This window comes from Bubalus bubalis, chromosome 2, assembly GCF_019923935.1.
Source record: "Bubalus bubalis isolate 160015118507 breed Murrah chromosome 2, NDDB_SH_1, whole genome shotgun sequence".
NCBI classification, from domain to species: domain Eukaryota; kingdom Metazoa; phylum Chordata; class Mammalia; order Artiodactyla; family Bovidae; genus Bubalus; species Bubalus bubalis.
The window spans coordinates 164,135,959-164,202,714 of NC_059158.1; the positions used below are offsets into that span (position 1 = coordinate 164,135,959).

Here is a 66,756-nt window from a genome sequence, read left to right on the forward strand (position 1 = left end):
AATGGCAACCCACTCCAGTATTCTTGCCTGGAGAATCCCAGGGATGGGGGAGCCTGGTGGGCTGCCATCTATGGGGTCGCACAGAGTCGGACACGACTGAAGCAACTTAGCAGCAGCAGCAGCAGCCTTATCTAAAGCTTACTACAGGACTACCAAGGCTTCCCAGATGGCGAGAGTGGTAAAGAATCCACCTGCCATTGCAGGAGAAGTAATGAGATGTGAGTTTGATCCCTTGGTAGGGAAGATTCCCCTGGAGAAGGAAATGGTAACCCACTCCAGTACTCTTGCCTGGGAAATCCCATGGACAGAGGAGCCTGGGGGGATACAGTCCATGGGGTCACAAAGAGTGGGACACGACTGAGAGACTGCACACACACTACTATAGGACCACAGGGATTTCCCTGGTGGTCTAGTGGTTAAGACTCTGTGCTTTCACTGCAGGGGGTATGGGTTCAATCCCTGATTGGGGAACTAAGATCCCACAAGATGTATGGCCAAAATAAAACAAAAATTTTAAAAAGTTTACTGCAATTCTGCAGGGTAGCCACTTTAGTTATTTTCATCCTCCAGGTGAGGAATCAAAGGCTTCCAAGGGTTAAAAAACATCAGAGCTAAAAATTGGCCGAGATGTGGCCCATATCTCAGTCTAGGAACTCACTCACTAAGCTCAATATAGAAAGGGAAGGATAATATTAACAAGTCGTCACCACAATAGTGGCAGCTATTGCATATAAATTTACTATCTGTCTGTCTCTCTCTCTGCATGAGCTGGGATTTTCATATTTTCCTGCCCAAAGATTTTGGAACTCCTAGCTCTGTAGTCCTTCCAACTTTGTGACTTAGGCTTTTGCTCCTATACCTTCAAACTCAGATGGAATTACACCAACTTTCCTGGTTTTCCCATTTGCAGTTATTGTGGGACCTCAAATCCTCAATAATATGTGAACCAATTCCTATCATAAATCAAACTCTCTCTTTCTCTTCCTACTTTGTTAAATATTTTAAACATTTTATTTTATATCAACATTTCATGTTTTGTTATTTATCATGTTACTCACATATGTAGAATGTCTACATTATTAATATAAAAAACAAGGATACTAGCAATCATTTAATTATTCTTGGTGTTGTAGACTTAAATAAATCACGTAAATCAAGCCATGCCTGAGGAAGTGACTGACTATGCTTCTGAAATATTAAACCAGTGGTTGACGAGTCTCCTCTTCAATTAGGGAGAGAATTAGCGAAGTTGTGGGTGTGACTTGCTTTTGATTTCCCAAATGACAGATTATGTTTGTCTCATCTCCCTAATATGAGAAAATATCAAAAAGGCAGAAAGCAGTGATTTTGCTAACAAGTCTTAGATAAAAGGGCAAAGCTAAATTGCTGGGCAAGTTATTTCCACTTGTCTGAAGTCTCTCCATTCATTATAGTCACCAAGTAAAGGAGTGAATTTTGGATGAAAGTATCATTTCCCAAAGATTTCTTTTATTAATCTGTTTGGTCTGCTGTATACAGAAATATATTATCTTTTTTTTTAAATTCAGAGGAACAGCTTGGGTTGTACAAGTTAGGTCACAATGGGTCAGCACTGCTGGAAAAGCAAAATTAGAGTTTTGGGGATATCAAATAAAAAAGAAAAGAAAAACCTGCAACATTTACTCTGATGAAGGAGAATTAGTGTAAAAGTAGATCAGTTCAGTCAATTCAGTAGTTCAGTCGTGTCCAACTCTTTGCAACCCCATGGACTACAGCATGCCAGGTTTCCCTGTCCATCACCAAATCTATCGCCTCTAAAAGTAGATAGAAACTGGCTAACCCAACTCATACAGGTAAACATTCCAAGACCTTAAAAGGTGATACTGTGACCTCTTTGGGAGTGTGGTGAACTACATATGAGCTCACAGGGAGGTGGTTAGCTACATATGAGGACTAAATTGCTTCCATAAAAATGACCCAAATAATAGATTAAATACAGATTCCTGGAGTTTATCAGGGAATTTACATGTTTTAGGGCTTCCCTGTTGGCTCAGATGGTAAAGAATTTGCCTGCAATGGAGACCTGGGTTCGATCCCTGGGTTAGGAAGATCCCCTGGAGAAGGAAATGGCAACCAACTCCAGTATTCTTGCCTGGAGAATTCCATGGACTGAGGAGTGTGCTGGGTTACAGTCCATTGGGTCGCAAAGGGTCAGACATGACTATGTGACTAACATACACACACACACGCACACACACACACAACATATTTTAAAGGTGCCCAGCTTTTAAAAATTAATGGAAAGTCAATTTGCAAACATTGTCTTTGCAAGTAAAAATGTCATAATTAAATCAACTTTTAATAAACTAATCTATAACCATCAAAAGACATTTCAGCCATAAAACCAAAGCACGTAATTGTTACCTTTAAGCAAACTCACCACAGAGATGCAATAACCACATTTGAAATAGGTAAGATTTAAACAGTCCATGAGATATTTTTGTCTTTAAATCAACCAGTTCAACATATTTTTCAGTCACCTAGCCTACCTAATTGAGCAGCTGTTTTGAGTTATACACACACCGCTTCCATCTCAGTTGCAAATGATATAAAATTGAGGAACAGAAGTCAACTGGTATGTGGACTCCATAATGACATATAAAGGTTAACACTATTCATTACTGAACTAATTAGGCTAATTGCCTTCTCAGAAATCTAGATCTGAATATACTGTAAATGGTGACAGTCTATTCCCACATGACTAATGCTACGATTGGAGTTTAATCAGCAGTTCCATGATGCTCTCAAATTCAAACTTCAAGTTCGGGCAATATTTCTGGGCCAAAGCATTAACAAAGTTACAGGTTTTAACCATGTCCTCCCTGAGAGTTTTTCAACTTTCAGTGGCAACATGGCCCCGTGCCAATTGTACTAGAAGAGTTGAGACCTAGATGAGTGATGTCCATCGTGTCCTTCTTTTCCGCCAGAATGGGAACCACCTGCAGGACCACCAGAGGCAACTTTGAAGTCTGCATTCTCAAAAACTGCACAGGTAATTCTGATGTGAGAGAGAGCACTGCTCAAGATCCTGTTTTAAACTTTGTCACTAAATGTATTGGCCAGCGTAGAAAAAGTACATAATATCTCACATCTTGGTTTGCCAGTCTATATATGGAAATGACATTTGAATCTTCCTTTCTCCTGGAAATACTGGAAAGGTAACATTAGTGAATTACACTTAAAAATTAAAACTGAGGATTATGTTTAAAGAATGGCATAACCAGTTTGCAATTAGAAAAGTCTGGATCCAAAACCCAGCCTACTGCTTAGTCATTGAATTTATATCTCAATTTCATTCCTGCAAAAAGGAGCTAATAATGCCAACCTCATAAAATTATATGGAATTAAAGGAGATATTATAGGCAAATTGTTAGTCTTGTGATTGCCACATTGTGGATACTCAAAAAAAAAAAGTAGATATTACTAAGGATGAGGAAAGCTACAAATTTGGTGGGGTTTTGCCAACTAAGAGGGAGAAATAAAATTACGTTGTCATAGCCACAAATATTTTTGGAATGTTTGTTAGCAACTGCATATAACTAGCTCCTCCTGACTGATACAGAAGTCACTTGATGGTAGAATGTTTTACTTTTAAATAAAGGAATTGTTTTATTTATGAACTTTGGTCATTATGAATATAAAACTCTTTAAACAATGAAAAATCTACAAGGAAGATACACACCAGTTCTCTACTTATAAATAACATTTGCAGAGGCAAACATGGAGAGCCCTTGGCAGGAATACACCTCTTGCCAGGTGTTCAGTTTCACATTTAACCAGATGCCCTGTTGTTTACATTTTCCAGTCACAATTCGTTTCCAATGCTTATGAAGATGAGATCTTCTTGGGACACCATGAGAGCAGGCTTCTTTCAGTGGACAGTTTGCCGCTATCCTGGCATCACAAACTCTCTAGACAGCATTCTATCTGCCCAGATCCACCCATGTTTCTGCTGAGTGAGACACCAGCAGCTCACTCCCCGCTTGTCTACCAGCCCAGCAGCTCTCAGGAGAAGGCAATGGCAACCCACTCCAGTGTTCTTTCCTGGAGAATCCCAGGGACGGGGGAGCCTGGTGGGCTGCCGTCTATGGGGTCACACAGTCGGACACGACTGAAGCGACTTAGCAGCAGCAGCAGCAGCTCTTGACAGTTCCTCTCTGAGCCTGGGAGGACCCCTTGAGTCTTGTCAACATCTGTCGCTGATAAGGAGTTTGCATAGAAAGACGCTGCGTAACATGTGTCAGGACAGAAAAGTAATGATAGAAAACCACCAAGAGTAAATCATAAAGGCTATTACTGTTGCAGATCAACACCACTCAGGAAAACAGTAGAGGGTTGAAAGAACACAGAATTTAGAGTCAAATAACAGGAATTTGAAAGCCCGTTCCTCCAGTCTCACCAGTAATATACCTAACATTTATTGAGCACTCTCTACATACATTACTTGCATTATTTCATTTAACCTTCACACACACTTGAGATGAATTTCACTGTGCGGTGCTCAGCGCTTCAGTCATGTCTGACTCTTTGCAACCCCATGGACCATAGCCTACCAGGCTCCTCTGTCCATGGGATTTTCCAGGTAAGAATACTGGAGTGGGTTGCCATGCCCTCCTCCAGGGGATCTTCCTGACCCAGGGATCAAACCCACATCTCCTGTGTCTCCTGCATTTCAGACAGATTCCTTACTGCTGACGCACCGGGGAATTGAAAGAAAAGCAAAAAGTGAAGTCCCTCAGTCGTGTCTGACTCTTTACGACCCCATGGACCATAGCCTACCAGGCTCCTCTGTCCATGGGATTTTTCCAGGCAAGAATACTAGAGTGGGTTGTCATTTCCTTCTCCAGGAGATCTTCCTGACCCAGGGATTGAACCCAGGTCTCCTGCATTGTGGGCAGACACTTTACTATCTGAGCCACCAGGGAAGCCACCAGGGAATTGGGATACACCCAATTCTACTATATCATTACCCTTTTCTAGATTGGGGAGCTGAGGGAAAATGAGGCATACTACAAACAAAAATGTTGCTTTCAGTCCACCAGACAGTTCCTCTTTTTTAAACTCCTATGATAGTCAAGGCTTCTGTGTATCTGCAAACTATAGTCAGGGAGCCAGGAGTCTGAAATGTCTGTGCAATTAATTTTTGGTACAATCAAGGGACAGTGGGTCAGTTAGGAAATGCCTACTGTCAAGCAGTGACATTTACTAAAGGTGAAACTTATGACATCAGCAAGTATTAGATAGAATTGGGCAGAACTGGACAGAAAATAAGGCTGCTTCATTTTCAGGCTAAAGTGGGTTCATCAGTATCTTCACACTGGATTAAATGAGCATTCCTTCAGAAATTTTCCTCTGAAAGTATTTCATGAAGATAAAAACAATTTAAATAGCCCTAGATATATCACCTTACCCATCTGAAACCTTCAACAGCGCAATATCTAAAGGAAAAGGTCCATAAGCCCCAAACACACCCTCTGGCCACTCTTAACCTTCCCCCCAAGCGCATACACTAATCCTGGGTCACATGACCTTTTCCCCTCCATTACCAGAGCACGCCTTTGCTTCTTCGTTCATGCTGTTCCACCAAGTATATATCTTTCCTAACCATTGTCTGTCAACACAATATCCATGTGTGCTGGTGTGCTATGACTGCTGTAACAAAGTGTCACAAATTGAGTGGCTAAAACGCCCCAGAAATGTATTGCCTCATGATTCTGGAAGCTAGACGTCTCAGATCAAAAGGTTAGCAGGGTTGGTTCCTCCTGCAGGCTGTGAGGGAGAATCTGGTCCATGCCCTTCCCCAGCCTCTGGGGGTTTTCTGGCACACCTTTCCTTATAGGTGAATCATCTGGATGCCTACTTTCACATTCCCATGGCATTCTCTCTGTGTGTCTGTGTCCAATTTTCCCCTTTTTTATCAGGACACCAATCAAAGTAGTGTCAGAACCCACCCTACTCTAGTTTGACTTCATCTTAACTAATTACATTTGTAACCACCCTGCTGCTGCTGCTGCTGATGCTGCTAAGTCGCGTCAGTCGTGTCCAACTCCGTGCGACCCCATAGACGGCAGCCCACCAGGCTCCCCCATCCCTGGGATTCTCCAGGCAACCACCCTATTTCCAAATAAATTCACATTTTGGGGTACCAAACCTGATGATTTTAAAATAGGAATTTGGGGAAATAAAATTCAATTATTCAATCCATAATACAATTGTTCAATTCTTACATCAAAAATGACCACTTCATTTAAAGATACCCTCTTCTCAAAAAGTCCCCAAATTCTAAGGCAAGATGTAAGTATCTCTCTTCTGGATTTACAGGGGTATATCACCATTGATGCAGCTGAAGCTCCAATACCTTGGCCACCTGATGCAAAGAGCTGACACATTAAAAAAGACCCTGATACTGGGAAAGATTGAAGGCAGGAGGAGAAGGGGATGACAGAGTATGAGATGGTTGGATGGCATCACTGACTCAATGGACATGAGTTTGAGCAAGCTACAGGAGTCAGTGATGGACAGAGAAGCCTGGCGTGCTGCAGTCCATGGGGTCGCAAAGAGTTGGACATGACTGAGTGACTGAACTGAACTGATCACATTGAATGACTTTCACGTGTCTTATGGTACATCATACCATATGTCCATATGTATGGTTTTTTTCCTGAAGGTAGGATTTATGTCTTGCTCATCTTCAAATTCTCTGCGTGAATAATATCTTGACATAGTCAGTGCCTAATCCATGCTTGCAGAATAGAACTTTAAACTCTTCTTTATTTTCATGTAGTCACTTTTTCATTCCTTACTTTTCTACCACTTCATTCACACCCCGGAGGGTGTGAATTCCCTTGCAATGTACATCACTGTGATGCTGAGCTGGTGACATACATGAACTAACTAACCACATGATGTTTAGAACTTTCACCATATCAGCACAGACATTTCTCACAAGTAAAACCAGGTCCAGAATACCAGGCTAGTGTCTTACATAGGTAATTACTGTTGTTCCGTCACTAAGTTGTGTCCAATTCTTTGTGGCCCCATGAACTGCAGTATGCCAGGTTTCCCTGTCTTTTACTATCTCCCAGAGTTTGCCCAAACTCATGTCTGTGATGCCATCCAACCACCTCATCCTCTGCCCTCAATCTTCATAATGATGAGTACCAACATGACATAATAGCAATCTATTGAATCTATTGAATGAAATGTATTTTTAAAAGCTTTGATAAGATTCACTGGAATTGAATGATATTGATAAATTCAAAGTCCTAACATTATATCATTTACATCCCAGCAATGTCATTACTTGATAAAGCTTTTCAATATTTCTTGTTCTTTGGCTCCCAATCCCTAAAATAAAGGTGAGCATCCATCATGGCTGCCCATCTCAACAGCAATTTGAGACGCTGAATACTTTTGAGAGTGTAGCATGCTTTTAAAAATCACTAAATGCAGAATATAATTTCCATAGCTAAAAGATGTTTGTCATTAGTACCAGTTATTAGTTCATCTATTTTAGTGAAAGTCTTTTCCTTGGAAACTGGCTTGGCCTTCATTAAGCACACTGAACCCAAATGAAATTGGGGCCTTGTAATTATCAGAGAAAGGAAAGATCAGTTGAATTGATACTGTTCCATAAGGTGATCCTTTTCATTTCTTTCTTGCGAATCATATGAACTTCAGGGACCGCTTACACCCGTGCTTTTCATTAAGGAACAGGTAATGCATTTAGCTTTCTCTTTATGACTCAGTCCAGGAAACGCTCTGATCTGGCCCCTGGGGTTTTGAAATAAACAAACTACTTTCTCATCAATATTGAGATAACCTCAGAGTAGCTGGGAGATAGGTTTTATCCAGCAAAGGAAAAAAACCGAGCATTTTGCAAAGACAAAAATATATATGTAGCTACAGTACACTGATAGCAGTCATCTGCCAAGGTGTATAACTCCCCCGGGCTTATAGGCAAGAAGGGCAATTCTCTCTGACACAGCAGCTTCTGGGGTCAACTCTGAGAGGGAGGCTAAGGGCTGTTTGACCACCTGTGTTGGGAATACTGATTCCCACTGTTCTCCTGATACAGGCAGTAAATCACCTATATGTAATGTACACACACTGTCATTTAAGGCATAATTAGATTCTAACTACAAGGAGAGCAATACCTGGGACTGGACGGGAGTGAGGGGCAGAGTGGGACAACATATATATATATATATATATATATATATATATATACAGCCTCCCATCCCCATAACTAACCACACACTTCTTTATGCTTCACAGTCTTGCTCTATCTAAAGTATTCTCAGCATAGCCTTCCTTGTTAACATACTACTCTTTTCTTATAGCTTGATTGAGGTATAATTGGTATAGAAAGAAACTGCATATATTTAATGTATACAATTTGATGAGTTTGGACATATGCATATACCTGTGAGATCATCACTACCATCAAGGTAATAAATATATCCATCACCTTAAAAGGGCTTCTCTAATGGCTCAGACAGTATGGAATCCACCTGCAATGCAGGAGCCCCAGGTTTGATCCCTAGGTCAGGGAGATCCTGTGGTCAGGGAATGGTGCCCACCCACTTTGGTATTTTTGCCTGGAGAAATCCATGGACAGAGGAGCCTGGCAGGCTATAGTCCATCGGGTCACAAAGAGTCGGACATGACTGAGTGACTAACACAACAACATTACCTTTAAAATTTTCCTCCTGCCCCTTTGTGGGTTTCTCCTTTGTTGTTTGTGTGTGTGTGAGCATGAGGTGAGTACACTTAACATGAGGTCTACCCTCTTAACAGAGTTTTTAAGTGCGGAATATAGTACTGTTACCATTAGGCAACACATTACTATTAAAATGTTGTGAAAAGGAGCTAGGTTTGCAGAATGTGCTCAAGGAGAAAGACTGTTTATCCTGATCTTCCCCTAGCCATGCTTCTGATTGTCATTAACAGATTTTAAACTGTCACTAAGTCAAGTCATCACTGTCCTAAAGAAGGAGAAACTATAGAAAGCATTCCTTAAAATAAATTTGTGTGGGACTTCCCTGGTGGTCCAGAGGTTAAGAATCTGCTTTGCAATGCAGGGGACATGGGTTCATTCCCTGGTTGGGGAGCTAAGTTTCCACATGCTGCAGAGCAACTAAGTCCATGCACCACAAAACAGTGAAAGATCCCTCATAATGCAGCAAAGACCCAATGCAGCCAAATAAATAAATAAATATTGTTTAAAAGTCACTTTGTATGGACTCTTGGAACAAACTGAGATCCAAGCTCTATGGACCCAAAGACTTATCCTTTCCCAGAGATTACTTATTACCTCCAAATGGCATTTATTCAGATTAAGACAGCTGGGGGTTTGTTCATTACAAATGAGTACAAATACTGTGCTACAATTGATGCTTTTGAACTATGGTGTTGGAGAAGACTCTTGAGAGTCCCTTGGACAGCAAAGAGATCCAACCAGTCCATCCTAAAGGAAATCAGTCCTGAATATTCATTGGAAGGACTGATGCTGAAGCTGAAACTCCAATACTTTGGCCACCTGATGGAAAGAACTGACTCATTGGAAAAGACCCTAATGCTGGGAAAGATTCAAGGCAGGAGGAAAAGGGGATGACAGAGGATGAGATAGTTGGATGGCATCACCAACTCGATGGACATGAGTTTGAGCAAGCTCCAGGAGTTGGTGATGGACAGGGAAGCCTGGTGTGCTTCAGTCCATGGGGTCACAAAGACTCGGACACGACTGAGCGACTGAACTGAATTGAATCTCTACAATCTATTCTTTGCACATGTTGAAGTTTCTCAATTCCATAAAATCTTGCACACATTGTTCCTACTCTTTCCTGGTCATTCAACCAAAATTTCTCCAAGGTTTCCTTTTCTCTAACATAGGAAATGGAGATTGACTCAGTCTGCACACAGACATCAAGCTATTGCCTTTATTATTCTGATTACAATACAAGAATGAATTCAAGACATCTACCTCTCAGACTCTTGACTCTGTGTTTTAATCCAGCCCTCATGTCCTCTTAGGAATGGCTTTGTCATCCCATCTCATTAACTGGCCCTTGGGACTTCCCTGGTGTTCCAGTGGTTAAGACTCTGTGCTCTCAATGCAGGGGTTACAAGTTCACTTTCTTAACTGGGGAAGATCCCACATGCTGCATGGCATAGCTGGAAAAAAAAAAAAAAAGCAGTAGCCATTCTTGCTGGTAGAGGACATTGAGACATGACAGAAAAGGAAATTTTTTAGTGCAGGAACTAAATCCAGGAAAGGTTGGACAATTGTCTGGTGACTTGAAGAAAGTAACAACTGAAATAAATTTTGACTCAGTTTTCAAACTTGATCTTAAATATGGGAAAATTTCAAGTCATCCTACCTACGAAGTTAGTTACCTTGGATTGTGTTAGAGGCAGAAAAAGAAATATGAAAGAGGAAGTTTAAAGGAGGACAAGTGTACAGGAAAAGAAAATGAGGAGAAGGAGCCTGAACCATCCAGTCATTGTTTAATGATAACTCATGGTGTTGCCCATGAGTCACTTATTATATATTTGAAAGAAAATGGAGATGTACTTAGATACCTTCCTACCCAGTTAAAAAGAACATAAGGTACATGGAGTTGGTCTTAAAACCTTTTGTGTGGATATGATGAACAAAGAAGAACTATGACTCAGTGATTAACTAGAGGAAATGAGTCATAAGATGGAATATGTAGCTGTTTGAGCTTCCTCACCAAAATCAGCCAATATGACACTCAGTTTGTAAACTTCCTGAACACTATTACTACTGTTAATATATTGATTTTTCAACACAACATACATTTCTTGATCCTGTAACTTTCAAGCCAACTTTGTAATGAAATAGACTCTCAAAAACCAAGGGAGATCTTGGTTTTATTTTCTTCTGTCTTTCTTTCCAAGTAAACATCTGCATTGATCATGGAATTTATTCAAATTATAGCAAACTCATAAACACAATTAAATAATCTATGCTCTGATCCTGTGGGGCACAAAAATTCAAATGTATTTAAAAGAAGTTAAATTAACTATTTCAAAAAGCCAGTCATGGCAACTTCTCACAGCTGCATCATAAAATGCACAACCTCAGGGTCTACAAAATGTTTCACAGTTTATCCAATGACATACAAAATGCCAAATTTTTCATTTTTAAAGGGAAAGATGATCTTAAATTTCCATTCTGTTTGATTCTTTTATATCCATCCAAACACATGGGTTTATATTCATAAAGAATAAACATCTCTTTTGAAAGCAAAGTAAGATCCTAAAGATAATGAGAACATATTTTCCTTTTTTTCAGTTTTATAGAAGTATAACTGACAAATAGAATTACACATAGAGTGTACAAGTTGAGGAACTGATAAACTGTATTATATAATCAAGTTAATTAACATATCCATCACCACACAAAGCTATAACTCTGTGGATGTGTGTGTGTGTGTGGTGAGAATGTTAAAGATCTACAAAAATTCTTCAAATTTCAAGTATACAGTATGGTATTATTAACTATAGTCACCATGCTTACATTAGATCTCCAAAACTTATTCATAACTAGAAGTCTGTACCCTTTGACCAACATCTGCCCACTTCCTTCCCCTACCTCTGACCATCATCCTTCTATTCTACTTTATAAGCTTGATCTCTTTTCTCTTAAGATCCCACATATGAATATGATCATACAGTATTTTTCTTTCTGTTTCTGCTTTATTTCAGTTATAATATTCTCTAGGTCTATACATGCTATCACAAATGGCAGATTTGCTTTTTTTTTCTGGCTAAATAGTATTTCCCTGTATATATTTAACCACATTTCTTTATCCATTCATCTGTCAAGACATGGAGGTTTTTCCATATCTTGGTTATGTGAATAATGCTGCAACAAACATAGAAGTGCTTGCTTTCTTCAGATATAAACTCATTAGTGGCTTTGCTGGATCTTACAGTTATTATATTTTTTTATCTTTTGAGGAAACTGTACTGTTTTTTGTTATCGTCCCAATTTACATTCTCACCAACAGTGCACAAGGGTTTTCCCTTTTCTTCTCATCAACACTTGTTATTTCTTGTTTTTCAACAGCAGCCATCAAGAGGTAGGCTTCCAAGATGGTACAGTTGTAAAGAATTCACCCACCAATGCAGGAGGCACAAGAGACTCAGGTTTGATCCCTGGTTTGGGAAGATCCACCGGATTAGGAAACAGCAACCTGCTCCAGTATCCTTGCCTGGTAGACTCCATGGACAGAACCTGGCAGGCTACAGTCCATGGAGTCACAAAGGGCTGGAGATGCCTATGCAACTGAGCACACAGCACACACATCCTAACCTAAGGTGTGAGGTGATATCTCACTGTGGCTTTGATTTGTATTTCTCTGGTGATTATAAGGTTGAACACTTTTAATGTACCTGTTGGCCATTTGTATGTCTTCTTTTGAGAAATGTCTACCCAGTTTATTTGCCAATTTGAATTATTTGGGGTTTTGTTTGTTTGTTTTGCTATTGAGTTGTTTGACTGCCTTATACATTTTGTATATTAACCCCTTAAGAGATGTATATTTGCAAATATTTTCTCCTATTTTATAGGCTGTCTTTAAACTTTTTGATTGTTTCTTTTGCTGTGCAGACTCTTTTATATTTGATGATGTCTTGCTTATTTAACTTTTGTTTTTGTTGCCTGTGACAAGAAGATTTATCTCTATGTTTTCTGGAATTTTTATGGTTTCAGTCTTACATTTAAGTCTTTAATTTATTATGAGTTAATTTTTGTGAGTAGTATAGGGTAGGTGTCTAGTTTCATTCTTTAGCATGTGGCTGTCCAGTTTACCAACACCATTTATTGTAGAGATTATCCTTTTCCCATCATGTGTTCTTAGCGCTCTTGTCAAAGATTAGTTGACTACATGTGTGGGTTTATTTCTTGGCTCTCTATTCTGTTCCACTGACTTAGGTGTCTGTTTTAATCCTGGTACCATACTGTTTAATTACCAGAGCTTTTTAATATATTTTGAAATGAGGAAATGTGATGCCTCCAGCTTTGTTCCTCTTTCTCAAGATTGCTATGGCTAATCCAAGGTGTCAAAACAATAATAATGACCCAAAGACTCAATAATTTAAATCAGGAATTGGCAAATTGGCATTTTATATAAGAGATCAGATAGTAAAGACCTTAACTTTAATGGGTTTTACAGCCTCTGTCACAACTACTCTGCTGTTATAACACAAAAGCAGCCATAGGCTGTATTTAAAAGAATGGAGCATGCTGTGTTCCAATCAGTTCAGTTCAGCCGCTCAGTCATGTCCAACTCTTTGCAACCCCATGGACTGAAGCACACCAGGCTTCCATGTCCATCACCAACTCCTAGAGCTTACTCAAACTCATTTCCATCAAGTGGGTGATGACATCCAACCATCTCATCCTCTGTCATCCAGTTCTCCTCCTGCTTTCAATCTTTACCAGCATCAGGGTCTTTTCATGTGAGTCAGTTCTTCACATCAAGTGGTCAGACTATTGGAGCTTCAGTCTCAGCATCAGTTCCTCCAATAAATAATTTCCTTTAGGACGGACTGGTTGTATCTCCTTGCAGTCCAAGGGACTCTCAAGAGTCTTCTCCAACACCACAGTACAAAAGAATCAATTCTTCAGCACTCAGCTTTCTTTATGGTCTACTCTCACATCCATACATGACTACTGGAAAAACCATAGCTTTGACTAGATGGACCTTTCTCAGCAAAGTAATGTCTGCTTTTTAATATGCTGCCTAGGTTTATCATAGCTTTTCTTCCAAGGAGCAAACGTCTTTTAATTTCATGGCTGCAGTCACCATCTGCAGTGATTTTGGAGCCGCCATAAATAAAGTCTGACACTGTTTCCACTGTTTCCCATCTATTTGCCATGAAGTAATGGGACCAGATGCCATGATCTTAGTTTTCAGAATGTTGAGTTTTAAGCCAACTTTTTCAATCTCCTCTTTCACTTTCATCAAGAGGCTCTTTAGTTCTTCACTTTCTGCCATTAAGGTGGTGTCATCTGCATATCTTAGGTTATTGATATTTCTCCCAGAAATCTTGATTCCAGCTTGTGCTTCATCCAGCCCAGCATTTCACATGATATACTCTGCACATAAGTTAAATAAGCAGGGTGACAATACACAGCCATGATGTACTCCTTTCCCGATTTGTTCCATGTCCAGTTCTAAGTGTTACTTTCTGACCTTCATACAAATTTCTCAGGAGGAGGTAAGATGGTCTGGTATTGCAATCTCTTGAAGAATTTTCCACAGTTTGTTGTGATCCACACAGTCAAAGGCTTTGGTGTAGTCAATAAACCAGAAATAGATCTTTTTCTGGAACTCTCTTGTTTTTTTGATGATCCGGAAGATATTGGCAATTTGATCTCTGGTTCCTCTGCCTTTTATAAATCCAACTTGAACATCTGGAAGTTCTCAGTTCACGTACTGTTGAAGCCTAGCTTGGAGAATTTTGAGCATTTCTATGCTAGCATGTGAGATGAGTGCAATTATGCAGTAGTTTGAGCATTCTTTGGCATTGCCTTTCGTTGGGATTGGAATGAAAACTGACATTTTCCAGTCCTGTGGCCACTGCTGAGTTTTCCAAATTTGCTGGCATATTGAGTGCAGCATTTTCACAGCATTATCTTTCAGGATTTGAAATAGTTCAACTGTAATTCCATCACCTCCACTACCTTTGTTCATAGTGATTCTTCCTAAGGCCCACTTGACTTCACATTCCAGGATGTCTTGCTCTAGGTGAGTGTGAGTGATCACACCATCATGATTATCTGGGTCATGAAGATCTTCTTTGTACAGTTCCTCCATGTATTCTTGCCACCTCTTCTTAATATCTTCTGCTTCTGTTAGATCCATACCATTTCTGTCCTTTATTGAGCCCATCTTTGCATGAAATGTTCCCATGGTATCTCTCAAGGGAGAGATTTTCTTGAGGAAATCTCTAATCTTTCCCATTCTATTGTTTTCCTCTATTTCTTTGCATTGATTGCTGAGGAAGACTTTCTTATCTCTCCTTGCTATTCTTTGGAAATCTTGAGGAAATCTCTAATCTTTCCCATTCTATTGTTTTCCTCTATTTCTTTGCATTGATTGAGGAGGAAGGCTTTCTTATCTCTCCTTGCTATTCTTTAGAACTCTGCATTCAAATGGGTGTATCTTTCCTTTTCTCCTTTGCCTTTATCTTCTGTTCCAATAAAACTTTACAAATCTCTAATCTTTCCCATTCTATTGTTTTCCTCTATTTCTTTGCATTGATTGCTGAGGAAGGCTTTCTTATCTCTCCTTGCTATTCTTTGAAACTCTGCATTCAAATGGGTATATCTTTCCTTTTCTCCTTTGCCTTTATCTTCTGTTCCAATAAAACTTTACAAAAAACATGTGGTAGGCCAAATATGGTCCATAGAGATAATTTCTGATCCCTTTTCTAAATTATCATAGGTGACTTTGATCACTGAAGCCATGAAATTAAAAACACTTGCTCCTTGGAAGAAAAATGCTGACAAAACTAGACAGCATATTAAAAAGGAGACAATACTTTGCCTAAAAGGTCCATAGAGTCAAAGCTATGGTTTTTCCAGTAGTCATGTATGGATGTGAGAGTTGGACAATAAAAAAAGTAGAGCACCAAAGAATTGATGCCTTCAAACTGTGGTGCTGGAGAAGAATCTTAACAGTCCCTTGAACAGCAAGGAGATCAAACCAGTCAATCCTAAAGGAAATCAGGCCTGAATATTCATTGAAAGTGCTGATGCTGAAGCTAAAGCTTCAATACCTTGGCCACCTGCTGGGAAGAGCTGACTGATTGGAAAAGATCCTGATCTTGGGAAAGGTTGAAGGCAAGAGGAGAAGGGGATGACAGAGGATGAGATGGTTGGATAGCATCACAAATTCAATGGACATATATTTGAGCAAACTCTGGGAGATGGTGAAGGACTAGGAAGCCTGGCATGTTGCAGTCCATGGGGTCACAAAGAGTCAGGCACAACTGAGCCACTGAAAAACAACAACAATGAGAAAATGAAAAATATAAAACAGCAAACTTTAAGCATTAGAATAATCCATAAGACTTTAATTCTCAGAGAATAACATGATAAACATTTTCCCATCATATTTAACTGATAGCAAAATCTTAAACTAGTAGATGGATTCAAGGTGTATTTTGGCAAGAGAACTAACAGCAAATAGGACTCACTAATATAACAGATGAGTCAAAGATGACTCCAAACTTCTTAGCATAAGTAAATGGTGATGCCATTTAATGAAATAATAAGTAGGAATATACTTTTGGATGGGGGTAGAATTAAAATTCTAGATTGGACTACTGATTTTGAAATATCCATAAAACATCAAAGTAGAACTTTCAGGTAGAATATTGAATGTACTCAAGAGGTTTCAACATAAATTGGGGAGTCATCAGCTCATAGACAGCATTTAAGCCATAGAAATGAATGAAATTATCTAGGCAGAGGACGTAGAAAGAGAAAGGAAGATAAGGAAATATCCTGATGTACTTTCTGAACCATCTAAGAAAGAGTTAATCATGTTCAGTATAGTTAACTAGTGCCAGGAGAGTTTTATTTCTGCCATTCTTGGTGAATTCAGAATTTGTGAGTGGCAATAAATACACATTTCTATTGTACAAATCATTTTTTTTGAATTTATTGAAACACATACCCCTTTTCCAAGAGCTATATTGGGGTACATGTTCATCTGAACAAGTGCTGATAATTGTGATTAGTATAATACAGTTAATGTAACATTTCTAATAAATTCATTTTATTTTATTCATCACAGTTAAAGAGAAAATATTAGCCTTCCCAGCACAAAGAAAAGCAGCTGATTTCAAATAATCTCTGCAATGCAACTTGCACTGCATTTTTATATATTACATTCTCAATGCACCACCACTTGAGGTGTTACCTGCCCAGAGATATAGGTAAATTCCTTGTAGTTTAATAATGTGAAGGAAACAAAAACTAAAAGTCGTCTTTTAGTTTGTCATCTACTGAAACATCTTATCCTTCATATATGTGAGACAGATCACTCTCTATTTTCAGGAAAGCAATATGAAAAGGAAATAATAGATGAGAGAAGAACAAGAGTGCTCAAATCAATGGATTTATTGAAGTCATTCAATTTTCTGGAGAATAGGAAAAGAGGTGGTGTATTCTATTTTTAGTATGGTTGAGGACCTCCTCTCAGGCCAACCCTCCAGTAAATAATAGCCCCAAACTCTGGGCAAAGTATAAAACACAATTAACTGAAGATACTGAAGGGTGAACAAAGGCAGGCAGAAATGGTATGGAGTCAATATCTATTAAAAAAAAAAAAAAGGAGAGAGAGAAAGAGAATGACAGTGGGTAAAATTCCAGTTTTTGTAACTTTCTAAAGGATGGAAGTCTCAAGGATTAAAGAACTGAGTTGAAATTTGAGCTGACACCTACTGCAGGAGAGACAAAAATTTCCAATTCAGTTTAGCCAAGTTACCAGCCTGATTTTTTTAAAACATCAATATTCTTCAAAGGAACGTAATAGAACCAAGAATTTCTATAACACATTCTTCACAATGTTCAGGATACAATACAAAATTACTCAACATACAAAGAAATAGAAAAACATGGCTTGTTCTCAAGAGAAAAGATAATAGAGACCAGTCTTGAGACGATCCAGATGTTGACATTAGCAGATTAGGATTTTTAAAGCAGATATTATGATTATGCCCAAGGATGTAAGGGAAAATATTCTCATAGTGTGTAAATATTAGGGCATCTCAACAGAAAAGTAAAAACTATAAAAAGAAATCAAATAATCCCCTCACCTGGAACATGCTATATCTGAAATTAAAGTGTTATTAAATGGGTTTAGCATCAGAGTAGAGATGATAGAGGAAAGGTCAGCCAGCTTAAAACCAGATCGATGCAAGTGATACCATCTAAAGCAGAGGTATTTCCATGAAGGTCTAGTGGTTAAGAATCTGCCTTCTAATGCAGGGGGGACAGGTTCAATCCCTGGTTGGGAGCTAAGATCCCACATAGCTCATGGCCAAAAAAACACATCGTAAAACAGAAGCAATATTGTAAAAAATTCAGCAAAGACTTAAAAATGGTCCACATCAAAAAAAAAAAAATTCTTAAAAAAAAATTGAAGAAAAGAGGACTAGAAAAGAGGATGTGAGAGAATAGCATTGAAACATGTATATTGCCATATACAAAATAGATGACCAGTGCAAGTACGCTGCGGGGAAGGCAATGGCACTCCACTCCAGTACTCTTACCTAGAAAATCCCATGGACGGAGGAGCCTGGTGGGCTGCAGTCCATGGGGTCGCTAAGAGTCAGGACACGACTGAGTGACTTCACTTTCACTTTTCACTTTCATGCATTGGAGAAGGAAATGGCAACCCACTCCAGTGTTCTTGCCTGGACAATCCCAGGGACGGGGGAGACTTCTGGGGTCGCACAGAGTCCGACACGACTGAAGCGACTTAGCAGCAGCAGCAGCAAGTTCGCTGATGAAACAGGGAACTCAAAACTGGTGCTCTGGGACAACCCAGAGGGATGAGGTGGGGAGGGAGGCGGGAGGGGGGTTCAGGATGGTGGAACACATGTACACCCATGGCTGGCTGATTCATGTCGATGTATGGCAAAAAAAAATCACAATATTGTAAAGTAATTAGCCTCCAATTAAAATAAATAAATTAATTTAAAAAGAAAATAACAAGAGAAGCAGAGCATCAGGGACTTGTGGAACAATATCAAAAGATCTACTATACATGTAATTGGGAGTCTCAGAATGAGTGGAGGGTAAATATGATGTAGAAAAAATTTCTGAAAAAATAATGCTTGTTCTTTTCAAATTTGGTAAAAGTAATAAATTTACAGTAAACACTAAGAAGAATTAATTCAAAAAGAATGATTCCTAGACCCATCATAGTCAGGCTGGTGAAAACCAAAGAGAAAAATCTTAACACTAGACAAAGAAAAATAACACGTGGCACACAAAGGAACAAGAACCACTGATTTCTCACCAGAAACAATGATCTTTACAGTGCTGAGATATTTTTTTAAATAGTGAATGCAAAATTTTATCTCCAGCAAAATCATTACTCAAAAATCAAGATCAAAGACATTTTCAGACAGGAAAAAACTAAGATTTCTTGACCTGCCAACATGCACTGCCAAAAATGCTAAAGAAAGTTCTTCAGGCTGAACGGAACAAAAACCTAAATCTTCCGGGAGTGATAAAGTGCGTTAACATTGAGAAATATGTGTAAATATATAAATGATTATTATTCTCTTAAATTTAAAGATACATGTGGCTCTTTAATGGAGGAGGGCATGGCAACCCACTCTCCAGGTATTCATGCCTGGAGAATCCCACGGACAGAGGTCACAAAGAGTCGGACACAACTGAAGCAACTTAGCAAGCACACACAAATGGCTCTTTAAAGAATCACATTCATCCAAATATTTGAAGACAGACTGAATTTTTCATTCTAAATCTAAATGTTATCAAGCTTAGATTTTGAAAGATCATCAAATTTTTCCTGGCATGAAACTGACATTTGGATATAACATAGTTATTATTTGCTGAAATTAAATACATGTTTCCTATCAACATTTACTTGTCACATTCATTTTATTTGCCTTTTTTTCTCCCCTTTGTAGAGAAATGTGTCTAGAGTTAATAAGCTTAGCAAGCTTCTAGCCTAATAGGATTATGCTCAGAACATCTCTTTTGAAAGGGAGACATTTTCCTAATGGACTATCATTTAGAGAGAATTTTGAGCTGTGAATCAATGAAGCAATAAATAATGAACACACTCCTGTGTAGTTAGAACTCCTAGGTTTCAGGGCATGTTTTTCTTCATTAAGTAAGATCAAAACATGTTCATATATGGGTAAAATTCTTAGAAAAAAACAAAGTTTATGTAGTTGTTGTTTAGTCTCTAAATCTATCTGACTCTTTTGTGACCCCATGGACTGTAGCCCGCCAGGCTCCTCTGTCCAAGGGATTTCCCAGGCAAGAATATTGGAATCGGTTGCCATTTCCTCCTCCAGGGGATCTTCCCCACCCACAGACTGAACCCATGTCTCCTTTGTTGGCAGATAGATTCTTTACCAATGAGCCATCTGGGAAACCCCAATAAAGTTTCCTGAAAAAAATTATAATGTTAAACACTTCCAAAAAAGAAAAGCATAATTTAAAATTTAAGCTTAAAGTGTGTGTATCACAACAAACTGGAAAATTCTTAAAGAGATGGGAATACCTGCATCCTGAGAAATCCATATTCAAGTCAAGAAGCAACAGTTAGAACCAGACATGGAACAATGGACTGGTTCCAAATTGGGAAAGGAGTATGTCAAGGCTGTATATTGTCACCTTGCTTATTTAACTTATATGCAGAGTACATCATGAGAAACCCTGGGCTGGATGAAGCAAAAGCTGGAATCAAGATTGCAGGGAGAAATATCAATAACATTAGATATGCAAATGACATCACCTTTATGGCAGAAAGCAAAGAGGAGCTAAAGAGCCTCTTGATGAAACTGAAAGAGGAGTGTGAAAAAGCTGGCTTGAAACTCAACATTCAAAAAATTAAGATCATGGCCTCTGATCCCATCACTTCATGGCAAATAGATGGGGAAACAATGGAAACAGTGACAGACTTTATTTTCTTGGGCTCCAAAATCACTGCAGATGGTGACTGCAGCCATGAAATTAAAAGAGGCGTGCTCCTTGGAAGAAAAGCTATGACCAACCTAGACAGCTTATTAAAAAGCAGAGACATTACTTTACCAGCAAATGTCCATCTAGTCAAAGCTATGGCTTTTCCAGCAGTCATGTATGAAAGGAGAGAATTGAACTATAATGAAAGCTGAGCACTGAAGAACTGATGCTTTTGAACTGGTGGTGTTGGAGAAGACTCTTGAGAGTCCCTTGGACTGCAATATCAGACCAGTCAATCCTAAAGGAGATCGGTCCTAGGTGTTCATTGGAAGGATTGATGCTGAAGCCAAAACTCCAATACTTTGGCCACTTGATGAGAAAAACTGACTCATTGAAAAAGACCCTGATGCTGGGAAAGATTGAAGGCAGGAGGAAAAGGAGATGACAGTGGATGAGATGGTTGGATGGCATCACAGACTCAGTGGACATGAGTTTGGGCAAGCTCTGGGAGTTGGTGATGGACAGAGAAGCCTGGAATTCTGCAGTCCATGGGGTCGCAAAAGTTGGACTCAACTGTGTGACTGAACTGAAGCTTAAAGTGCGTTCAAATACTGTTGGATAAAAGAATGAGACTATATGTCAATGCTATTTAAAATCTTGAGTAAAAATATCTAAAATAAAGTCATCAAAATCATATTCAGAATCTTTTCATAGTTTCTAGAGGCAAGCAAACAACAACAAAAAAATATTTTCCATGTTTTTGCACTTGCCAGCTAGATATTTGTTCTGGATGCTCTACCAACACCTCAGCATCTGTATTTCAGCATTAAAGTTATCTTCTGAGGACTTCCCTGATGGTCCAGTAGCTAAGACTCTGTGCTCCCAATACAGGGGGCCTGGCTTGCATCCCAGGTTTGGAAACAAGATCCCACATACTACAACTGAGAGTTCACATGCCATGCAAAGATCCCACATGCCTAAGACCTGGCGCAAATAAATAAGACCTGGCTGCTATTGAAAACACCAGTACCACCAGTAGAAACTGCTGCTCTAGGTCTTCGTTGCTGAGTGTGGGCCTTCTCTAGTTTCAGCTCTCGGGCTCTAGAGCATGTGGGCTTCAGCCGTTGTGGCACACAATCTTAGTTACTCTGCAGCATGTGGGATTTTGCAAGACCAGGGATCAAACCCATGTCCCTTGCATTGGCAGGCAGATTCCTAACCACTGGACTACTGGGGAAGCCCCAGAAAACTATTCCTGTGTGAGCCTGAAGATACAGAAAGAGTTAAAGAGGGAAAGGGGAATTTATGGGGCTGTCAAGACTGCCTTCACAATAGAAAACTTTACATTGCTTTTTGAGATGAACTTTCTTTTATCTGAAATTCCTTTTCAAGTGTGCACGAGGTCTGTGGTGGAGGAACTCGGTTCCCCTCTAAATCTGATTATCTTATTCACAGATTGGGAAGAGGGGCCCAGAGACTGGGCTGGAATAGCCGGGAGAACAAGGAAGATTGCTCCCTACGAGAGTCCTGGGATAGAATGTTTCACCCAACCATCTATTCAGCATCTCAGCCACCAGCACCAGCAGGCAGCTTTCAGCCAGAGTCACAGCTTAAGGGGCCACACTCCTGACTGAAGCTGGCAGGATCTGAGCTTTTAGCCTGTCAAGATCCATATTGGCTGGCACAAGAACAGAGATCCCTTCTAAAATTGAACATGTCAGCCAAATTAATCCTATTAAACTCTAAATGACCCTCCACTGAGGGATGCACATTAAGAAGATTGTTGCTATATTACAATCCCTTCTCTATCATAGAAATCTTCTTAGGAAAACAGAATTTTCAAAAATGTCATAGAATGTCAGAGGTAGAGGTCATCTTAAAAGACTATAGACTGCCTTAGTAATCATCCCATCCTACCATTTTATTTCACAAATGCTTGGCACAGGGAGAAAGAAAATTCATCAAAATATGTGAATCACCTTTTTTCCCTTCAGTTCAGTTCAGTCAGTCAGTCAGTCATGTCCAACTCTTTGCGACCCCATGAATCACAGCATGCCAGGCCTCCCTGTCCATCACCAACTCCCAGACTTCACTCAAACTCACGTCCATTGAGTCAGTGATGCCATCCAGGCATCTCATCCTCTGTTGTCCCCTTCTCCTCCTGCCCCCAATCCCTCCCAGCATCAGAGTCTTTTCCAATGAGTCAACTGTTCACATGAGGTGGCCAAAGTATTGGAGTTTCAGCTTTAGCATCAGTCCCTCCAAAGAACACCCAAGGCTAATCTCCTTTAGAATGGACTGGTTGGATCTCCTTGCAGTCCAAGGGACTTTCAAGAGTCTTCTCCAACACCACAGTTCCAAAGCATCAATTCTTTGGCGCTCAGCTTTCTTCACAGTCCAACTCTCACATCCATACATGACCACTGGAAAAACCATAGCCTTGACTAGATGGACGTTTGTTGGCAAAGTAGTGTCTCTGCTGTTGAATATGCTATCTAGGTTGGTCATAACTTTCCTTCCAAGGAGTAAGCATCTTTTAATTTCATGGCTGCAGTCACCATCTGCAGTGATTTTGGAGCCCCAAAAAAACAAAGTCTGACACTGTTTCCACTGTTTCCCCATCTATTTCCCATGAAGTGATGGGACCAGATGCCATAATCTTAGTTTTCTGAATGTTGAGCTTTAAGCCAACTTTTTCACTCTCCACTTTCACTTTCATCAAGTGGCTTTTTGGTTCCTCTTCACTTTCTGCCATAAGGGTGGTGTCATCTGCATACCTGAGGTTATTGATATTTCTCCCAGCAATCTTGATTCCAGCTTGTGCTTCTTCCAGCCCAGCATTTCTCATGATGTACTCTGCATATAAGTTAAATAAGCAGGGTGACAATATATAGCCTTGATGAACTCCTTTTCCTGTTTGGAAGCAGTCTGTTGTTCCATGTCCAGTTCTAACTGTTGCTTCCTGACCTGCATACAAACTTCTCAAGAGGCAGGTCAGGTGGTCTGGTACTCCCATCTCTTGAAGAATTTTCCACAGTTTATTGTGATCCACACAAAGGCTTTGGCATAGTCAATAAAGCAGAAATAGATGATTTTCTGGAACTCTCTAGCTTTTTCCATGATCCAGCGGATGTTGACAATTGATCTCTGATTCCTATGCCTTTTCTAAAACCAGCTTGAACATCTGGAAGTTCATGGTTCACGTATTGCTGAAGCCTGGCTTGGAGAATTTTGAGCATTACTTTACTAGCATGTGAGATGAGTGCAATTGTGTGGTAGTTTGAGCATTCTTTGGCATTGCCTTTCTTTGGGATTGGAATGAAAGCTGACCTTTTCCAGTCCTGTGGCCACTTCTGAATTTTCCAAATTTGCTGGCATATTGAGTGCAGCACTTTCACAGCATCATCTTTCAGGATTTGAAATAGCTCAACTGGAATTCCATCACCTCCACTAGCTTTGTTCGTAGTGATGCTTTCTAAGGCCCACTTGACTTCACATTCCAGGATGTCTGGCTCTAGGTGAGTGATCACACCATCGTGATTATGTTGGTCATGAAGATCTTTTTTGTACAGTTCTTCTGTGTATTCTTGCCAGAAACATAAAATGCATATAATATATAATATCTATAATTGGGTTTATGAAATAAAATAAATTCTGAGCATTTTTAGTTCCTTAAAATAAATCTCAATATAGTCTAATCTAAAGCCTCTTTAAGGATAAACTTGAAATAGATCTTTAGGCAACGTGCTCATCTATACCACTCCTATGTTGATGCAAATGTCTTCTCTGACTGGATTGATCTTTTCCCTGCCATTAGAATAAGCCTTATTTCTCTGAGTGCTAACCCATTCTAGGTAATTTTTCACAGCTTGAGTCTATTACCTTCATTTCTATGCCACTATACGTATCTTGACTTCTTTCTTCCTATTGACTTTATTCTAGGTTGAACTTTTAACATGGTAGAAAGCCCTTCTACGGCAGCTTTCAGGCTTCAATCAAACTTTAGGAAAATCAAGCAAAGTCCAGCATGAGATATGTGCATGCACAGTCATTCAGTCATGTCCGACTCTTGCAATCCATGGGTTGTAGCCTGCCAGGATCCTCTGTCCATGGGATGTTCCAGGCAAGAATACCAGAGTGAGTTGCCATTTCCTCCTCCAGGGGATCTTCCCAACCCATGATCGAACCGGAGTCTCTTGCCTATCTTGGATTGGCAGGTGCATTCTTTCCCACTGAGCCACCAGGGAAGCCTCCAACATGGTAATAACATTACACCTAATACGTACAGCATGTCTAATTGATGTGAGACAACTTACTAAGCAAATTACTTCATTATCATGATACCTGATTTTATCTAGAGTTGAGTGATATTAAAATCTCCATGTTGCTTACAAAGGATGAGACTCAGAGTTAGGAAATTGCCCAAGGTCGCATAATTAGAAATAGTAGAACCAGAATTTTAATGCTAACAATTTACATCAGAGACCTCTCTCTTATTCACTGTGCAAATCTACCTATAAATGTATGACGGACCATGGTGAGAGACAAAGCTGGAAAGTAATTTGTGACTTAGATTTATTATGCATGTGCTCTGTTGCTTAGTCATGTTTGGCTCTTGTGTCCCCATGGACTGTAGCCTGCCAGGCTCCTCTATCCATGGGATTCTCCAGGCAACAATACTGAAGTGGGTTGTCATACCCTCCTCCAGGGGATCTTCCCAACCCAGGGATTGAACTCGAGTTTCCTGTGTCTCCTGCATTGGCAGGCGGATTCTTTACCCACTGAGCCACCTGGAAGGCTTCAAATGTGCTATAGGACTGAGTATAAGAGGGGCACCCAACCCAGTCTGGGGAACTGCAGGAAAAATTCATAAATGAGTTGCCTTCAGAGCTGAATTTTGAGTCACATACTATGGCCGACGTATTCTCCAACCAGTAGGAAGATCATAGAGGAAAGAACAGAGGTATGAAAGGGTGTGGGACACTTTTTAAATTTAACAATTATGATTTGTAAGTGTCGTCTTAAAAAAATCAGTCCACTGAATTATGTAGAAATAAATATGCAACAAGTTGGCAAAACAAAGTATACTTTAAATATGTTTCAGTAGATAGCTCATCTGAAATTCTGGATTTTTCAGTCACTTTATTCTGATGCTATGGCAGCCAACTAATTCTTAACTTTAGCTGGTGTAAGACTCAGAAGCCTGGCTTCACTGCAGATTCCTGCTGCTACGTAATCTTCTCTCCTCTGCTCTTCCAAGCTTTCCTTTAGGATTAATTTGGCTGTACGGGTGGCATCTTCAAGTTACAGATCTTGGTTACATATTTTCTTAAGGAGAAGTTTTCCCAGTCACATAGTTCTTTCCCATTGATGTGACTTTCCAGGCAAAGTAAGGCCTAGATGGATGTGACTGAAATAAATATGATCGTCCCTCATCATTCCAACCAAAAAAAAAGAAAACCCTCCAAGTGAAGGAACACCACCTGGCTGAGTGTATCCTTGAATCACAGAAGTTGTGCTCTGTACCAGCAGAGTTGTGACAGTGGGTTCTTGGGAAACAAGATAGTGTTGCTGATCTGGTTTCCCAACTCTGTGCACCAGCACTCTGCGATGTGAGCTCATGCCACCGCACATCAAACCTCAGTGCTCGGTCATTGCTTCCACACTGTGTTCTTGACACTCATCCTACAGGATGGATTTCTGTTTCTTCTCGGTTGCTGATACTATACCATTTACAGCTATAGTTTTCACTGAAGGGATTCCTCCAGCTACAGCAGCCAAAGGGTATTCGGTCTGGACAAGTTTAGCAGAAAGGCTGGATGTGGTCAGTGAAAAGTGATAACTGTGCTCTGCCATCTTTACCTGGACAGCACTTTTTTGTTGTTTATAGTAGCTTTATTCATAACTGCCAAAAAATTGAAATAACTCACATGACCACTAATTGGTGAGGAAGGCAGAGTGAGTTCACTGGTGAAAATGGGCTTCAAATCAATGTATGTCAAAGTGAAAACAAAAGTGTTAGACATGTCCAACTCTTTGCAACCATGGACTGTAGCCCACAAGCCTCCTCCATCCATGGAATTCTCCATGCAAGGATACTGGAGTAGGTTGCCATTATCTTTCCAGGGATCTTCCTGACCCAGAGATCAAACCTGAGTCTCCTGCACTGCAGGCAGATTCTTTATCATCTAAACCACCAGGGAAGCTCCTGGATGTCACAGTGAAAGTGAAAGTCATTCAGTCATGCCCAACTTTTTGCGACCCCATGAACTATACAGTACTGGGAATTCTCCAGGCTGGAATACTGGAGTGGGTAGCCTTTCCCTTCTCCAGGGGATCTTGTCAACCCAGAGGTCAAACCCAGGTCTCCAGCATTGCAGGGAGATCCTTTACCAGCTGAGCCACAAGGGAAGCCTGGATGTCAAAGGATACCATTAAAAACTCCCAAACCAGGGGACTTCCATAATGGTTGAGTAGTTCAGACCTCTCCTTCCAATGCAGGGGTTGTGGGTTCAATCCCTGGTTGGAGAACTAAGATCCCACAGGCCTCAAATGTCCCTCCCCCCAAAATAACATAAAACAGAAACAATATTGTAACAAACTCAATAAAGGTTTTTTTAAAAATGGTACATATAAAAATAAAATCTTAAAAAAATAAAACCTCCCAAACCAGAGAGTGAAGATTAAATTAAAAAACATAGAAATCTAGGTCTTTCCAAAAGATAACTATAAAATATCAGAAATATCAAATGATAAATTTAAAAAAACATGTCACATAAATAAACACAGAAAACAATACAAAATAATTTGGAAATGTTAAAACAAAACACAACAACTCTATCAATAAATGTGAATGATCTTAACTCTTCTATTAAAAGAAATAAATCTCTATTATACTCACAGAGCAAGACCTAACTTCATGATGCATTCAAGAGACACACCTAAAATAAAGTGACCTAGAGGTTTAAAATGAAATGGGCAAAAACATCCTAGGAATATGGAAATAGTAAGAAAGCAAGTCTTCAGATTTTGATGTCTCAAACAGAATTCAAGCCAAAATTCATTAAAGACAAAAGGTTCATATGAATACCAAGTTTTAAAATCCACAAAAGATATCAGACTGCTGTACAAACTACATTTATTCATCTTTATTAAGCAGAACCATAGGGGATGCAAAGAGAAATAGAAACATACTAATAGGAGACTTCCCCTCTCAGTAGAAGATAAATCATGATGACAATAAATATATAGAAGACCTAAATAACATATTTAATAAGATAGCTCTTATGGACCCATACTGAACATTAACCCTGACAATAGAAAACACACTTTCTTCCCAGGGACACATAGTGTATTTACAAAAGTGATCAAATATTAGGTCACAAGGAAAATAATAGTAAATTGCTTAAGACAAAAAAAAAAAACACGCAGATGACAATGCAATAAAATCAATAAATATTAATAATGTATTTTTTAAAAAGCTAAAAGGCCCTTCCTCCTAGGAATTTGAAAGCTACAATTTAACTGTTGCAGATCTGAGGAGACTAAGGAGATATGACTTCTAAATGCAGTGTGATACCCTGGATTGGATCTTGGAATAGAAAGAGAACATTAATGGGAAAACTGAAAAATCCAGATTAAGTCTGGAGTCTAATTCACAGCATAGTGTACCAATGTTGTTTCTCAGTTTTCAGTCGAGTCCAAATTTTCATGACCCCAAAGACTGTAGCCCAACAGGCTCCTCTGTCCATGGAATTCTGTAGGCAAGAATACTGGAGTGGGTAGCCGTTCACTTCTCCAAGGATCTTCCCAACCCAGGGACTGAACCCAGGTCTCCTGAGTTGCAGGCAGATTCTTTACTGTCTGAGTCATAAGGAAGCCCCTCAGAGTTCACAGCATAGCGTACCAATGTTGGTTCTTAGTTTTGACAGATGTACCACAATAATATAAGATATTAACAACAGGCAAACTGGTTGAAGACTATATGGGAACTCTGTATTATATTTGCAATGGTTCTATAAATGTAAAATCATTTCAAAATAAAAAACTAGTTTTAAAAGCTTTAAACTGAAAAACACTTCTATCAAGGAGCTACACAATCAAAATAACAGAACTTCTAAAAGTTATTGCATTATTTTTGACTCAGGTATCTCAGGTATTTATTACTCTCTAAGATATAACCAAATAGACCTACTTATCATTCATAAAATCTCTAAAAAATCTATTAAGCTCTTTAGTATCTGTATAATGAAATCAATACTATAACCCATATAATTAAAGAATTACAATAGTAAAATTGAGTGCTTAAGAAATTTTGATATAGAGCCAAAAATATAGGTAAGCAAAGCCAAAAGAAGACTCATTGTCTATATTAATCTTTATAATTTGTTGAAACACTACAATTCAGAATCTGTGGTATATATTTAAAGCTGTTAATTGAGGAAAATTTGAAGCCATAAATACTTTATCAATACAAAAAACATTTTAAGCTAAATTCCCAACTCATAAAAGAAAAAAAAAAATCCACCACCATCACAGCAACAAAGTAAACCAAAATATAGCACAAAGAAAGAAATAATAAATATAAAAACAGAAATTAATGAAAGAGGTAACAGAAAAACAGCATATGTAATTAGTAAAACAAGATATCAGTTTCTTTAAACATTAACAAATTAAGTACAGCACTAACTAACTTAACTGGGAAGGAAATACAAAAATACAAAACTAATGCATTGGGGGAAATAATCATTGAAATATAAGAATGTTTTAAATAAGATTAACTTGCAGACCTCTATACAAATACATTTGGAAAACTAGATGAAATGGATAATTATGCAGGAAAATAGCTTTCCAAAACTGACTCATTAATATAGAGTTCAGAAGGATAAATTTCTAAATTGCTTGCATAAATTAAAATAAATAAAAAGAACAAAATAACTTTTGAATAACTAAAAGGTGAATTCTAATTGTTATTGCTGTTCAGTTGCTGTGTCTGACTGTTGGCAACCCCATAGACTGCAGCACTCCAGGCTCCTCTGTCCTCCACTAGCTCCTGGAGTTTGCTCAAATTCATGATGTTCATTGAGTTGGTGATGCTATCTAACCAACTCATCCTCTGCCGCCCTCTTCTCCTTTTGCCTTCAATCTTTCCCAGCATCGGGGTCTTTTCCAACAGTTTAGCTCTTTGTATCAGGTAGCCAAAGTATTGGAGCTTCAGCTTCATTATCAGTCCTTCCAGTAAATATTCAGGGTTGATTTCCTTTGGTTTGATCTCCTTGCAGTACAAGGGGTTCGCAAGATTCTTCTCCAGCAGCATAATTCAAAAACATCAATTCTTTGGCACTCAACCTTCTTCATGGCCCAACCCTCACATCAATAATGTAATTTCAGTTTATTGTTCTTACATCTAATCCCAATGACAAATATAACTTTCATATGCCCTTCTGAAAATCTTACTGCTGCTTAAAATATTAATTTGTTAAAGGTTAGCAAAAATTCAAATTCCAAACAAGAGATTTGGCTTTATATTTGAAATATATGTTCATAATCAGACTTGATCCATGTCTTGCTTCGAACTGCCTTTGAATTCAAACCTGTCATGTTTTCTTTTGAACTTCTGCTAGAGGTTCCACCTAATCTCTTCAATCAGAAGCATTTCTCCTCATAAACCATCACTTGAGTAAGTAAACAAGCTTCTTTTGCCCATTTCCCTATTTTTGCCATATTTGACCATACTAAGGCAATGGCACCCCACTCCAGTACTCTTGCCTGGAAAATCCCATGGATGGAGGAGCCTAGTAGGCCGCAGTCCATGGGGTCACTAAGAGTTGGACACGACTGAGTGACTTCACTTTCACTTTTCACTTTCATGCATTGGAGAAGGAAATGGCAACCAGTCCAGTGTTCTTGCCTGGAGAATCCCAGGGACGGGGGAGCCTGGTGGGCTGCCGTCTATGGGGTCGCACAGAGTCGGACACGACTGAAGTGACTTAGAGCAGCATCATCCAGTGATACTCTTTTTTTCTCCCTGAATTTCATCAGCCCTAGTGAAAATCACTGGCATGAATGATCAAAATCATTTGTATGATTCTTAATGAATTAGAGTTATCCTTATTTTAATGGAAATAAAAGAGTACTAAGTGACCTTTGTTATCAAGTGATAAGAAAAAAACATTGCTATTTGATGATTCTTTTCTTCTGAATTTCCTTTTGTTGTTGTTGTTGTTGTTGTTGAGCCAAACTCTTCAGAAATACTGTTAATTTGTGATATTTTTTCATTTATACATTTCATGCGCTCAGCACGACCTCTCATTGTATGTGTGTGCTCACTCAGCCATGTCTGACTCTTTGACTTCTCTTACTGCCATTTAAAATTTTAAAGAAAATCAAGTATTTCTTCTAGAGAAAATATAATGAATGTACAGATAACTGTATAAGTCAGATTGTGACTTATTAGTTGCAAAGAGGAAGATACAATTATTTCTTTTTTTTCTTAAATATTCTCAATAGAATAAAAGTTTAAAGATGCTACAAAGTGCCCTGGTTTGATCTTTCACTTCCCACTGCTAACTCTCTTAAATTTCTTTCTTTCCGTGACTTCTCTTTTCTCTTAGAGCTGAAGACAAATTTTGTTTTTCATCATTATCTCGGCTTAAATTCAGTTGGGAAGGAAATGAGAAGCGTGGCAGCTGATAAGCACCAAAATGCAATTCAAATAAAACTGGCTTTTGCATTTTTCAGTCTTCAAAGAAGAATCACAGTCAGTTTTAAGGATGAGGTTCATTCTGCTGTGGTATGGATACCCTCTTACTTATTCAGTATTTCCTGCATGCCAAGCATGGGGTGGAGGTGAGGATACACCTCTGGCTATCAGGCTCTGGAGATAAAATGGTGAGAAAAACAAGACAGAGACCTCACCCCACAAAGTAGAGAATAGAGTCAAGAAGATTAATTAAACAATCATGTAAATTAATGTTAGCTATACGAGATGGTTGGATGGCATCATTCAATGGACATGAGTTTGAGCAAGCTCTGGGAGACAATGAAGGACAGGGAGGCCTGGCATGCTGCAGTCCATGGGGTCACAAACAGTGGGACACAAATGAACGACTGAACAACAACAATGAAGAATATAAGAAAGGAAAGATAGGTGGCATGATGAGTACATATTACAGGGAGATCTGGAGCATTCCATCTGGGTCAGATGAGGCCCTGGGGTTGAGAATTCAAGATGGGTAAAACCAAGGCATGGGGTAGAGGATGAGAGGAATATTCTGGCAGAAAAATGGACTGTCCACAGCTTCTGTCGTCTGAGGAAGTTTGGTTTGAGCCACAAAAAGTGCCTCACATGACTTCCATGGTGGTCCAGTGATTAAGAATCCATGCTTCCAGTGCCGGGCGTGTGGGTTCAATTCCTGATTGGGTAGCTAAGGTCTCACATTGTCTGTGGCATAGCCAAAAAATAGAAATTAAAAAGAAGTGCTTCATAATGTAACTTCACAGTAATTCATCAGTCATTTTGAGGGAAAAAAATAGAAATATGAGTGACAGTACTTAACACAGAGTAAGTGCTAAATAAACTTGAGCTTCTATTATTATCATATTCCATTTCAACACACCACCTCCCCCCTCTCTCCACAGCTACAGCTCTCCCAGCCAGCTTCTAAACAAACACCTTCTGAGGATGACACTGAGGATGTACTCTCAATCCCCAGACAGGAACTCCTTTTGATATGTATTCTAAATTCTGTTCTGGGAACTTCCCTGGTGGTCCAGAGGCTAAGACTCCACACTCCCAATGCAAGGGGCCTGGGTTCTACCCCTGGTTAGGCAGCTAGATCCCACATGCTGCAACCAAGACATGGCACAGCCAAATACATAAGTAAATATTTTTTTAAAAAATAAATTATGTTCTGTAACATGGCAGAAGTCTTCCTTGAATGCATAAAATTAATGTATTGCTCATTTAGCAAATGCATGTTATGTAAATATGTGATTGATAATAATGACGGCTAAAATTTGCTGAGGACATACCCTTGGGAAAGGCTGTCTTAAGAATAGTGAGTTCTTCAGAAAAAAATTTGAGGCAAGTATTAGTACTTTTGAAGCCATAATTTTAGTAACAGAGGACAAAGAGGTTAAACATTTTCTCCTAGCAAGTGGCAAAGCTAGACTTAAGAACGCAAGACATCTATCTCTAGGATGTGAGGGCTCCATTTGTCTCCTTGAAGACAGGCAAGGCACTGGCTTACCTAGAGTTTACAACTTACTTAGAAAGAGGCAGGGAGACCACAGAAATTCAATAAACAAGTAAATAAATAAGCTTGATAATTGCCATTTGTGGTTAGTCTTTCAAAGGGATTAAACCAAATGATGTGGTGAATAAGGATTAAGGGTGGGCAGGGGAACCTTGCTTTAGAAGAGATGACTTCCTGAGGGAGGGGCCTTAGAACTGATACTTAAAAGATGGAAAAGAGATAGCTCTGTGAAAAAGTAGAGAGAAGAATTCCAGTGGAGAAAATAGCAAACACAACTGTCTTGAGGCAGGGCAAGACTGGTGCATGGGAGGAACTAAAGGAGGCCAGAATCTACTTCTGCTTCACTGACTACGAGAAATAAAGCCTTTGACTGTACTGCTGCTGCTGCTAAGTCGCTTCAGTCATGTCCAACTCTGTGTGACCCCATAGACGGCAGCCCACTAGGCTTCTATGTCCCTGGGATTCTCCAGGCAAGAATACCGGAGTGGGTCACCATTTCCTTCTCCAATGCATGAAAGTGAAAAGTGAAAGTGAAGTCGCTCAGTCATGCCTGACTCTTAGCGACCCCATGGACTGCAGCCTACCAGGCTCCTCTGTCCATGGGATTTTCCAGGCAAGAGTACTGGAGTGGGTTGCCATGGCCTTCTCCTTTGACTATACGGACCACAGCAAACTGTGAAAAATTCTTAAAGAGATGGGAATACCAGACCACCCTACCTGCCTCCTGAGAAATCTGTAGGCAGGTCAAGAAGCAACAGTTAGAACTGGACATGGAACAGTGGACTGATTCCAAATTGGGAAAGGAGTATCCCAAGGCTGTATATTGTCACCCTGCTTATTTAACTTACCTGCAGAGAACCTCATGTGAAATGCCAGCCTGGATGACTCACAAGGTGGAATCAAGATTGCTGGGAGAATTACCAATAACCTCAGATATGCAGATGACACCACCCTAATGGCAGAAAGTGAAGAGGAACTAAAGAGATTCTTGATGAAAGTGAAAGAGGAGAGTGAAAAAGCTGGTTTAAAGCTCAATATTCAAAAAACTCAGATTATGCATCTGGTCCCATCACTGCATATGACAATCCTAGACAGCATATTAAAAAGGAAAGACATTACTTTGTAGAGAAAGGTCCATCTAGTCAAAGCTATGGTTTTTCCAGTTGTCATATACATATGTGAGAGTTGGACAATAAAGAAGGCTGAACACATAAGAATTGATGCTTTCAAACTGTGGTGCTAGAGAATCCCCTGGACAGCAAGGAGATCAAGCCAATCAATCCTAAAGGAAATCCACCCTAAATAGTCTTTGAAAGGACTGATACTGAAGCCAAAGCTCCAGTTCTTTGGCTACCTGATGTAAAGTGACTCATTGGAAAAAAAAAAAAAAACCTGATGCTAGGAAAGATAGAAGGCAGGAGGAGAAGGCGGTGATAGAGGATGAGATGGTTGGATGGTATCAGGTATCACGGACTCAATGGACATGATTTGAGTAAACTCTGGGAGATAGTGAAGGACAAGGAAGCCTGACATGCAGCAGTCCATGGGGTTGAAAAGAGTAGGACACAACTGAGTGACTGAACAACAAATGGTTTTTCCAGTAGTCATGTACAGATGTGAGAGTCGGATCATAAGGAAGTCTGAGTGCCCCAGAATTGATGCTTTCAAATTGTGGTTCTGGATAAGACTCTTGAGAATCCCTTGGACAGCAAGGAGATTAAACCAATCAGTCCTGAAGGAAATCAACCCTAAATATTCATTGGAAGGACTGATGCTGAAGCTGAAACTCCAATACTTTGGCCACCTGATGCAAAGAACTGACTCATTGGAAAAGACCCTGATGCTAGGAAAGATTGAAACCAAAAGGAAAAAGGCAGAGGATGAGAATGTTAGATTACATCACTGACTTAATGGATATAAACTTGAACAAACTCCAGAAGATAGTGGTGGACAAGGGAGCCTGGCATGCTGCAGTCCATTAGTTCAGAGTCGGTCATGACCTAGCGACTCAATGCCACAACCAAGGAGGCCAGAGCAAGAGGAGAAAGAGACGTGAGATAAACCTGAGTATGTAAGACCCTCCTGCCACGATGGGAGGTTTGCATGTCACCTGAAAATTAATGCAGAACCAGTAGACATTGTAAAATGAGAATCAGAATAAGATCTCATTAATATTTTCAGAGTCTCACAATAGCTTTCATATTGGAGAATAGATTATAGGAGTCAAGAGACAAAGAAGAGAACGCAGTTCAGAGCTAATGCTGTCAACCCAGTAAGGAGAGATCATAGTTTAAACTAGAATGCTGACACTGGACATGGAGAGATAGGGACACAGGTAGAAATTTAAAGTCTTACTTATGATGAGATGGTTGGATGGCATCACCAACTCGATGGACGTGAGTTTGAGTAAACTCCTGGAGTTGGTGATGGACAGGGAGGCCTGGCGTGCTGCAGTCCATGGAGTTGCAAAGAGTTGGACATGACTGAGAGACTGAACTGAACTGAACCTATGAATTGGATGTAGAGAATGAGGACAGGGAAATCAAAGGTGACTCCTAGACTTTTTGGCTTAAATAACTACAAATGGTGATTCCTCAAAGGGAGACAAGAAAAGATCAAGTCTCAGGGGGAAAGGTATGAGTTTCATTTTGAATATGAAGTCTGAAATGCCTATGAGGTCTTCATGGAAAGATGTAAAGCACAAAGTTGTATATGCAGTTTGACCCTAGGGCTAGAGAAAGAAATGTGATCGTCATTGACATGTAAGGTATTTAAAGCCATGGAGGGACTTCCCTGGTGGTCCAGTGGTTAAGAATTCACCTTGCAATGCAGGGAATGTGTGCTCAATCCGTGGTCAGGGAACTAAGATTCCTTTGTGCCACAACTACTGAGCCCAAGCCACAGCAAAAGATCCCCCATGCTGTAACTAAGACCCATGCATCCAAATAAATATATTTTTAAAAAAAGGAAAAACATGTAGATCTCCCAAGAGAGTAAAGAAGAGAAGTCTTAGACCACAATTCTTAGGCATCATTGGCTAATTCACCATCCCTTTCTGGGTCTCAGATTCCCTACCAGTTAAATGGGAGCAAAGTAATAATGATACATCCTATCTCAGGCTGGAGGAATCTAGGAGTAACACTCTTTCCTTTTATTCATTCTTGATCGCCCTCTACAGTGCTGGCAAGTAAGAAGATATTTTTATTCTATGCCCTAACATATTCTCAAATAGGTTGAAAGACTGATGAGGGCTTTGGAGCAAAACAAAGAATAATCCTTAGAACACAGTTCATTTTTCCTCTCATTGAATGTGGCCTGAAGATAAAGCTCCAGAAAAGTCCTTGTTCCTTTTCCTTTCAGATTGCTCACGATAGCAGAGCCAGGGATGTTACTAACTTCTTGATGTAAACCCTCTGAATCTGAGTGACATTCCATGGCTCTAAGGAGTAAATAAGCACAAACCTCTGTATTCCAACCATATAATCATATCTGAAAATTCAGTTTCAACACCAGGATTTACAAAAACCCAGCAGATGCATTTGTCAGTCAATCAACAAGTATTTACTGTGCCCTTAGGGCACGTGATATGGATGAGACTGCTTTTGTGAGCAAGCAAGTGTGCTCTCTGCTTTGAAAATAGAAATTTAATCACTTGTTCGTCCAAGCATTTCCCTTCAGCTTTTCCAGCATGCTTTTTTGTGAATGACTAAGAGAACAGCTCCTGCAAAGGCGGCCTGTGAATCTCAGCCAGAGTCCCCAAGAGGAAGGATGACTCATGTGCCCCTGACGTCAAAGCCTCTGTTCCTTTCAGAGTCAGAAGAGAGTGGTAATGGCCTGGGTCGAATGACCCAGATGCCCCCCTGAGTCTGTGCAGGTCATGACAGCTTACTCCTTCCCTGCCTGATGGTGATGATTTCAACCCAAAGAAAGTGGAAGCTGTGAAAACTCCAGTTTCATTGTCAAGGTGACTAGAAAACCAAAAGCAGGAGTTTTCCTCTTGTCAACTGATAGCCAAGCTTTGTTGTGAGTTTTGGTTTTGTTTGTTTTTTTTCCTCTTTGGAAAATGCTAGAAGAATGCGATTCCTTTCGTACCGTGTTTTGTATTGATTTGGGTCTTAGCTCAGGCTACTACATCAAATACTACCAACCTGGTGGCTTAAACAACAGGCATTTATTTCTCACAGTTCTGGAAGCTGGAAAATCCAAGATCAAAGTGCTGGCAGATTTGGAATCTGACCATGACCCTCTTCCTGGTTTGCAGATGGCTGCCTTCTTGCTATATCCTCCCATGATAGAAAGAGAGAAAGAGGGAGCCCTTGTCTCTTCCTCTTTATATAAGGACACCAATCCCATCACGGGGGGTTCACCATCATGACCTCATCTAAGCCTAATGACCTTTTAAAGGCCCCTCTCCAAACACCATTACATTAAGGGTTAGGGCATCAACATATAAATGTGGGAGGGACACACACATGCAGTAAATAATCATTTACTTACATGTTAAAGGGCTTCCCTGATAGCTCAATTGGTAAAGAATCCGCCTGCAATACAGGAGACCCTGGTTCGATTCCTGTGTCAGGAATATCTGCTGGAGAAGGGATAGGCTTCTCACTCCAGTATTCTTGGGCTTCCCTTGTGGCTCAGCTAGTAAAGAATCTGCCTGAGATGTGAGAGACCTGGGTTCATTCCCTGTGTTGGGAAGATCCCCTGGAGAGGGGAAAGGCTTACCCACTCCAGTATTCTAGCCTGGAGGATAGCAAAAGAGTCGGACACGACTGAGCAATTTTCACTTCCATGTTAAAAGTGATCAGTTCCAGCATACCTTTTTCTTTATAACTGCCAAGGACTTTACCAGGTTATGCATAGGGCCATTCAACTACTTACTCATTCAAACAGAGGTTCAGGTGCACTGAGTAACCCCTGGGTCACAGTTCAACAAAGCTCTGACAAGAGTCAGAAAAGTTAAACAAATGTGACCTTGGACATTTTTGGCCATGTCACAGTTCAGCCCCCTTTGGCATCGGTCCTGGGGCCTTCCGCCCAGGCTTGCTTTACTGTTCAATCTCCTGAGTCATCTGATCTATTTCATCTAATCTATTCTAAATCTTTCTCTTCTTTCCAGGGAAACTGGATGTCTAATTAAACTGGGTATCAATTAAACCTAAATTGTTGATGACATCTAGTGAGTTACTTGGTATTCCTCTGAAGTCTCAATTCAAGTCATATGTCTGTTCCAGCACCCACTGATCACTTAATTCTCTGCATTTTTATTTCATACAGGTCCTTATCACACCTTTAAGCATTTTTTATATAATATTAACTTTTCATTGTATCTTACAGTTTTCTTTGTGGATCTTGAGAGAGATAAGCTCATTTTATCATCATCTTAGTTTTTCTTTTGTTCTTTTACTCAGAGCATCCATCACCACAATGCTTTGCACTAAAGATTCACCCAATAAGAACTTCTGAGATTGCATGATATTTACATGATGGTAACCGCTGAAACTAAAGTGAAATGGCATAAACCTAATAGCATTTCAGGTATTATAGTAGGTCGGTAATAAAGATAATTCAAGGTAAGAAGGACTCTGGGGACCTCTTAACATATCCATATATATGCTACTGATTTGAGAGACTAGTCCTAATTAATTTGATGCTCAATCCTGCCCCAGCTTAGGTCTCAGTGTGACATCATCATCCAAATGCACACAGGACCGATTAGTAACAGAAAACCAATTGTTGACATCCTGAGAGAAGGACCTAGGCTATGAACCATGACACTAGTGGAGGGCACTTCCTAGAGTATAAGTCTGCTAAGGAAAGCCAGTTAGAACAAAAAGTAGATGCCTGATGCATGTTGGATAAGAGTTAAACAGAGATATTCTTAACAGGCTTCAGAAAGCTGATACATTGTCCTTTCCTTCTGGAAGGATAACATTTTGGTCTCTTGAAATTGAACCCTGATCTTCGGGAAATGCCTAGAGCCAACACTGTTCTTGTTGTTCAGTCACTAAGTCATGTCCAACTCTTGGCAACCCCATGGACTGCATCATGCCAGTCTCCTTTGTCCTTCACTGTCTCCCGGAGTTTGGTCAGATTCATGTCCATTGAGTTGGTAATGCTATCCAAAAATCCTTTCCTCTGCCGTCCCCTTCTCCTTTTGCCTTTAATCTTTCCCAGCATCAGAGTCTTTTCCAATGAATCAGCTCTTCCCATCAGGTGGCCAAACTATTGGAGCTTTAGCTTCAGCATCAGTCTTTCCAATTAATATATTCCATGACCAAGTCTTATCCTCTGACTCCTTTGTCTTAACTTTACGTTAAGTCTGTATCTTTTGAATTCTACATCTTCATGTTATCTCAAAACTCTCTGCCTTTCCCCCTCTTTTTAGAGGGGTCATTTCTGTGCTGGGTATTGTTATTATCACTCTCATTTAGATTCTGTCTTCTGGACTCCTGGGGAACATCCACATGGTAGCCTCTAACCCTTTGTATTCCATATTCAGTCTGGAATGTCCCAAGTTTGGGTTTGTGTCAAGAAACTGAAGCAGTTCCAAAAGGTCACCCTAAAGAGATCCAAACATTTGGCATCTACTAGAGAAAAAAAGGAGCATCATACATGATTATTAGAGATCAGATAAAGGCAGGTGGTTCATGGGCATTATACTGGAGAGTTTTAGGGGAGAAGTGTTAGTTGCTCAGTCATCATCTGACTCTGCGACACCATAGACTGTAGCCCACCAGGCTCCTCTGTCCATGCAATTCTCCAGGCAAGAATACTAGAGTGGGTTGCCATATCCTCCTCTAGGGGATCTTTAGGGAAGAAGCAGGCTCAAAATGAAGTATGGGTAAGTATAGGTGTCATATCGGAGAAGGCAATGGCACCCCACTCCAGTACTTTTGCCTGGAGAATCCCATGGACAGAGGAGCCTGGTGGGCTGCAGTCCATGAGGTCGCTAGGAGTCGGACACGACTGAGAGACTTCCCTTTCACTTTTCACTTTCATGCATTGGAGAAGGAAATGACAACCTACTCCAGTGCTCTTGCCTGGAGAATCCCAGGGACGGGGGAGCCTGGTGGGCTGCCGTCTATGGGGTCACACAGAGTCAGACACGACTGAACTGACTTAGCAGCAGCAGCAGCAGACGTCATATGGCACTTTGGTTTTAACTCTGTAGAACTCAGTATGTGATAGTGTAATAAAAATCTCAAGGTTTAGGACTTGCCTTGTAGTCCAGTGGTTAAGAATTCACCTTGCAATGCAGGGGACTTGGTTTTAATCCTTGGTCAGGGAACTAAGATCCTACATGCCTCAGGGCAGCTAAGCCCTCATGCCACATCTACTGAACCCACACTCACACCACAACTAGAGAGAAACCTGAGTGCCACAACAAAGATCCCACATCTGCAACTAAGACCTGGTACAGACAAATACATACATATATATATATATATATAAAATCTCAAGGTTTAATAGCGTGAGTAATGCTTTACTTCTCGAGAACTACTGCCTCTCAGTTCCAGGAATCAGTGACTGTATTTCTATTGACTTTCTGCTTGTTTTCTGTAGACATTGCATCTCTGCCGACATTGATTCTAACGTGAAATAAAAGTGAGCTATATCTGCTTGAAATATATCCTACATCTTCTTGAATGTTATCTCATCTCATACATTTACTTCTTCATCCCATTCCTAAAATAGATCAAGCTGAATAAATTTCTCAACATGGTAAGTATAAACTGATATTCCAACACCCTTTATGAAACCTCATTTTATGTCCAACAATGCTTCCTATTGTTATTTCTCTCATTCTTTCAGAGGAAGGTCTGAATGTCAGTAACTCTGCAGGGCCACAGCCCCTGTCCAAGTCCTAAAACTTGTCAGAGACCCAGGCCAGGCTCTGGATTATTCATTTCTCCTTCAAGATTCGAGTTTCCAATATCTCCAGCATCTTTCCTCTGTTTGCTAAGAGTGCCAACATCCTCTGTGATACATCAGGATTCAATTTTAGCCTTTTCAACCTCCCGTCCTGTTTGAACAATTCTTTATATTACATTTTCTCTGCTAAAATGACTGATATCTGTTTAATGGCTGAATCCTAACTGATACTATTACTGATACCAGAAATCGGAGTTCTTTCCCACCCACTGACTCACATGTGTCTTAGTAAGGTGGCTGATAACAGACCACCTGACCTGCCTCCTGAGAAATCTGTATGCAGGTCAAGAAGCAACAATTAGATCCGGACATGGAACAAAGGACTGGTTCTAAAATGGGAAAGGAGTACGTCAAGACTGTATATCGTCACCCTGCTTATTTAACTTATGTGCAGTACATCATGAGAAACGCTGGACTGGAGGAAGCAGAAGCTGGAATCAAGACTTCTGGGAGAAATATCAATGACCTCAGATATGCAGATGACACCACCCTTATGGCAGAAAGTGAAGAAGAGGTAAAGAGCCTCTTGATGAAAGTGAAAGAGGAGAGTCAAAAACTTGGCTTAAAACTCAACATTCAGAAAACTAAGATTATGGCATCTGGTCCCATCATTTCATGGCAAATAGATGGGGAAACAGTGGAAACAGTGACTGACTTTATTTTCTTGGATTCCAAAGCCACTGCAAGTAGTGACTGCAGCCATGAAATTAAAAGACGCTTGCTCCTTGGAAGAAAAGTTATGACCAACCTAGACAGCATATTAAAAAGTAGAGACATTACTTTGCCAACAAAGGTCCATCTAGTCAAAGCTATGGTTTTTCCAGTAGTCATGTGTGGATGTGAGAGTTGGACTATAAAGAAAGCTGAGCGCCAAAGAATTGATGCTTTTGAACTGTGGTGTTGGAGAAGACTCTTGAGAGTCCCTTGGACTGCAAGGAGATCCAACCAGTCCATCCTAAAGGAAATCAGTCCTGAATATTCGTTGGAAGGACTGATGCTGAAGCTAAAGCTCCAATACTTTGGCCACTTGATGCAAAGAACTGACTCACTAGAAAACACCCTGATGCTGGGAAAGATTGAAGGCAGGAGGAGAAGGGGATGACAGAGGATGAGATGGTTGAAAGGCATCACCAGCTGGATGGACGTGAGTTTAAGAAAGCTCCAAGAGTTGGTAATGGACAGGGAAGCGTGGCATGCTGCAGTCCATGGGATCACAAAGAGTTAGACACAACTGAGCAACTGAACTGAACTGAAGGTGGCTAAGCTAGTTGGTAATTCCAGCTTATCTAACTCCAGTGGGCACAATGTCATCAATGTTGTAGACTAGTGTGCTGTTCTTTGGAATAGCAGGATGATCAACATCTCTGCATTTTAGAAGTCTTTGAAGTCTTTTTGTGAAAAGCTTAGAGGACAAATTAGAGTATATCCTTGTGATTCTGTGTGTGTTTAAATCAGTCAGAAATAATATTTGCTGAGTACCTACTATGTATCAGACACTGAGCAAAGGATGAAAAGATGATGAGACAAGAGGGCTGCCCTCAAGGAATGTTGTTTTGTTTTTTTTCTGGAAGAGACAGTCTAGTAGAAATAAATGTACACAGATAAATTGTAATGTGATCATTAAGTCATATGATGTTGTAAAATAATAAGTGATGTGGGAGTACTTAATATAAAAAGAAAGCTACCATTTATAGAAAAGATCCTTGAGAATGGTGTAAATATGTTATTTTGGAATTGGCTTGAAGCCAGAAATAGGAGAATAATCCAGGTCTTCTTGTTAGAATAGGATAACGAGCAGGATTCATCTTCTTTTTTAAAATTAATTTTTTCTTTTCCAAGGTCTCTGTAATAAATTTATACTTGCTTTACAGTTTGAATAAATCTTGTGTTAAAATCCTCTCAAATAAAAGCCCTATCCTGTGTAATACCTATGCAAGAATCCTCCTTCATGCATCGTACCCAAAGCCAGGTGTAAGTAACAAAGGTTGTGATGATGTTTGTGATGATGATAATCTGGCTTCACCACTTCCCTACCAGTGTGATCTTTTGCTCTCTCTCCATTTCCTCATACTTAGTAAGATTGTTGTAAGAATTAAGTGCATGAATACAAAGCTTCTAGAATAGATACACTAAGAACCCAGTAGCAATAACAACAACAGCAAAATAATTGCAGCTAGCATCCACTGAGCACTCCATGGGTAGTAGGCACTGTGCTAACCATCTCAATGGATTCTGTCGTCTGCTCTCCCAGCCAGATATAACTAAGAAGGATGAGAGTTTCATTTCAACTCCTTTAGTTACCCGTATTCTCAGTCTGGCCTAAAAAATCCCGTGGACAGAGGATCCTGGTGGGGGCCACAGTCCGAAGTGTTGCAAACAGTCGGACACAACTGAGCAACTAAGCACACACATTCTCAGTCTTGCGTTAAAGAAGTGGTAATTGTGCACAAGTATGAATAATTCATGACTCTATTAGCTACTCATGTCTATAATTCATTGTGGTATTTCTCCTTAGAAAACAATAGGATAGATCACATCTTCACACCATGACCTTGGACCTTTTCCCCAAACTAAATAAAAGCTTTGGACTCTTCCAAGGCAGCACAGACTTGCTCTTACAAGTTGTCCTTTGGAATAGGGACTGACTTCACCATGGACCTCTATGAGTTAGCAATCTCCCTGTCAAGCGATCTAATTACTGTTGTGGATATATTTCTACTCTTTTAGTGAGGCTTCAGTATTCCATGAAGGAGGAGGAGGAAGGGAGGTAAGAAAAAGAGAAGGAGGAAAAGGAAGAAAGAGAATAAAAGAGGGAAGGAGGGAGGGAAGAAAGGAAAGGTGGGAAGAAGAGAGGCAGGGAGGGAGGGATGGCGGGAAAGAACAGAGGGAGGGAGGAAGGAAGGAGAGAGGGGAAGAGGAAGAATGAAAGAAGAGAGAGAGGGAGAGAAGGAACAGGAAAAGGAAGAAAGGGCAGGAAAAGAGCGACAAAAACAAAACCAGCTTTGAACATGTTCTGCACTGTAAGTCACAGGTGGAGGTGCTTTTTAACCTTAAATAAGTTTATCTGTAATAAAACGTTTCTTGTTCCTGGTTAATCCAGTTAAACCAGATTAAAAGGGACAGGCTCAAATGGGAGCTAGACGGAAAGAAACCATGAGATAAACTCTTGGCAATGTGTCCTATGAAGTGCCCGGGGCTCCTGAAGCTATATTTAGTCTTCTGAATCCAAGTTCACGTCATAAATACAATAAGGAAGAGGAGCCTGGTGTAACTGATAACGCAGGCTGCTGAGTGTCTTTGAAGGGTATAATTCACACATCAACACCAGTTATTCTTGTTTTTCTGCGTCATTCCCTCTTCAGGGACAATTTTAAATCATCTGTGGGTAGACAGTTCAGTCAACTAAAAGTAAATTTTTCAATTTTCATAAAATAAATCCTATACAAAGAAAACAAGTGAGCATAAGGAAATGTTATTCTCCTCTTTGGGGTATTTTTCCCTCTATTTGCTTCTTCCCTTAGCACAATAGATAAATTTATTCATCCCACAACAAGCTGTGTGCTGAGACCCATAACTTCAGGAAATATTTGGCACCTAGCACAATATTCAAAGACTTTGTGCTAAACCCTAGGGATAAAAGGACAAGCCACACTGAGCCCCTGTCTCCAGAAACTTATTGTCTAGGGATGAATACAGATAAAGAAACAAGCAGCATGGAAGTGCTAAGCCAGGGAAATTCTGGAGACGGAAGAAGTACCAGGTCTGAGTACACATCACCACTGAGTAGGCGGAATCAGAGAAGGCCCCCTGAAAGTAACACATAGGTTGAGAGGGAAAGAATTTAATATCAGTCCTTTATTCAACAAATATTTATCAAGGGCTTCCCTGGTGATCCAGTGGTTAAGAATGCACCTTGCAATGCAGGGGAGACCTGTTCGATCCCTAGTCCACAAAGATCTCTTATTCCACAGAGCAACTAAGCCCATGAGCCGTAACTACTGAGCCCGCACTTTAGAGCTGGTGCTCTGCAACAGAAGGAACCATTACAATGAGAAGCCCGTGCACCTCAACTAGAAAAATAGCCCCCACTTGCCACAAGAGAAAGCCTGCATACCACAACAAAGATTGTCAAAAATGAAATAAATAAATCTTTAAAAATTAAAAACTAAGTTTATTGAGCCTCTTATCTACACGAGCACTGTTATAGACCTTGGGGATACAGTAATGAATAAGACAAAATCCCTGCTCTCAGGTAGTTTATTGAAAGAGACTGACAGTAAATAAGCAGATAATGAATATATACTATCACTTTAGATACTGATAACTACTAGAAGAAACTAAAGCAAAGTAAGGAAATAGAAAGAATTTCTGAGGAAATAGAAAGTAATAAGACAAATGAAACAAAATATATTTTGCTAAACAATTGCAATAAAAAGTAAAGAAATGGAAAGTCAGGAACAGCCACTTTGAGTAGGAGACATTCAAATACAAATCAGTAAAGTGAGGAAGCCAGACAATGGACTCATCTTTTTTACATTCTCTTTTTTTAATTGAAGTAAAATTGATTACAATATTATGTAAGTTACAGGTACACAGTATAGTGATTCACACTATTTAAAGGTTATACTCTATTTATAGTTATTATAAAATATTGGCTCTGTTCCCTGTGTTGTAGTAATACAATAACAGATAATTGGCTCTTTATAGCCAAATGGTGCCTATAAAAAGCAAGTATGAAACCTCTGTGGAGTACAACACTGAGCTTGTGCTTCCCACATGTCCAGGGGCTTAGCTAGATGAGTCTGCTGATCTTGGCTGGGCTCCATCACAAATCAGGAGTGAAAACCTGCATGATCCCAGTAAACCAAAGGCGAGAGTGACCTGAAAGCAGAGGTCTGGCAGGAGCCAGGTTCATGCAGATGAAGATAAAGTATCTGAACTTGGTTTAACATGTGATGGGAAGCTTTTGGAGGCTTTTGAGAACAGACATGCCATGATGTGTTTATTATTTCTAAAAGATCACTCTTATTGTTACAGGATGAACTGTAGTAAAGAAAGAATGGAACTGACCAGCTAAAGGACCTTTATGATATCCTGGCAGCAAATTTTGGTGGCTGAACAGACTCACAGATACAGAGAATAAACTACTGGTTTTCAGGGGGGCAGGGAAGGAAGGGGTTGGGGAGGGGGAGGTACAGACTGTTGGGTGTAAGATAGGCTCAAGGATATGTTGTACAACATGGGGACTACAGTCAACATTTTGTATTAACTATAAATGGAAAGTAACCTTTACAAATTATATAATTTGTTTTTTAAATCTCTGGTGGCTTGAACTAGGGTAGTAAAGGCAGAGGTGATGAAAATAGTCTGAATTTTTTTAAATCTTTGGAAGAGACACCTGACAGATCTTAGAGGGGGGCTGGAGGTAAGGGAGAGGGATGAACAAAGTATAGGGGTAGATTATGAAGGCTAGACTCCCCGGTCAGCCCCACAGCAACAGAGAGTGGGTTTCCTTCTTAGCCCTTCTGGACAGTTGTCCAGAGAGGTGACATTGCTCCTCTCCTGCCACTCTGACAGGGGACACAAGCAGATTAGACAACAAGAGGTGTGTTCCTCACCCCAGATTGCCAGTGGGAACACGGAGTCCACATCCAGCAGACTCCGGGTCAGGGATTAAACCCTGTCTCTATAGACTCTGTGGATGCTGGTGCCAGCCAGCAAAGTCGATCAGGTCCTGAGAACGTGCACGGCAGGGCTGAGAAAGGAAACTAAAGCAAGAGAAATCTACAACAAAGATGGGGTCGAGAGGTTCAGACACGTCTCCACGAAGGGACGCAGTCTGACACCAACTTTATTCAGCATCTCATATTTATATAGAAGAGCGTGAGAAAGACAAGACAGTTAACATTTTCTTTGTTTGACCTACACATCTTACAAACAGTCACAAGAAATCTTGAGAGCATGGGAATGGCACCCTGTTATTATTTCTTACACCAGATAACATTTCTCTGTGCATGAGAAGTTTGCACAGAACTCCAGGTGCCTGCAGTAAATAAGCGCCTAATCTCTGGGGTGGCGGGACAGAGAGCTATGTTTGCAAGCAAACCCTCAAGGACTGAGGCAGCTCCCAGAGCTGTGTCCTTCGGACAAAGGACCCCGTTCTCACGGGCAGCTCCCCACATGTGGAACTACTTCACCTGTCTGAGTCTCAACTTCCTCTTTGCAACGGAGGCAATCGCTAGCAGTCCAAAATGCTGGCAAAGATGTGGAGCAACAGAAACTCTCATTCACTGCTGGTGGGAATGCGAAGTGATACAGTCTGGAAGACAATCTTGCAGTTTCTTTGAAAGCTAAGCATGCTCCTGGACTTCCCTTGTGGTCCAGTGGTTAAGAATCTGCCTGCCTTCCTGTGGGGCTTCCCTGGTGGCTCAGATGGTAAACAATCCGCCTGCAGTGCAGGAGATCTGGGTTCGATCCCTGGGTTGGGAAGATTCCCCTGGAGAAGGGAAAGGCTACCCACTCCAGTAAAGCATACTCTTGAACTTCCCTTGTGGTCTAGTGGTTAAGAATCTGCCTGCCTTCCCTGGAAGACTGTAAAAATCACCTAGAAGAGTTCTTTGCCCAAAAAGATAGAAAGTTTTGGGAAGACAGAATTATGATGTTGCCTGAAAAAATGGCAGAAGGTAGTGGAACAAAACTTCAATGAAGTTCTCAGTGAACATGATAAAAAAAAAAAAAAAAAAAGAATCCCCCTGCCTTTCAGGCCAGTGCATCCTTGGTCTAGGAAAATCTCACATGCGGCAGAGCAACTAAGCCGGGGGAAGTGGCTGTGGCGAGGTCCAATCTCAGCCTTCAGGCTGTAGGAAGGAATTATTCAGAGGACTCTGAGATCAAGTCCAGGATGTCAACTACCAGGAAGGCTCTGGAGCCACACATGACTGAGAGAAGAATGCAAACAGAGCCCGAGATCAGAGGTGGACATCCCACCTCCAAGAGCTAGGGGACAGCAAGGACTTCCCTGGTGATTCATAGTTTAAGAATCTGCCTGCCAGTGCAGGGGACGGATTTAATCCCTGCTCTGGGAAGATTCCACATGTCATGGGGCAACTAAACCTGAAAGGTTGTTGTTGAATCACGCGAATACACCAGGATTCTTGGCTCCCGGAGGAGAAGAATTCAATCCGGGGCCAGAGACAAGGCTTGATTGCTCAGAGCTTTTGTGTAATAAAGTTTTTTATTAAAGTATAAAGGAGATAGAGAAAGCTTCTGACATAGGCATCAGAAGGGGGCAGAAAGAGCACCCCCTTGCTAGTCTTCAGCTGGATGTTATATAGTCACTAGCAGTCTGTTAATGAAAGAAAAGAATGTCTTAAAATTTAGAATGGCACCAAATGGTTTATCTTGGGCCATAAAATAATTAACTTGAATCTTAAAGAAGGACAGACCACCATACAAATAGTTTCATTTACATAGATTAGGGGAACAATATCTGAGTATAACATACTGGTTTGTCAAGTAGGTTTTGGGCCAAGAGGCGGAACCGACTTGGAGACAGAGTTTGGGGTAAAGGCGTAGTACATTAGCATAGCTTAAGACAAACATTTCCATAAGAAAAAGGCATTGGTTATCTCTAGGCTCAAGAATAGCTAACTTCAGGTGAAACCAGGTGTCATTATGGCAACACAGTATTTTAAGAGAAACCTCTCTTTAAATTTGTATAGAGAAGGAAAAAAAATATTGTTAGTTTGTTTCTTCCTGCCGCTTAAGAGAGATAAAAATGTCTGACACTTGCAGGCTATTTCCTCCATTTGGAGACCCCTGGCCTTCCTGCCTGTTACCCTCTCAAACCCATGTACCACAACTCCTGAGCCTGCGTGCTGCAGCTACTGAAGCCCATACATCTAGAGCCTGTGCTCTGCAACAAGACAAGCCACCACAGTGAGAAGCCCCCACACTGCAACTAAACGTAGTCCCTGCTCATTGCAACTAGAGAACAACCTGTGTGCAGCAACGAAGACCCAGGGCAGTCAAAAATAAATAAATAAATATATTTTTTTTAAAGCTAGGGAACAACAACAGAGAAGAGAGAATACGGAGTAAAGATTGAGCACAGGTCGACAGAGAGGGAGAAAAGGTCAGGCTTGGCTCAGGGCAAACTTTGTGACTGTGGGCTTGTGGCTCTGCATCACTCCCCAGATCTTCAGCTAGGCACATCCTATCTGGGCTGAGGCAGGGCCTCTTAGGGCCAAGAACTGCTTAGATGACTGGGATGTTTGCATGGATTTGCCAACAGAACAGAAATGGGTCATTCAGCACCATGGCGGGGTACCTCTGCTAGAGCAGGAGAGGCCCCTTGGAGAAGGTAGGGAGCGAGGAGGAGCTCCAAGCAGGTCTTTGTAGAAAGGAGTTGGAGATGAGCCCTTCGGTGAATGGTATGTTTCTCGGGGTTGCCCAGGTTTAGCTTGAACCCACCATGATTTCTCTTGCCCTAGGTCACAAGTCCACAGAGGGCCCTGTGCAGGCTTCGAAGCACCTGAAAAACAAAAGCACAGTCTTCCCTTGGCCCTCCTCTTCATGGTCAAACTTCCATTTTTCCATTCTGAGTGCATTCTTGTCCAAACCAGGAATAGACAGGAATCCATTTTTAAAAATACTGTGAGCCAGGAATTTGGCCTTTCACTCAGCTGTTTCTTTGGCAGAGTTCTTCAATGCATTTAGCATCTACCCACTCACCAGCATCCTGGATCAATTTACTTTCTGACTGTGGTGTGGATGTCTCAGAAGAGGGTCTGTCACAATAGCTCAATTCCACTCATTCAAGTACCTGTACCTGAGTTTACTCTCAGTCACTTCCGTCGTGTCCCACTCTTTGTGACCCTACGGACTGTACCCCGCCAGACTCCTCTATCCATGGAATTCTCCAGGCAAGAATACTGAAGTGGGTTGTCATGCCCTCCTCCAGGGGATCTTCTGGACCCAGGAATCAAACCTGCATCTCTTGCATCTCCTGCATTAGCAGGCGGGTCCTTTACCACTAGTGCCACTGGGGAAGTAACTGGTTTTAATTGAAGCGAAGTGAAAGTCACTTAGTCGTGTCTGACTGCTTGCAACCCCATGGACTATAGAGTCCATGGAATTCTCTAGGCCAGAATACTGGAGTGGGTAGCCTTTCCCTTCTCCAGGGGATCTTCCCAACCCAGGGATCAAACCCAGGTCTTCTGTACTGCAGGCAGAGTCTTTACCAGCTGAGCCACAAGGAAAGCCCAAGACCAAGAATACTGGAGTGGGTAGCCTATCCCTTCTCCAGTGGATCTTCCTGACCCAGGAATCGAACCAGGGTCTCCTGCATTGCAGGCAGATTCTTTACCAACTGAGCTATCAGGGTTAGCTGACAGTTATTGAGGTCTTTCTAAATCTCAGGCATTGAACCAAGCTCCTAGAAGCTTTACTTCATTCAATTCCCATAACAATCTTAAATGAAAAGAGGGATTTTTCTCCTCCTCAGTTCCACTGATGAAAAAAATTAAGAACCCAAGGTCCATAAGTGGCAGAGCTGAGATTCAAATTCATCTTAAATATTTAATTATGACCTTGAATAAGGAACTCTAGTCTAAACTTGACATTGAATAAGGAATTCTGGTCTAACTTCAGCACTGAACTAGGAATCTGTTCCAAGATGTGGGTTCCATCTTCAACTCTGCAATTCACTATCTACTGGGAAAGTCACTTGCTGAAAATAAGTCTATCTTAAACTTATTGAAAAGCTTTTCAATTATAATAAAGACAGGGATATGGGAAAGAAAGTGTTAAGGGGGAGAGAGATAGACTGGGGCTTAACTGGAATGATCAACAAAGGACACTCTGAGGAGATGACACACAGGTATTTACATATACCATACTTGCAAAATTGCAGAAGTAAACCAGAGGCTGTCACACATGTTGGGTTTCCCTGGTGGCTCAGCAGTAAAAAAAAATCCTTCTGCCTGTACCTGCCAATGAAGGAGATGCAGGTTCAGCCCCTGGGTCGGGAATATACCCTGGAGAAGGAAATGGCAACCCACTCCAGGATTCTTGCCTAGGAAATCCCATGGACAGAGCAGCCTGGCAGGCTACAGTCCAGGGGATGGCAAAGAGTCAGACATAGCAACAACGTCACATGTTGGGTTACATGGGGGTGGTTACTGCAGTCACTGAGGTGGAGAGACTGGGACAAGACCTCAGGCATGACAGAGAATTTGGACATTATTTTACAGGCACCAGGGAACATGGCAGGATTTAGGGTAACAAAGGGGTGGTAACGTATCTGCGCTTTGCTCAATCCCAAAGATATCACTGGCACAGAACCTGGGTTAAAAATTCACTCTCCAATTCTTCATTGGAGAGACTGAAACAGTCAACATCATCTCCTTCCCTGAAAAAGGGCAAACAATGTAAACTATACCTGATGTTTTTCAACAAAACAGAAATACGACCATGATTATATTCCCAGGCAAGGCTCTGAAGCCAGACTTTTACAGAAATAACCACAAAAGTCACAAGAAATGAGATATGTGTGACATGCCTTACAGCATCAGTTTTCAAAATGACATAAATCAATTAAGGAGCATAAGAATCCCACCCACCCACAGCATACTCTGCAGAGCGTGGAGAAAGGGGTCCTGCAGGCAGCCAGGAAAAGGAGAAGCTTCCTTAAAAGACAAAGAAGCAGAGTGTCCTGAACTGCCAGGGTCTCTTCCTTAATTTCATCATCAATTTTTTAAATATGCAGTTTATCCAACATCTGCTTTGAGCACTGAAGAGTGGGAAGAGGTATGTGAGCCATGCCATTTTGTCTAAAAGATGGACAAAATTCACAATCACGGACCCAAAACCCTCACTAGCTGTCACTTTAGTGGTCATAAAATACACCCACGTGAATTATTGGGTTAGTCGAAAAGTTCGCTTGGATTTTTCCATAAGATGATATGGAAACCCCAAACGAATTTTTTGGCCAACCCCAATACTTGACAGCCCAATGCTTAATCTTTAATATTAATATTTAATAACTCAATATTTTGCCCACCTGATGCAAAGAGCCAACTCATTGGAAAAGACTCTCACGCTGGGAAAGATTTGAGGGCATGAGGAGAAGGGGGTGACAGAGGGTGAGATGGTTGGATGGCATCACCGGCTCAAGGGACATGAGTTTGAGCAAGCCCCGGGAGATGGTGATGGACAGGGACGCCTGGCCTGCTGCGGTCTATGGGGTCACAAAGAGTCAACATGACTCATGAACTGAACAACAACAATACTTAATCGCTATTAAAACATAACCATTCCCCTATCCTGAGCATCTAGATTGGTCCTAATCTTTTGAACTTCTGCAAAACTATTGCCAAGATTATCTTTGCTCATTTTGATATTTCATATTGTTCAGTTCAGTTCAGTCTCTCAGTCATGTCCGACTCTGCGACCCCATGAATCACAGCACGCCAGGCCTCCCTGTCCATCACCAACTCCCAGAATTCACTCAGACTCACGTCCATCGAGTCAGTGATGCCATCCAGCCATCTCATCCTCTGTCGTCTGCCGGGAGCCGGCGAGAGACATTCCACTCGTGACAAAGGTCATGAGGAAGGGGGCTCGGCATACGCAAAGGCGGGATCGAGCCTCGGGAGTGCCCCCGGATATTCTCGAGCATCTACCCCCCAAAAAACCAGAGTCTGCCTACTTTATTGCTTTGTGCTCTCACCTCTGACTTTACTGGGGGCTGTCCCCCACCACCATCTCACTCTCTCTGTCAAAGAGTTAACTTACAGCTCCAATTAATAAAGTTCCTGGGCAATTAGGAGTGTTTAAATCCAAACCCCTCAGATGGCTCTCTAACTCGCCTGACAAGTTTACCCGGACACCTACAGCTATGCATACGATTGTTTACAGTCTCCCAGCCTCCAGAGGCATGGGAAGCTTAAGATATTCAAATAGCTTAGAGCCTCTCAGAGAATTAGAAACTGTCAGAATAAAACTAGTAAAAGATTTCATTGATGAGCCAATGTTTGTTGCCAAGTTTTCACATCCCCTGAATTGTATCCTTGAATGTGCATTAATTAATATAGTTGGTATGTAGAAAAAATAAGTAGTGGCCTTGGTGTTAGTAACTTTAGACCCTTAAGGTAGTAAATTCTTTCCTTTGTAAACCCATTACACATCCACCCTATAGGAACGTAATCTTATCTTCGGAAGATGGCGCCAAACCTTAAAATAATTACTCTTAGAGAAAATAAGTCTTTGTTGATAAGTGCTTGTCAAGAGTCATAAAATGTTAATAGGCCTCTGGCCAGAAGATGATGTAAATCACCTAAACCATTTGTATACGATAAATCTGCAGGAAAGAAACCCTGGTTTTTGATAAGCATCAAAGACTGCTGACTTTGCATCCCCTATTATCCTCTATGTGTAACTTAGGGTATAAAAGCCCCTGTTGAAAATAAAGCTATGGGCCTTGCTCACCAACGCTTGGTCTCCCCATGTCATTCTTCCCTTTAACTTCCAGCTGAGTGTCCATCTGGAGCGTGGATATCCTCTGCGACCGTTTATTTGCCTGGGCTTCTAAGACCCACTCGAGAAGGTGTCTAAGGTGGGGCACCTTCCGCTATTCGAGAGGGCGCCTGCGGCCTCCGTGGTCAGAGCTAACCTAGTGTCACGGGTTATATTGATTTTCCGCGTAAACCAAGCCACTCAGCTTCTTTTCTCCATTGAATTTTCCTACTGAGCTATCCTCATTCTATTACTCTTTATTATCTCTAATTAACATTTGAATAGGTCGCCTAGCCGTCTCTCCTTCGAATACCCTGGATCAGCTGGGGCTGGACCCCGGCAGTCGTCCCCTTCTCCTCCTACCCCCAATCCCTCCCAGCATCAGAGTCTTCTCCAATGAGTCAACTCTTCGCATGAGGTGGCCAAAGTACTGGAGTTTCAGCTTTAGCATCATTCCTTCCAAAGAAATCCCAGGGCTGATCTCCTTCAGAATGGACTGGTTGGATCTCCTTGCAGTCCAAGGGACTCTCAAGAGTCTTCTCCAATACCACAGTTCCAAAGCATCAATTCTTCGGCACTCAGCCTTCTTCACAGTCCAACTCTCACATCCATACATGACCACAGGAAAAACCATAGCCTTGACTAGATGAACCTTTGTTGGTAGGAGTAGCCAAATTTGCTGTGGAAGGTTCAGATAGCAAAAATTTTAAGCTTGGTGGGGCATGCAGTCTTCCTCCTCCTTTTTCTTCTCTTTCCTCTTTTAATAATTTTTTAAACGCGTACACACATCCTTAACTGGGTGGTTATACAAAACCGGTCCTCAGATTGAATTTAGCTCATGGTCAACCCTGCATTACATTCTCAGAATTCCTCAGCCAAAAGATAGGGTCATTGTAATGCTATTTACATGCACCAACAAATGCTTCTTCAGCATGTGTGCTGTTTACCCATGCTATCCAACACTGGGCATTATTCTCAGTTTTGGTTTTTTTGCTAAATATCACTTATATTTTCATTAAAGAAATTTTGCCAGAAATTCTTATCATTTCCATTTTACTACAACTTTTAAGAGTTTGGAAGTGGAGCCCATGGCCCCAGAGAAATAAAACGCCTCCTTCTGCCATCCTTTGAACTGTATTGTGGAGAGGCAACCTAGCCAAATCAGAGAAGGTGCCATGTCATATCAGACCCTCCGTGCACTGAGGATGTGACACTCCATGACTAGCCCGTGGCCTTTTGAAGCTGTGCAAAAATTAGCTTTTCATTTGGGAATTATCCAGAATATGTCAAAGGAAGAGACTGTTTTAAACCTAGAGTTTGCCTATGATTAAAGTTCATCTTGAGTCAGATTTATCCTCTTGGCCTCAGGGGTGATATTAATCTCAGGCTTGCTTTGTCCAGTGAAGCAAGAAATTCGTCCTGGCCAGCGGCAGGCCTGCAGCTTCCATCACAACAGCAGGCAGGAGTTCAGAAAGGAGCCTGTGGGGAAAAGGGGAGGAGAAAGACCACCACGTCTGCCTTAAAGGAATCCTCTTCCTTGAATTCAATATGTAAGAACTGTGCATGTGCTCAGTCACTCAATTGTATCTGACTCTGCAACCCCAAGGACTGTAGCCCATCAGGCTCCTCTGTCCATGGGATTCTCCAGGCAAGATTAGTGGAGTGGGTTGCCATGCCCTCCTCCAAGGGATCATCCTGACTCACCTGTGTATCTTGCATCTCCTGCATTGGCAGCCGGGTTCATTGCCACTGAGCCGGGAAGCCCTGTATTCAAGTGCAGTTTCTGCAATCAACTTACAGGATGCTCTAGTTTTCTTCTTGAAGCTATTTAGGCAAAATAAACCTTCTCCCCCAACATCACAGTTGGGACAGCCTGTCTACCGTTTATCAGATTAATCTCAGTTCAGTTCGATCTCTCAGTCGTGTCTGACTCTTTGCGACCCCATGGACTGCAGCACACCAGGCTTCCCTGTCCATCTCCAACTCCTGGAGCTTACTCAAACTCATGTCCATTGAGTAGGTAATGCCATCCAAGCATCTCATCCTCTGTCATCCCCCTCTCTTCCTGCCTTCAATCTTTCCCAATATCAGGGTCTTTTCCAGTGAGTCAGTTTGCATCAGGTGACCAAAGCACTGGAGCTTCAGCTTCAGTATCAGTCCTTCCAATGAATATTCAGGACTAATTTCCTTTAAAATTGACTGGTTGGGTCTCCTTGCAGTCTAAGGAACTCTCAAGAGTCTTCTCCAATACCACAATTCAAAAGCATCCATTCTTTGGCATTCAGTTTTCTTTATAGTCCAACTCTCACATACATGACTACTGGAAAAAACATAGCTTTGTTGGCAAAGTAATGTCTCTGCTTTTTAATACGCTGTCTAGATTGGTCATTGCTTTTCTTCCAAGGAGCAAGCGTCTTTTAATTTCATGGCTGCAGTCACCATCTGCAGTGATTTTGGAGCCCAAAAAATAAAGTCTCTCACTGTTTCCATTGTTTCCACTGATCTTGGGGCCCTCAACTGTCAGAAGCTTGGAGTAGGATCTCAGTTCCCTGACCAGAGATTGAAGCCAGGCTGTGGCACTGGATTTAACCACTAGACCACAAGCTCAAGCCAATGGCTGGTGACAAGGCCCTAGCTTGTCTGCTATGTATAAATGAATTTCAACAGAGACAGAAAGTAGTGAAACAAGTAAGGTGTTTATTAGGAGGAAAAACAGTACAGGTGGATAGATACATATGGGTGGGTTCAGACAGAGTCCTGCCCTTGTGGTAGTTTAAATCACTTATATGGGGCATGTCTTCTGGTTTCCCTCTGGCCAACCATCTTGCTTTGCCTGGTTCTGAATATATACTTGGTATAATTCAGGGTCCTTCCCTGTGTATGTATACAAGATGGATTGGATTCCAGCATAGAGGACTATGGATAGGTTGACACCACATATTATGGGGTGGCACTCCTTCCCTTCTTGGCCTGCAGCAACATTTTCTGTGCACATGTACATAGGAAGTTCTCCTTGACCTTGAAAATAAAGTCTCCCACGATGAGAAATATGTGATCTCTTTATCTCTTACCTGGGCAGGACTCAGTTCCTCTTTGTTCTTGCCATTATCTTCATCTTAGAGTCTCTGTCCACAGGATATATTTCAGCTGCTCAGCCTGGGGCCCATCTATTTCCTCCCTAAAGATAATCCAGAAGAAAAACCAAGACCAGCATTGATGGAGCACTTTTAGGGTTCCACGCCCTGTCCTGAGCATAGATGGGATGCTGAGGCTGGTGTAACATACCTGTCAAAGTCACATAATTGGCAGGTAACAGCATCAGGATCTGAACCCCAAAGTTCCACATCCAAATAAGACCTTGGGTACCTTATTGATCAACTCAGAGATTCTAGGTGCCAATGTCAAGAGTTTAGAAAGTAGACTATGTAAAGAGATTAACCTGGCCTTAAAGCTGAGAAGGGCTTCCCTGGTGGCTCAGAGGTTAAAGCGTCTGCCTGGAATGTGGAAGACCCGGGTTCAATCCCTGGGTCGGGAAGATCCCCTGGAGAAGGAAATGGCAACCCACTCCAGTACTCTTGCCTGGAGAATCCAATGGAGGGAGGAGCCTGGTAGGCTACAGTCCATGGGATCGCAAAGAGCTGAGAAAGGGACCCTCCCCTTGCTCCCATGCAGATCTGCCGTTCCTGATTCCCCTGAGGGACCAGTCCCAGCAAGGCTGGTAGATAAGCTTCCACAGGCAGAGTTAGAACTCCAAGTCACCCAAATTGTCAGTTTTATATATACTTACCTTTTGCTTATCTCATCCCTTGGGAACATGGAGATATTTTTAATGTCAGAAGAAACAGAACTGGACTTCCCTGGTGGTACAGTGGTTAAGAATCTGCTTGCCAAAGCAGGGGTCACAGGTTCAATCCCTGCTCCTGGAAGATTTCACATGCCTCAGGGAAGCTAAGCCTGAGAGCCCCAACTATTGAAGCCCACGCTCTCTACAGCCTGTGCTCCACTACAAGAGAAGCCACCACAACAAGAAGCCCATGCACCACAGCTAGAGACCAGCCCCGGCTTGCTACAAATGGAGAAAGTCCTCGCACAGCAAAGACCCAGTGTAGCCGAATATAACAAATAAATAAATAAAAATTTTAAAAAGAAGGAAAAACAGAGCTGAGAGTTTTTCCCCAGCCATGTCATCTCTGGCTCTGATCATGTAATCCCAGCAAAGAGGAATGACCCCACCTCCACTCCATCCCCAAAACACCTTCCTAGACTCTCCCCTTCCTGATGTCCATAATGATTTGTTTTCAATCAGTTCAGTTCAGTCGCTCAATCATGTACAACTCTTTGTGACCCCATGGACTGCAGCAAGCCAGGCTTCCCTGTCCTTTGCTATCTTCTGGATTTTGCTCAGACTCATATCCATTGAGTCAGTGATGCCATCCAACCACCTCATCCTCTATTGCCCCTTCTCCTCAGGGTCTTTTCCAAGGAGTCAGTTCTTCGCATCAGGTGGCCAAAATATTGGAGCTTCAGCTTCAGCATCAGTCCTTCCAATGAATATTCAGGGCTGATCTCCTTTAGGATGGACAGGTTGGATCTCCTTACAGTCTAAGGGATTCTCAAGAGTCTTCTCCAACACCACAGTTTAAAAGCATCAATTCTTCGGCAATCAGCTTTCTTTATGGTTCAACTCTCACATCCATACATGATTACTGGAAAAACTATAGCTTTGACTATACTCCTAAGTCATAGCATCTGAATAGGCTTGTTATCTGAGGTCCCCAAGACCGCCCTCAGGCTGGATGCTTCACTAGGACTCCCAAGGACCAGAAGCTGTGAGAGTGACAGTTACAGTTTATGGCTGTAAAAGGACAGAAAACAAAATCAGCAAAGGGAAGAGGCACATGGGGCAAAGTCCAGGAGAAACCAGGTGCAGCCTATGGGTCCCACTTGATGATGTCACATGGGAATACCTTTAATTCTCCCAGCAAAGATGGGCACAACACCTGCTAAGTGTTGTCAGGGATGCTCCCCAACCCGAAGTAAAAAGACAGGCTTTTAGCACTTCCCTGGTGGCACACTGGATAAGAATCCACCTACCAATGCAGGGGACATGGGTTCGATGCCTGGTCCAGGAAGATTCCACGTGCCACGGAACAACTAAGCCCATGCACCACAACAACTGAGCCTGTGTACTGAAGCTACTGAAACCTGTACACCTAGAGCCTGTGCTCTGCAACAAGCAAAGCCACTGAAACGAAGAGTAGCCCCCGCTCCCTGCAGCTAGAGAAAGCCCATACACAGCAATGAAGACTCAGCGCGACCAAAACTAAATAAATAAAAATTAAAAAATAAATACAAAGGGTACATGAGCCCCAATGTTCAAAAAAGACAGGTGTTTCCCATCACTCCCATTGTCAGGATAAACTGTCATGCTGTAGTTGCATGGCCCAGCCCTCAGGCATGAAAAACACTCTTATCAGGCAGAACATTCCCAAGGCTCAGAGGTTTTCTCCCTAGAGCCAGCCAGCTCTGGAGGCGGGCTTTTATTTAGAATGTGCAGGGTTTGAGCAATGCAGACCTGCTGAGTTAAGCCTTTCTGTACAAGTCATGAGAAAAAGAGAGAAAGATCTTCTCAAATGAATTTGTCTACAACATTAAGGAAAAAAATAGGGGGACTTCACTGGTGGTCCAGCAGTTAAGACTGCTCGCAGTGCAGGGGGCCTGGGTTCCCTAGTCAGGGAGCTAGATTCCACTCACTACAATGAAGATTCTACATGCCACAGTTAAGACTGTTGCAGTCAAATAATACATTTTTGTAAATCTTTTTTAAAAAAATTATTTTTAAAAAGGGAAACAGTAGGAACCTAAATCCTCATGGATTCAGTGGGAACCCCCTGAACAGAGTTTTAACCTTAACTTCCACCTGAAGTTCAAATGTATTTACTTATGGAACAAAGAGTAAGTAGCTATATCTGCCCTGAAGACACTCGCAATCTTGAGTTAGATGTACCCTTTTGTCGACGTGTGGTCACGTATCTCTGAGCCACAGTTTTCTCTGTTCCTGTAGCATCTGATGTCATCCGTTAATGCTGGGGAGGGACGATGCAGGCAGTTTCACAGGAGCTGACGCCTGAACTGGGGCCCAGATGGTGACCGAGAATTGCCAGGTCAAAAGTGAGCAGGATGCTCTCAAGGCAGGAAAGAGCTTTCTAGGGTATTCAGGTTAAGGGTCAGGAGCATGTATTAGAGACTGAAGAGCTTCAAGCTTTGGGGGTTTCCAGACTGTCATATTAATAAGGTTTCTTTTCTAAGTCCTCTCGGTAAGGTCAAGTTTGTAAGGCTAGATTTTACTAGGTAGTTTATGGCAGTTTCCCAACCTTTTTATGTCATGGCACTCATAAAAGATAATCCTGTTTGGCTATCAGACTTCCTTTAGAATTTATGCTCATTCTTATTTTACTACTTTTCAATTTATTAACAGGAGCATGAGATGAAAAAATCAATAAATGGACAACATTTACAGTTACCATCATGAAATAACCTATTCTCTTTTATGCTGTCTTTACTTCCTTCCCTACTCATCTGTCCTAAATTTTTAAAAGAAATTGCCTTTCTGGTCCCTTATGAGTTATGTCTTAGCTAAGTCTACTGTGAAATGTAATTCATTGGTAGCTATCATTACCAAGGCAAATACCACCTTCTGCTACAGCAAGCTTCTTTGGAAGGTGTTTTTCCGTTTCCATTATGTGTCCTCATAGCTTTGTTTTCACATCAGTTGCATTAGCACAGATCTCACATGTTATCTAAAAATCTAGTCAACTCAGCAGAGGACAAAGGAAAGCTGAAGAGATGGAGGGGATCTAGCATATCACTATTTTCTATTCCAGGAGTTAGAAAAAAAAAATCAGAAAGGGAAGTTCTATTCTAACAAAAAAGCCAACCTCTGTAATAATCACATAGCAGAGTCATACATAGTCTATGTGACACAATTAAAAACACAAAAAGTGCCTATCTTTGGATATAAGTTAAATATATATATTTTAGGAGGCTGTTCTTTGTACGACCACATCTATAAACCATTAGATTCTCTCATGTTGCTGGTAAGAGCTGACAATGGGTTTACAACTCAGATGAATGACGTCAATCAGTCACTCACACAAAAGGTATTGAATTAAGACTGACCTGGAAGTGTAATAGGTTAACTTCTGGTCCCAAATCACTTGTGTTCTTTCCTTGTTTCCTCTTTCCCAAGAAACTAAACATACCATTATGGTACCACCACCAAGCACTCAGCTTTAACCTTGGTCACTTTACTATTATCACAGGGACAACTGCAGCCAATTAGTTGCCATATTGAATTTAGCTTTTTGTCATCCAATTTCATTTAGCAAACATTTATTGATATTTTACTGTGTGTCAGGACCATAAAGAAGGCTGAACACCAAAGAATTAATACTCTCAAACTCTTGAGAAGACTCTTGAGATTCCCTTGGACAGCAAGGAATCCTAATCCAAACCTGTCAATCCTAAAGGAAATCAACCCTGAATATTCATTGAAAGGACTGATGCTGAAGCTGAAGTTTCAAGACTTTGGTCACCTGATGAAAAGAGGTGACTCATTGGAAAAGACCCTGATGCTGGGAAAGACTGAAGGCAAAAGGAGAAGAAGGGTAGCAGAGGATGAGATGGTTAGACAGCATCACCAACTCGATGGATACGAATTTGACCAAGCTCCTAGATACAGTGAAGGATAAGGAAGTCTGGCACGCTGTAGTCCATGGAATCGCAAAGAGTCGGACACGACTTAGCAACTGAACAACAGTAACAACAGGCACTGATAAGCATCTGGGCACCTATCTGCAGACAAAGCGGAAACAGAAGTGTCACCTGAAGTTTTGGGACTCTACTGTCCTTCAGAAATACAGTAATTTAATGCTATTTCTGAATAGTATCAAGAATTGGAGTGAACTGTACCAAGACATGGAGAAGGCAATGGCACCCAACTCCAGTACTCTTGCCTGGAAAATCCCATGGATGGAAGAGCCTGGTGGGCTGAAGTCCATGGGGTCCCTAGGAGTCAGACAGGACTGAGCAACTTCACTTTGACTTTTCACTTTCATGCATTGGAGGAGGAAATGGCAACCCACTCCAGTGCTCTTGCCTGGAGAATCCCATGGACAGAGGAGCCTGGTGGGCTGCAGTCCATGGGGTCATTAGGAGTCAGACACGACTGAGCGACTTCACTCACTTCACTTTTGTACCAAGACAACACAAGAGATAATATAAACTCTCTTGATTGCCGGGGTCCAGCCCCGGCTGATCCAGGGTATTCGAAGGGGAGATGGCATAGGCGACCTATTTATTTATTTATTTATTCAGAGATATAAAGAGTAATAGAATGAGGATAGCTCAGTAGGAAAATTCAGTGGAGAAAAGAAGCTGAGTAGCTTGGTTTATGCGGAAAATCAATATAACCTGTGACACCAGGTTAGCTCTGACCATGGAGGCTGCAGGCGCCCTCTCGAATAGCAGAAGGTGCCCCACCTTAGACACCTTCTCGAGTGGGTCTTAGAAGCCCAGGCAAATAAATGGTCGCAGAGGATATCCACGCTCCAGATGGAGACTCAGCTGAAAATTGAGGGGAAGAATGACATGGGGAGACCAAGCTTTGGTGAGTAAGGCCCATAGCTTTATTTTCAACAGGGGCTTATATACCTTAAGTTACACACAGAGGATAATAGGGGATGCAAAGTCAGCATGAAAAGATGCTCAACATCACTCATTATCAGAGAAATGCAAATCAAAACCACTATGAGGTACCATTTCACACCAGTCAGAATGGCTGCGATCCAAAAGTCTACAAGTAATAAATGCTGGAGAGGGTGTGGAGAAAAGGGAACCCTCTTACACTGTTGGTGGGAATGCAAACTAGTACAGCCACTATGGAGAACAGTGTGGAGATTCCTTAAAAAACTGGAAATAGAACTGCCTTATGATCCAGCAATCCCACTGCTGGGCATACACACTGAGGAAACCAGAAAGGAAAGAGACACGTGTACCCCAATGTTCATCGCAGCACTGTTTATAATAGCCAGGACATGGAAGCAACCTAGATGTCCATCAGCAGATGAATGGATAAGAAAGCTGTGGTACATATACACAATGGAGTATTATTCGGCCATTAAAAAGAATACATTTGAATCAGTTCTAATGAGGTGGATGAAACTGGAGCCTATTATGCAGAGTGAAGTAAGCCAGAAAGAAAAACACCAATACAGTATACTAACGCATATATATGGAATTTAGAAAGATGGTAACAATAACCCTGTGTACGAGACAGCAAAAGAGACACTGATGTATAGAACAATCTTATGGACTCTGTGGGAGAGGGAGAGGGTGGGAAGATTTGGGAGAATGGCACTGAAACATGTAAAATATCATGTATGAAAGCAGTCTTTGAACCTTATCAAAAACCAGGGTTTCTTTCCTGCAAATTTATCGTATACAAATGGTTTAGGTGATTTACATCATCTTCTAGCCAGAAGGCCTATTAACATTTTATGACTCTTGATAAAGGTTTGTCAACCGTAAGATTTATTTTCTCTAAGAGTAATTATTTTAAGGTTTGGCGCCATCTTCCAAAGATAAAATTACATTCCTATAGGGCGGATGTGTAATGGGTTTACAAAGGAAAGAATTTATTACCTTAAGGGTCTAAAGTTACTAACACCAAGGCCACTACTTATTTTTTCTACATACCAACTATATTAATTAGTACACATTCAAGGATACAATTCAGGGGATGTGAAAACTTGGCAACAAGCATTGGCTCATCAATGAAATCTTTTACTAGTTTTATTCTGACAGTTTCTAACTCTCTGAGAGGCTCTAAGCTATTTGAATATCTTAAGCTTCCTGTGCCTCTCGAGGCTGGGAGACTGTAAACAATCGTATGCACAGCTGTAGGTGTCCGGGTAAACTTGTCAGGCGAGTTAGAGAGCCATCTGAGGGGTTTGGATTTAAACACTCCTAATTGCCCAGGAACTTTATTAATTGGAACTGTAAGTTAGCTCTTTGACAGAGACAGTGAGATGGTGGTGGGGGACAGCCCCCAGTAAAGTCAGAGGTGAGAGCACAAAGCAATAAAGTAGGCAGACTCTGGTTTTGGGGGGTAGATGCTCGAGAATATCCGGGGGGACTCCCGAGGCTCGATCCCGCCTTTGCGTATGCCGAGCCTCCTTCCTCATGACCTTTGTCACGAGTGGAATGCCTCACCGGCTCCCGGCACTTGATGAAAAATGAACTATTCTTATGACATACTCTAGAAATGAGCAGACTGCTTGCTGGCCTAATGATTCTCTTAAGATTCTTCAAAAATATTCCCATCTGGAAGTGTTAAGACAACTCTTTTTATTTTTTGGCCATACCATGTAGCTTGTGAAACCTTATTTCCCCAACCAGGATCAAACTGGGAATCATGATAGTGAAAGTGCTGAGTCCTAACCATTGGACCACCAGGGAACTGCTGAATTATATACTTTCTTAAAGAGGGAGGTTTCAGGTTCTGGTTTGATAACTATAGGTTTCCTCCATTATGCAAAAGCAGGGTGTCTTATGAAAGTTTTTGTAAGCCATAATGGCATAAATGCAGAGAAGCAATTACCTCAGGACACATGTTGCTCACAGATGCACAAATAAACGGAGATAAAGCACAGGTACTTATACACACAGTTCAAAGCTATGGCAGCTTGATGCTGAGATGCTGCGTGTAGCTCCGCAGAAGGAGATTTGTGGCACCACTCTGGATGCCTGCTGCCTCTGTAGCAGCCTCCCAGGAAACACACACGCATGCCTGTGTGCTAAGTTGCTTCAGTTGTGTCTGACTCTGCAACCCTATGGACTGTAGCTTGCCAGGCTCTTCCGTCCAAGGGATTCTCCAGACAAGAATACTGGAGTGGGTTGCTGTGCCCTCCTCCGGGGATCTTCCCAAACCAGGGATCGAATCAGACTCTTTTTTTAAGTCTCCTGCAGTGACAGGCAGGTTTTTTACCACTAGTGCCACCTGGGAAGCAGCTCCCCACGAAACACACACAGTAGCCTATTTTTGTTTTTTGCCTTTTTTTTGTAAAATTGAAAATCCTCTTCAGATTCATTTTGGATATCAACAACAGGAACTAATAAAGGTCTTTTGTAAAAGCTAAGTGGTGTAAAGCAAACTTTTGAAAAGTGAGGGATACCTGTATAAGAAATTGTGTCAGTGACTGTAAGTCTTTAATAGGCCCTTTAGGAGATTCAGAAAAGCAATCTTCTCTGTATCTCTTTCACACACACATAAACACACACACACACACACACACGGAGCTCTCAAGGACTGTGCATAGCTGCAAGCGATAAATCTGGTCTATAAATATTTATACTATTATACTAAAAATGATAAGCATCCTGGGAGGCATAAAACAAAGGGGTTTTAGAGGAGGAAGTTCAGTTGCTCAGTCATGTCCAGCTCTTTCCGACCCCATGGACTGCAGCATGCCAGGCCTTCCTGTCCATCACCACCTCCCGGAGTTTACTCAAACTCATGTCCATCAAGTTGGTGATGCCATCCAACTATCTCATCCTCTGTCGTCCCCTTTCTCCTGCATTCAATCTTTCCAGCATCAGGGTCTTTTCCAATGAGTCAGTTCTTCACACCAGGTACCCAAAGTATTGGAGCTTCAGCTTCAGCATCAGTCCTTCCAATGAATATTCAGGACTGATTTCCTTTAGGATTGAATGGTTGGATCTCCTTGCAGTCCAAGGGACTCTCAAAACTCTTCTCCAACACCATAGTTCAAAAGCATCAATTCTTCGCCACTCCGGTTTCTTTATCATTCAACTCTCACATCCATACATGACTATTGGAAAGACCATAGCTTTGACTACATGTACCTTTGTCAATAAACTGATATCTCTGCTTTTTAATATGCTGGCTAGGTTTGTCATGGCTTTTCTTCCAAGGAGCAAGCATCTTTTAATTTCATCTTTTAATTTTCAGAGGAAGGTAGGCTGGAATAAGACAGGAGTCATGAAAGTGACACTTGAGTTGGGTACTAAAGAACCTGGACGTAGGGAGATGGAGTAAATAACATTTCCAGTAAAAGGAAAAAGCAGAACAAGCAACAGCCAAGAAGAGTAACACATCAACCTGTGGAAGGGTGGGATGCGTGACTTGGAAGTCAGATCATGGAAGGTCTTAAAAGTCAGAGTAAGAAGTTGCATCAGCAACCACTGAAGCAGGGTAAACGTTTAGTACAGGGTGGCAAGCCCATGTACCATCAGTGAGGTTAGGCGGGTATAACAGTGGGGACTGTAGAAGTCTGCAGTGCACTTCCCCCACCTTCTGCTGATTACTGAATGCAGACATGCAGGCCCTCCCTACATGGCCAGTTCTTACAATTTTCCAAGCAAAGCAAAGCAAAAAAAAGGGAAATCTAATTTTTATATGAAATCACACAGTTGATTCCATTATACAGTGAGGGCCAAACAAAATTTGTATGCAGGCTCAGGGTAGCCTGTGGCACCCAATTTGCAAAGCTGACATGTTGAGTGGATGGTAACACTGTTTCTACTTCTTGGCAGACTACTCTCTCAATCATATTTATTATCTGATTATTTCTTCTACATATTGTGTGTACATTAATTGTGTGTGTAACTCTACAAGGTGCTATACTTTTCCACTGTCTGAAGATAACCTTGATTATACAAATCCTGACCCTGCTGATGGTAGCCCACAATTGTTTCATGTATCAGGATAGGCTCACTGCTGTAATGAACAAGCATAAGAGTTCAGAAAACGAAGATCATGGCATCCGGTCCCATCACTTTATGGGAAATAGATGGGGAAACAGTGGAAACAGTGTCAGACTTTATTTTTTGGGGCTCCAAAATCACTGCAGATGGTGACTGCAGCCATGAAATTAAAAGACGCTTACTCCTTGGAAAGAAATTTATGTCCAACCTAGATAGCATATTCAAAAGCAGAGACATTACTTTGTCAACAAAGGTCAGTCTAGTCAAGACTATGGTTTTTCCTGTGGTCACGTATGGATGTGAGAGTTGAACTGTGAAGAAGGCTGAGCGCCGAAGAATTGATGCTTTTGAACTGTGGTGTTGGAGAAGACTCTTGAGAGTCCCTTGGACTGCAAGGAGATCAAACCAGTCCATCCTGAAGGAAATCAGTCCTGGGATTTCTTTGGAAGGAATGATGCTAAAGCTGAAACTTCAGTACTTTGGCCACCTGATGCAAAGAGTTGACTC

General features: G+C 41.2%; 1 pseudogene; it reads right to left on the reverse strand.

The window, feature by feature from the left end:
- Window positions 1-25,894: 25,894 nt before the first annotated feature.
- LOC112578838 lies at window positions 25,895-26,608 on the reverse strand (annotated as a pseudogene).
- Window positions 26,609-66,756: the final 40,148 nt, after the last annotated feature.